The 72,089-nt window shown below is 38.4% G+C and overlaps 5 protein-coding genes and 1 long non-coding RNA gene across 14 annotated transcripts; 3 read left to right on the forward strand and 3 right to left on the reverse strand.

Annotated features, from left to right (window-relative positions):
- Nucleotides 1-928: 928 nt before the first annotated feature.
- LOC103429538 (protein BASIC PENTACYSTEINE4) lies at nt 929-5,715 on the reverse strand. 9 transcript variants are annotated; one of them, XM_070805863.1, is made up of 5 exons: nt 5,528-5,704; nt 3,955-4,088; nt 2,817-2,880; nt 2,034-2,144; nt 929-1,937 (listed from the first exon to the last, which is right to left on the reverse strand). In XM_070805863.1, the coding sequence occupies exons 4-5, from the start codon at nt 2,103-2,105 to the stop codon at nt 1,074-1,076; spliced, it is 936 nt and encodes a 311-aa protein (XP_070661964.1). In that variant the 5' UTR covers nt 2,106-2,144; nt 2,817-2,880; nt 3,955-4,088; nt 5,528-5,704; the 3' UTR covers nt 929-1,073. The 9 variants fall into 9 exon arrangements, with proteins under 9 accessions (XP_070661964.1, XP_070661961.1, XP_008365901.1 ...); XM_070805860.1 differs by lacking the exon at nt 2,817-2,880 and adding an exon at nt 3,331-3,421; XM_008367679.4 differs by lacking the exon at nt 2,817-2,880 and having other exon boundaries at nt 3,955-4,080; nt 5,528-5,715.
- Nucleotides 5,716-24,162: 18,447 nt separating this feature from the next.
- On the forward strand, nt 24,163-33,226 carry LOC103445156 (polyprenal reductase 2). The gene is made up of 7 exons (XM_008384143.4): nt 24,163-24,534; nt 29,003-29,585; nt 30,307-30,656; nt 31,397-31,631; nt 31,957-32,055; nt 32,178-32,249; nt 32,370-33,226. Exons 2-7 carry the CDS (start codon nt 29,430-29,432, stop codon nt 32,472-32,474), a joined length of 1,017 nt encoding a protein of 338 aa, XP_008382365.2. The 5' UTR covers nt 24,163-24,534; nt 29,003-29,429; the 3' UTR covers nt 32,475-33,226.
- Nucleotides 24,897-26,725, forward strand: LOC139188447 (uncharacterized). The gene is made up of 2 exons (XM_070805864.1): nt 24,897-25,467; nt 25,633-26,725. Exons 1-2 carry the CDS (start codon nt 25,221-25,223, stop codon nt 26,625-26,627), a joined length of 1,242 nt encoding a protein of 413 aa, XP_070661965.1. The 5' UTR covers nt 24,897-25,220; the 3' UTR covers nt 26,628-26,725.
- LOC139188448 (glutathione S-transferase T3-like) lies at nt 26,862-28,994 on the reverse strand. The gene is made up of 2 exons (XM_070805865.1): nt 27,994-28,994; nt 26,862-27,725 (listed from the first exon to the last, which is right to left on the reverse strand). Exons 1-2 carry the CDS (start codon nt 28,261-28,263, stop codon nt 26,994-26,996), a joined length of 1,002 nt encoding a protein of 333 aa, XP_070661966.1. The 5' UTR covers nt 28,264-28,994; the 3' UTR covers nt 26,862-26,993.
- S6PDH (NADP-dependent D-sorbitol-6-phosphate dehydrogenase) lies at nt 32,620-36,326 on the reverse strand (the record flags this gene model as incomplete). Its single annotated transcript, NM_001294028.1, is given in 6 exon segments — nt 32,620-33,097; nt 33,219-33,438; nt 33,552-33,684; nt 33,835-33,952; nt 34,218-34,312; nt 36,129-36,326. Coding segments are annotated over 6 exon segments (933 nt in total). The 3' UTR covers nt 32,620-32,866.
- On the forward strand, nt 34,357-36,334 carry LOC139188449 (uncharacterized). Its single transcript, XR_011571871.1, has 2 exons — nt 34,357-34,492; nt 34,576-36,334. It is a non-coding gene; the product is annotated as an uncharacterized lncRNA (long non-coding RNA).
- Nucleotides 36,335-72,089: the final 35,755 nt, after the last annotated feature.

Raw genomic sequence — 72,089 nt, forward strand, 5'->3', positions numbered from 1 at the left:
AACGTTTTCTAGTTTTCGCAGCAAACTTGGAAATCCAAATCATTTCTTTCGAATTCCGTCGTCCAAATGAAGCCTTCGATTTGAAAAAAAAATACTGTTGAAACATGGTGGAGTTTGAGCCGCTTCTTGGCTCAAATGGCTTGCATCAGTATGCAAATGGAGACAGAAGGGAATATGCAGATGTCCAATGCATTACAAATTAGGGGTGGGTTAAAAAAATAAAAAAAACCGGATTAAACACTGAATCGAAACAGAAAAATCGAAAGAAAAAATAAACTGAACTGAAAGAAAAAATCGAACCGAACTAAATCTTATTGGTTCAGTTTCGGTTTTCAAGGTTCAGAAACCGAACCGAATCGAACCGAATCCTTTTACATATGAATGTATGGCCATGATGTTTCTTTTGTGAAACTTTGTGGCCAAGTTTGGAACTAACTTAGGGCTTTTTCAATGAGCATACTTGGTCCAATTAGAGAGGATATTTCATTGATTATAGAGAAAATTTTTGGAAGGCTTTAGAATTTGGAAGAGCTTATTTATTTGTTTGCTTTTTGAATGGGTACGGTGATCATTTTTCTTTGAAATTGAGGTTGTTGATAGAATATGAATGATATATATGATCTTGTATATATATAACTACCTTCCCACTTTCCCCTTTCCCTATTTTCTTATTATTAGTCTATCAAGGCAAGCCTCTTATCTAAATTTCATATTAAAAAAAGATCAAGTTTTATAAGAATAAAAAAAATAAAAAAATAAAAACTAAAACCGTACTGAAACCAAACCAAACAAACGAAATCGAAAAAAAATACGAACCGAATGAAACCGAACCTACCCCTACTACTAATGTCCTTCGTAAGAAGGGGCAATTGAAATTCTGTGACTGAATACAACAGTCTGTTAACCGAAGGAAGATGGAAGTACTCAATTATCGAAAATTTCTCCCATTGATTTCATTGAATACAGCCACATGCCAATGAAGATATCCGTTAAATTCAGAGACACGAGAGGGAGAGTAGGAAGAAAAAGAGAGAGGTACCTAGAAAGGAAACATCCAAATTATTGCTTCTGACCTACTTGATCGTTATGTAGCGATTTGTCCCATGTCTGGCCCAGTATTCTTTCAAATCCAGCGGTATTGACAAATCATGACCATCTGCTGCCAGCCGACTAAGCAATCTAGTAAAAACACTTCCGCTCATCTTCCGCCCACCCATCCGTGCATGGCGCTTATTTGGCATCTGAGGTAGTGGATACATAGACATATGGGTGGTGCAACAAGATGACTGCCACCCGCCATTCCCCCATTTGTAGCACTGCCGCGGAATTCCAGTGCATGAACAAACTGGCACTGGCATTGTAGACTCATCGAACGAGACAAGATTCAAACCCAAATCATGAGTATCCCACTCTGATTTATACTTAATCCCATCCGAGGAAGCCTGCCTATTCAAATCTTCGCCTACCTTTTTCCGTGACTGCTTTGCCCTGGATGCCTTGTTCTCCTTTGCTCGCTTTGTCTGACGTGACTTGACAGCTTCAGGAGATATAACTGAAATAGGGTAGGCCTCAGTTATATGCACATCTTTTGTGCTGTAATGAACATCAGCCAGGGTAACTGAATGGTTTGAGGGGCGCTGCACGCGTTTAGCTCCACGTTGAGCTCCACCACCCAACGGGAAGTTGACAGCATTATCCCGCGAATGAAGGGCTGCATAGGCGTTGTCCCGTTCCATCAGGGCACTATCACGCTGAGTAAGTGCCTCATCTCGCTGTCGGAGTGCCTCATCTCTTGCAGCCAAGGCTTCATTCTTTTCAGCAAGTGCTGCATTTCGTTCTCGAATAGCAGCATCCCTGTCAGCAATAATGGACATGATCTTCTTGTTCATGACTAAGGCATTTGGTTCCTTCGCTTGCTGTTGGGCCATCATATTCCACTGCACATTTCAATTCTACCCCATTCAAATGGATCTATAATTGCATAAGAAAACAAACATATTAACAGCACATAGTAAAACATGCTTTCTTCTTACCGGCGATGCCACCCCCCCTCTGTAATAGTCCATCTTGTGTCTCCCATTTTCATGTTGCCGACCATCATCCATTTTCGAAATATTAGCAGCAAGTGCTGAAAATGTTAACCACTAAACGTTTGTTAACATCTGCAGTCAGTGAGACACAGATCTTCCCTATTAAAATGAGAACTCAAAACTGAACAGAAAAACTCTATTTCACGTTAAAGACTTAAAACAATAACAAAGTAATGGATCGAAGAAAGTCTCTTGAAACAATTATTTATATTTAGAGATGGAAAGAAGTTTGAAGTCTTTTCAGATTTTGTGGATTAAAATGACATCCGAAATTAAATCCAATTCCGCAGAGAAACTACATGCCTTGGTAAAAAGCATCAATCTGACGAAACAATGCCCATAAATCACAGAAACAGCTCAATCCTCTAGCTATCAGAGAAAGGTTTGTTCTGAGTGTGAAATGTGAACGCATCACAAAGTAGCAGAGACTCTAAATAGCAAATACAACCCAAAACACACTAGTTTTTCAAGAAGCACATTTACACCTAATCATCTCGCCAAATCAGTCAAAAGTTACGCTACAAAAAAATAGCCATATTACTGAAATGTTATCATATCCATCAAGTCATGTACTAAGAAATATTTCAAATTCTACTCAAAAAAAGAAAAACAGCTCTAATAGCATGAAAGTTGGGCTAATGATATTGGAAATTCTTCTGTAGCATACTGCATACATCACGAAGAAGACAAGAAAATGAAAAGGGTGCAAGTCCATCATATGCTCACTGTAAATTACAACTGCTAATAGTATCACCAGCTCGGTCCCTGACCACAGAATGATGCTAATAACCTACACAAATCAAATCATGTACTAAAAGGTATTTCAAAAACCATGGAGTGTTGTAATGGTATTGACATTGCTTGTGTAGCTTACTTTACGAAGAAAACAAGAAAGCAAGGGGTGCAACGTCAATCAGATGCATAGAGAAAATTACAACTATTAATAGCATCCCCACCTGAGCCCTGACCATAGAATCATGCTATATCAAATATGAACTACAAATATCTCAAGTAGCATGAACAGTTCTAATGAAATGGACATTGCTTCTGCGGCCTAAAGGCTTTTACATCACACATTGCACACTATAAATGATAAGAATACTTCTTTTTATAACCTTAAGGTTGTTCCTAAAATCTTTCTGAAAAAAATGTATCTTATATCTCATTTCCGCAAATGTTCAACATCATTATTTATTTTCGAACACTTCAAAATGACATGGACATTGCTTCTGCAGCTTACTTCACAATGAAGACAAGATACTGAAGAGGGTACAATGTCCATCAGATGCTTAGGAAGGTTGTCCATCAGATGCTTAGGAAGGTTGTAACTGCTGATATCACCAAGTGATCATGAAGTCAGTACAAACATGAAAATCTGGTCTATATGGAACAGTAGAGAGGGTAAGATATATTTGATAATATCCCACCCCCATGATACATATACTTTTTCTATCATTTTTATCTTCTTTATTATTAGTTGGTACTTTTTACATCCCATCCCAAACCACTTGAGCCAAACCCAAAAGAGCACTGCCATTGTCATAAGAGATTCTTAGATTTTAATCATCAAAATGCAAAGTGTTGAAGTCTGGTACAAAATACATCGTTTAAACAGAAATTGACCCAGGTGGACTGAACGCACTGTTTATAGAAAGTTTGAAACATAAAACACCTTTATTGAATACAAATACAATTAACAAGAATATGGGTTAGTCATAACAAAAAAGTGTGAACTACACATTGAGAATGAGTTCTAATTTGCATTAATACCTTAGGAAGTGTAAAATACAAATTTTAAGCAAACAAAGAAAGAGACTATTTTCCAGGGCACACAATAAGAAAATTAGAATACTTCAAAACTTACCCTTTCCTCCTCTCCTGCTATCTGCTGACCGAATAGCATGAATACATCCCCATGCTTAATAGAGCTAAAGTTACAGGTACACAATAAGTGGGAAATGTGTTGCAGTTAGAACATATTGAATCCTACCTGAAACACTCCAAAGGGAAAAAAATATGTGTTAGTTGCAGGAGGCTTATACATATGCAAGAACACGTGAATATGCAATTATGCATATATAAGTATATATATAATAGTTTGAAAGAATAACATGTGTGCATGCTTAAATTTAAATATCATTACACATAATTACAGTTAGTGATAAAGAAGTGAGATCCAGTCATAACTTCAACGTACAATGTCATTACACATATAAGGGCAACCATCATTAAAATGACCCACACATTGAAGGGGCGGGGGTGTGTGTGGGAGTAACAACAACAAACAAATATCTTTCTGAAACTATAGCATTATGAAATCACTAGGTATAAGCAAGTATCCAAAAAAGTGGAAGCTTTGCACTAAATGCTTATTCTATGGTGATGGAAAACTACGATTCTTCAAAATAAATATATAAAAAAGAATGTCACTATTTCAAACTTTAGAACTGCTTAATATTTGTTTGTTGCAGTTTTAAACTATTCAGTAACTTATGGTCTCAAAAGTGAACAAGTACGTATTCATCAACAGGTTTAATATTCCTAAAAAAAGCAAATCCTTTACACTTTCAAGCACTCTGTTGCGGTCCTCAACTCGTGTAAACAATCATTCACAAGCTCAAAATATCATAGTTTGTGAAGAAATATATGCTGTTACAACCTAACTGTGATTCATCTTTTCCACTGCCAAAACAGTAGCAAGACAATTTTTTTTTTGGTTATTTTTGTTCAAATTGATTAAATCGAAATCCTAAAAGCAAATACTAATCTCTCAGTTACATTAACAAACCAAAAAGCAAGCACTCACTCTCTTTCTCTTGCAAACTAAATCACCGGCTAATATCTAAACAAGTGCGAGCTAAACGTGCCCAACTCCGAAGTGTACACAGCTCAATCTCAGACAAAATATTCAGATTTCGACGAGAAAAAAAGGTTTTGAAACCTCATTCTCATGTTCAATTCACCTGCTTATCTCTCTATCACATTATACCACCGCAAGCCAAATTCAAATGTTGTTCAAATTGATTAAATCAAAATCTTAATTCAACTACTAATCTCTCTATCAAATTAACCTCAATTATTGATCAAGATTAGCCTAACTAATCACACTAACTAAACGTGCAACATATCCAAGTGTTAAAAGGGCAAAGCAGAAAGAAGAAACGGTAATTCAAACAAGCATGAGCTGAACAGAAGCAATTTTACAGAGATTAAACAGCTCAATCTCAGTCAAAACATAGAACTAATCCGCCTTCAGAAGAAAAAGCAAAAAATGTGTATTGAAATACTAATTGAATGATAAAAATTTCGATTTTCCGGCGCTGGAGCTTCACTGAAATTAGGTTTCCGAGCAGGAAATTTCGAATGAGGATCTCCGAGATTGAAGCTCGAAAGCTCGGAAGCTCGAAGCGTAGAGAGTGTGAAGGAGAATAACTCACAGAAATTGAAGAATCCGCATAGACTCCGATCGATTCGCGTACTTTCAAGTTTCAAGTTTGAAGAGTTTCCGTTTTCTGAAAGAACAAACAGCGCAGAGAGAGAGAGAGAGAGAGAGAGAGGAGAGAGAGGAGAGAGAGGCGTGGTGAGTTTGATTTTCTGTCGTGCGTCAATCATTTTCGTGCAATATAGAACGACATCGTTACGGTACCCAAGTTTAAAAAAACGACAACTTCAAACATTCTAGATTTTTTGTGCAATTTTGCTCACTTTGCTAAATTTTTTTGGTGTGGGCCACTCGCCCGCTTAAGAAACAGATTAGGTGCACAAATTGAATCTTTTGAAAAATATATCGCGAGAGAAATTTGAGATTCGACACCATGATAAAATACTACCTGTATGATGAGAGCATGTTCCGAACCATTGTATTTGGGTCCAATTATATTTTTGCTCACCTCTTAAATTAGAGAAATTTTTAGGTGCAGACAGTTTACTTCACTCGTCTATTCAAAATGCACATAAAAGGGAGCCACATACATCATTGCATAATGCTCTGCTAGAATGGGATCGTGCACAATGGTGAAGCCAGAAATTGTCAGGAGGAGAGATGAAAATGGGTACTGTTGACCAACTCATTGGAATGATTTCTCAGTCACACGAAGACCCAACAGATCATAGAACATGCAAGGATTTTTCTCTATGTTCTTTGACATAAGAATCTGGTTTACGTATTTGAAAACAGGTTCGGAGAAATCTTTGTCACCAGAGGGCTCAGTCTTAGGCAGAGAAAATGAGCCTCCACCTGGTGGACTCAAACTATTACATGGAACAATTGACTCCACTTGTCATCATGCTAACTTTAGGAACAATATTACCCTGTTCGAATCGAGTGGAAGGGACAATGATTATCCATAAAGTTAAGATCCGAAGATAGCTAGTTAAATTGGTATTCATTTATGAGATTTGGTATCCATAAAGTTAGGCCGTCAATGCTTAAACCATTCATGTAATCAGGAATTCCATTGAAAGTTGTGTAATTGGTACCAGGTGGAATACACTATAATAAAAACTTAGAAGCAACTATACTGACTAGTCAGATGAACTAGTCAACTGAGTACAGGTTGTTAGATATCCACAAGCATATAAACCAAGTAAATTGATATTGCTAAAGCAAGACAAATGATCTCCTGTTATTGTTTTAGCCTTTGTTCTTGAGTTAAGTTTACTTAGTTAACGAAGTGTCAATACTAGCACACCTTACAAAGTTTATCTCTAACAATGATTATTTGGACATAAAGGTAACTTTGCAAAGTATTGAACATAAGAAAGTTTTTGGCTTGAAAAATCCACCTATGGGTTTAAAAAACCGGGAACTCTCCACTGAGTCCAATCCACTAGTGTAAACAAGGTTCATACAAAGACCACATAAGCTCAATTCCTAGATCTTTATTTATGGAGCAGCTTTACCTTTGTGCAACCTTGCCTTACACGATACGGAATCTGTGGATGCAAATTTCTTCCTCCTTAATCTTAGTCAAAATTGCACCTACAAAACAAATAACACCTTAGGTCAAGGCCAAGAGCCTCACACGCCCACGATGAATGGGGGGGGCTTTGGTCGAAGAACTTCTGATGCAAAGTTAGAATTTTGAGGGAAAATTATTTGGAGAATTTTGAGAATTTAGCAAGAGAATTGAAATTGGGTTTTGGAGAGAATGAGAGGCTTTTATAAAGGTGTGGCTGACCTTCTTGGGTGAGAAAGGATCGGCCACTTGTCTCTCTTTGTGGACTAGGTTCTTGATTTGTGTTTAATTGGGCATAATTGAATAATTAACTAATTAATTAGCCAATTAATGGAACAATTGCCTAATTGATTAGCTAATTAGTATAATAAAAAGGTGTGGCTGACCTTCTTGGGTGAGAAAGGATCGGCCACTTGTCTCTCTTTGTGGACTAGGTTCTTGATTTGTGTTTAATTGGGCATAATTGAATAATTAACTAATTAATTAGCCAATTAATGGAACAATTGCCTAATTGATTAGCTAATTAGTATAATAAAAAGGGAAAGATTTTGGAATTACCTTGTAGAAAGGATTTGATGAGGATGGATGAAATAGGTTTTGAATTGTTACATATTTTGGACATTTTTAACTTGGTTAAGGGATGATTGTTTGCTGCTCGCGTGTAGGAATCTCGATTTGCCTCAAGGGTATTCTTGTCATTTTCATCCAAAGATCTACGTGTCACAATGTGATTATTTTTGGCTCCACAAATGTCCCCACACATGTTGGGATGCTCGCAAAAAAGGGCAATAGGTGTAGAGAGATTTTCTTGCTTTTAGGAAACTTAGGACTGCTTCCTATTTTGATGTAGATTCCTTCTTTAATAAGAAATTAGATCTTTCTAGGAAAGAGAAATAAATTTTTCTCAAAGCCTATTAAAGTCCACCTTAAGTGGATTATTAAATCAACTTTGGAGAGCAATTTATTCTACCCTACAAGAGAGAGAAAGCTTGGAGGATATTTGTTCCACTTTCTCTAGTAATCTTCTACATCTTGCCCATGCAAATGATCGTCTTTTGTTGCTTGCTTCATCTTCACGCCGCTCCAAGGTAAGAAAAAAATAATTTTTCTTGTCTTCTCAATTTTCTTGGGAGCCTCGGGGCTTGAAATTGGTTCGACAGGGGTCGAGGTGACTTGAAAAAATCTTGGTGAAGTCCCGACTCTAGGGCTGCCGTGGGTGGCCTGGTGGTTTGGACTTGGTGTGGGCCAAGTTGGAGTCGAGCCGTGAGGCTTGTGGGCGAGGGAAAACAGGCTAGGCCGTGGGGGCTGGCGAAGATGTTGGTTTCTTATTGTTTGGGCCTTCAACTTCAATTTTTGTTTTTGAAAAGGCTGGGCTTGGGCCCGTGCCTGAAGGAGAAAATAGAGAGAGGCTGAGAGGCATGTTAAGCATTTTTTTTTTGTTTGGGCCGTGTGGCCTGCTTGTGCTAAGCCTTCTCCTCAGTTTTTTAAACATCCGTCTTAATGAATCTTCCTTGCATCTTTGTAGAATTCCTTTGAGTATGTCTTCTTCAAACCACAAGAATGATGATGGTGTATTGTCGTTGTACCGTCAAGGTGGGTCTTTGAGCAAGGTTGGCTACTTCAAGGCTGCTCACTTCAAGATTAGTTCCAATGACTTGTTTAGAGATTTCCTCGAAGCTTATTGGCATGCCATTCCGTCGTGAGTGCGTGTGAAGCAGGTTAATGATGGCAGCAGTCGTGAACCATATGACGGGGCTCGGAGAGCCATCAAGTTCCACCCCTACTACTTTGTGTTAGGGTTTACCTTTCCTATGCCGTGCTTTTTCCAAGTAGTGTTTTGCTCTATGAGATGTGTCATCGCTCAATGTTCTCCAAATGTGGTCCATGTGATGGTGGGATTCCACAATTTAAGTCAATTCTTTGACTTAGATTTGACCTAGGTCACGTTAAGGGAGTTGGGCAGCTGCAATCTCGCCATAGGCTTTTTGATAACTCGAGCAAGGGAGATCATGACTGGGCTAAGAAGACTTTGGAGATAAGTGGAAGATGTGAGTTAGATTCTTCCTCCGAGTTGCGTGTTCCAACGATTTTCATATTCGGTAAGCGAGCTGCTTAATTTTCCGACTGCTTTGTATTTGTGCTAAGTTGCTCTTTAATTTTCTGATTGTCTCCCGTTGCTTTTGTAGATTCGAAGTTTAGTTCAACTCCTAAGACTTATACGGACATGAAGAAAGTGTATGTTGCTCTAGGTATCCCTTCCGAGTATCGTGAATGACGTTGGCTGCTTAGTCCTCTTTGTAGGAAAAAAAAATGTGCTACCCCCAAGAGAAGAGATAAAACGAATCAAGGCTGAGACGTTGGCTCGTTCTATCACTGTGGTAGAGCTTGTTACAAATGAAGGTGAGAAAAAAAGGTATTCCTCTTCTGCTTAAAAAACGCCTGCTGAGAAGAAGCTAAAGATTTCCTCTGCTGCTCGAGAAGGTTCACCAGCTATTTAAGAGACGCTTGCTGAGAAGAAGCCAAAGACTTATTCCACTGCTCGCATGGGTTCACTGGCTGCTCCCAAGTTTATGATTGACTTGACTTCCTCCAAAAGCGAGAAAGATGAGGCTGCTAGATTTGTGCCGGTGGCGCCTGTCATTCTGAAGGCTACTAGTTCGATTATTGATAGGATTGCCCAGTGTAGAAGTTCCTTCGTGCCTTCGGTGTAGAAATGTGTGCCAAAGCGTTCGTCTGGGGCTAAGTCTGGTTCACCTTTGGAGAGGCTTACTGCTATGATGAGTGATAAGGTGCTCCTGTTTGCTAAAGTGTACCAAAACCCGTTCCTTTTGCTGCCGAGACTGACTCATCTGCTGAAAAGAATCAGATTGCTCGTGCAGGCAGTCGTGAGATATTCACCAAGTTTGTTTCTAGGGAAGTTGCTGAGATTTTTGCATTTTTGAAACTAGATCTGCTTGAGGACATAGATTTATGTGCCAAGTTTGTTGATGGCATCAAAGGGGTTGTTGGCCCAAGTTCATTTGCGAAGCATACGACCGGGTGCAGAATGACTGCTTTGCTGACCATGATGCAGAAAACGGCAAGTCTAGCAGTCGAGTCTATGTTTCTTGATCAAGAGGAAACCAAGACTGTTAAGGAGGTGGCAAGAACTGTGGTAGCCGAAGCTTACTTATCGGCTTAAAAAGTCAAGAAATTGGAATATGAGCTTGCTGCTTTGAAATGGTCTAATATCTCTACCCTCACTTCTCTGCAGCTTAAGACCGTTCGCCAAAAGATCGTGGATTTGAAGACTAGGCTTGACGCAATCCAAGTAAAGTATGAAAGTGCAAAGAATGAGATCGAGTGTTACATACCTCAGATTCAAGATCTTGAGCGTGCCATTTTTGTATTCCGCTCCGCTGCTTATGTAAAGGATGAAGAATTGATCACTGTTTACAACCAAGTGATCCACTTCAAGAAGGTTGTTGATAGGCTTGAGCCTCAAGTGTTAGAAATCCAACGTGCCTTAAAGATCAACGACAATCTGAAGAAAGTAGTGGAGGAGCTGCAGCGGGTTCATGCTTATCTGCTCAAGGAGAATAAGCAGTTAAAAGGTGAGAAGGCTGGGTTTGAGGCTTCGCTTACTCAGAATCAAGCCGACTTTTACAAGTTGGGTTATGTAGATCATATTTTTGGGCGGCCGTCCGACTTTAAGTTTTCTAGTAAAGACTTTGAGACATTCTCTATTTCTCCGGAAGACTTGCTCGCATTTACTTTTGAGTCTTCTATTGGTGAAGTAGTCAGAGAGGTTGGTGCCCAAGTTGGGGCAGCTGGGAGCGAAATGCCTGATGGTGCTGTTACTGAAGGCGTCGCGGCTGCTGAAGGTGTGGCGACCGAGTAGTCGTGGGATGTTCAAGCTACTGAAAAGTAGTCTTCTAGGTAGCCTTTAGGATTTTCTTTGTTTTCTTTGTTGCTTTTGCTTGAACTTCTTCGGTCTTTATCAATTTTGTTAGAAAATTTAATAAACTTGCTTAATTCGTTTTTCTCCATCTTCGCTTCTTTTATTCATGCCCTAACTTTTAGACTTTATAGGCCAGTGGCGGGCGTGCTGCTTTTCTATAAGCAGATAGGCTTGAGTAACCATAAGTGTTGATGTAGAACTTTGCAAAGTTGTTAGCCATAGGGTTGGCAGCCAAATGCTTTACTTACAGAAGCAGACAAGTTCGAGTAACCACTAGGTTGTTAACCTTAGCTTTCTCCAATTTTGTAGGTTGCGTAGCAAGTACCAAACACTTTAGGAGTTGGTGTAGGTTGTTCCGCGCTTGGTAGTGGTGAAGCATATCAACTACGTAGCATGTCGGCAGTGGATAAGGCTTCATATATGCACGCTAGCTTGTTTAACATTTCACAAGAATGTGCAGTTGTATAAGTCTAGCGCGACTATACTGCTCGAATGACAAGTGGTAGGTAATCTTCTGAAAATCGTAGGTTAGCTTAGTGCACTCGATATCAGCTTTAGGTTTCCAGGGTAGCCATCCGTAGGGCGTACTGCGTAATGTGCCTCTTTAAAGCTCGGTTCTCCGCCGATTAGGCCAAGAGACCCAAAATCCTTCAGTTAGCTAAGCCTTGAAAATGACCACCGTGGCTACTTCTAGGAATCTTGGCGCAAGCCATTGTGCATTTAGTTATACTAGGGCATCATGGCTCATCCACGTCTGGATATTCAAAGTGTAAAGTTTATCATCCAACTTTAGAGAGCAGACCCATATGGGTGTCGGGGAATTAGTTTACCCTCTCGCATTGGAAAGCATGGTTGGTCCTTTAGGGGGTGCAACCCTACGGTGAATCCATAAGAAGGGTGCGATCTTCTCTTGAAGTGCAGGGGATATAAGTTGTTGTAGACATGAAGTCGAGCCAAGTTGTAAATTACTTTTGAATTCTTTTGAAAAACGAGTGAAATGAACGAATAACTTAGCTATAAAAAACTTTATAACAACTGGATAGTCATTGGCTTGCGAGTTGATGCCCATTGAGCTGTTTGAGTCTTCGGATCTTGATATGGTGGGAGGTCACACATGGTACTTTCTCAAGTTGTAGGCGTTCCATTATTTCTCGATCTCTTTATCGTTCATGGTGGCAAGGGTGTAACTACCTTTACCGCATACTCTACTAATCTTATACAAACCTTCCCATATAGGATCTATCTTCTTGGAGCCTTTTATGCGGGCAGTGATGAAGGCTTTTCTTAGGACAAGATCTCTAGGTTGGAACTGCCAGATCTTGTCCCTTTTATTATAGCTGGAAATGAGTTGTTATTGGTAGGCTGCGATATGAGTGATGGTTTGCTCGTGCTTCTCCTTTGCCAGATCTAAACTTGTAGCCATCTCCTTACTGTTCTACTCAATGATTGGAAGTAGAGTACTGATGTTTGGCACAATGATGTTAGGAGGAATGATCACTTCTGAACCAAATACCAAAGAGAAATGAGTCTCACCAGTTGCTCGTCTTTTGGTGGTGCGATATGCCCATAGACATTCGGGGAGTTCGTTTGGCCATTTTCCTTTTTTGTCGATGAAGGACTTCTTGAGGTAGTCGAGGATCATCTTGTTGGATGTTTTGGCCTGCCCATTGTCTTGAGGATATCTCGGTGTGGACATGTGATGCTTGATGCCATACTTTTGGAAGAACTTTGCCAAATCTTTGCCCACGAATTGCTAGCCATTGTCGGTGACGATGGACTGATGGATGCCAAATCGGTAAATGATGTTCCTCCATATGAAGCATTCTATGTCCGCTTGAGTTGTGGTTGTCATGGGTTCTGCTTCTACCCATTTGGTGAAATTGTCGGTTGCCACGATCATCATGCTTCTACCCTCAATAGCAGGCGGCATAGGCCATACCAGGTCGATTGCCCATTGCATGAACGCCTAAGGACTCATCTGCAGGTGTAGCTCGCTGGCAGGCAGTGTTGGTACCGGCTTATAACATTGGCAGCGATCGCACTTTTGTACTAACTCCTTAGCATCTTGGTGCATGGTAAGCCAGTAGTAACTTGCATTAAGAGCCTTCTGTGCTAAGGATCGGCCTCTGGAATGGTTTCCACAAATGCCTTCGTGGATTGAGTTTAGAACCTTCAAGTCATCGAGAGGCGCTAGGCAGCGGAGTTGTAGTCCGGTGTAGAATCTTTGGATGAGAATGCCATTCCACATGTAGTAGCATGCTGCCTTTATTTGGAGCTTTCTAGACTCCATCATTTTCATGGGGAGTGTGCCGTTAACCAGGTAGTCTGTAATATAACTTTACCAGTTGGGAGTTATACTAACCTGTGACACCTCAGCTGCCGGCTTTGCCTCTATACTTGACTTGTCTAAATACTCCACCAAATACTCCACCAGAATCGAGCGTTTGAGTTGGTGGTCGAGAGTAGAGCCTAAGCCGGTTAGCGCATCTGCATGGGCATTGTCTGTCTACTGAACTTGAGTAAGAGTTTAAGTCGAAAATGCCTCAAGTTGCTCGCGTACCTTCTCTAGTTATTACGTCATCCTTGGATATTTTGCAGTTTATTCCCTAGTAGTCTGGCTACTGATTAGCTGGGAATTGGAATAAATTGCAAGCTTCTTCATCGCCAAGTTTTTTCCCATTTAGAGGCCTACTAGTAGAGCCTCGTACTCTACTTCGTTGTTGGATGCTTTGAAGCCTATAGTGATCACCTGCTCGAGCATTGAACCTTCTGGGGTGATAAGGACTATGCCTGCTCTTGAGCCTTTGTAGTTGGATGTGCCATCGACATGCAAATGCTAGAAGTCTTCGTTGAGGGAAGTAGGCGTGGCTAAGGTGTGCTTGGCTACTTTCGGGGTGTTATTGGGTTGCTCTGTTGCGTCGCCTAGGATAGGCGTGAATTCTGCTATAAAATCCGCCAAGGTTTGAGCTTTTATCGCCGTACGGGGTCGAAAAACTAAACCATATTGGCCAAGTTCCAATGCCCACTTCATCACTCGTTGAGAAGCATCCGGACTATGTAGGATTGATCGTAGAGGATATTGAGTCATGGCGATAACTGTATGAGCTTGTAAGTATGGTCTGAGCTTCCGAGCCGCAACAACTAGCGCCAAAATCAAATTTTCAATCTTCAGGTATCTAGTTTCCGCATCGAGAAGAACTTTAGAAGTGTAGAATACCGATATTTAGGCCCCCAGTTTTTCTCGTATGAGTGTAGAGTTCACTGCTACTTCTGAGACAGCCAAATAGATGTATAAGTCATTCGCTACTTCCGGCTTGGAAAGTAAGGGAGGTGATGTGAGATACTTCTTCAGGTTTTGGAAGGCTTTTTTGTACTCTTCATCCCATTTGTCTCATTGTGCCCTCTTGATGGCCTTAAAAAAGGGCTTGCATCGATCGGTGGACCTTGAGTCAAGGCTAAGAGCCTCACGTGCCCACAATGAATTTTGGGGGGGGGGACTTTGGCCGAAGAACCTCCGATGCCAAAGTTAGAATTTTGAGGGAAAATTGTTTGAAGAATTTGGAGAATTTAGCAAGAGAATTGGAATTGGGTTTTGGAGAGAATGAGAGGGCTTTTATAGAGTGTGGCGGCCTCTTTGGGTGAGAGAGGACCGATCACTGGGCTTTCTTTGTGGACTAGGTTCTTGATTTGTGTTTAATTAGGCATAATTGAATAATTAGCCAATTACTAAAATAATTGCCTAATTGATTAGCTAATTAGTATAATAAAAAGGGAAAGATTTTGGAGTTACCTTGTGGAAATGATTTGATGATGATGGATGAAATAGGTTTTGAATTGTTACCTATTTTGGACACTTTTGACTTGGTTGAGGGATGATTGCCCACTGCTCGCTCGTAGGAATCCCGATGTGCCTCAAGGGTATTCTTGTCCTTTTTATCCAAAGATCCACATGTTACATTGTGATTATTTTTGGCTCCACATACTGCTTCGGTCTTCACGAAGTGACAACTTCTCTTAAGCTCATCACCTTGTGGCATCGAGATCAACACGATCAATGAAATGATATGATGTGCTCATGAAATGAGGATTCAACAACTAGTCAGGTTTTCCAGTCAAACAGTTAAAGAACCTAACATGAATCCAAATGCTTAGTCTAAGAAAGATATGAAACTTTGAAAATTAGACTAAGAACTTAATGCAAAACCATGAATACAATGCAACCTTAATATGCAGTGATTGGGTATTTGTGCATGAGAGGTTTTGTGTCTAGAGTTTTGGTTTGGAAGCTTAAGAGGTAGCTCTAGGCTAAATGCACTATTTTCTTGAAAATGTGAAAATCCTAACCAAGGAACAAATGAAACCTTGAAAACCCTTATAATGGAAGAGATGGATGTTCAAACAAGGGGAACAAGGAGACATGTCATGAGCCAAAAAGGTCTTCCCAGATCAAGGGTGAGAGATTCACACACGAGAAAATGTGTCAGATGGCCCATGTGGGCTGTCTTATTTTGCGTGCCTAGATAACTGGAAAGCAAACAAAAATTCTGATTAGACAACTACATTAGACATAAGGATTCTAGAAAAAATAAGCTTAACATGCATATGCAAATGTATGATTCAAACCTTTTGTAGTGAAGATGGCTGGTGCCTTGATGATTTAATTCTAGCAGAAATCCTAGATCAGCATTGCACCCTAATTCTAAACTATGAGCATGTCTAGTACTAGATACAAGATTTGACAAGGGAAGCCAAACAATAAAACTAGTATTTAACAAATTGGATGATTCATAACAATTCTAAACTTAGAAACTTGAAAACCCCTCTAAAACTTAGAGATTCAACACACAAAGTGATGAAATTTAAAGATTTAATCTCACAGACAAATTCAGAAGAAACCCATAAAAAAATTAAAGCATACTAACAAGAACAGTTCAGAAACAAAATTGAAAACCCTCAAAAACCCATCAGGGAAATTGAAAAACATCAAAAACCTATCAGAGTTTTTGCAGGCTTATTATGAAGCAAAGGGTTTTAAGTGGAAGGCTCTAAGAACAAGCAAATATCGAACCTTCACCGAATAAAAAGACAAAGAACACGGTTTTGGAAATAGGTGGAACACAGTTGTTCTGCTTTGATTGGATTTGGAAATGAGGAACCCACGGGCCTAAACAATGTCGTCCCACTTACGAACTTTTTAATTTTTTTTTATCAGGACCAAGACGACTTCGTTTTGGCCTAAATTTTTCAAAAAAGATTAAACATGCGTGTAGCTCCGCTGTGCAAAACTAGAGCAAACCCAGATTGTAGGTTTCTGATGAGACTAGATGGACGGAACCAGCACTTGATTTCCAACGAGGAGAGTGGCAGACACCCTATTTGCTCCTTTGTAGCTTCGCCACTAATCGTGCAAGATTTGGATGTAGAGTCGTCCTTGTGTGTTTCTTAGACAGACAAATTATTCATATCCAAGATTTTTTTTTCTTAGATAGACATAAAAGGGATGTAAAAAAAAATCAATTTAAGGGGTAAGTTGTGTTAAACTAAAATTCAAGGTTGTTGTAGCCCTTTTTTTTGTTGGAAGGCTTAATTGGGCTTGTTGAGTGTCAGGCCATGGTCAACGGTGAACGAAGTCTGTGTCCCCCATTTTTGAATTAGCGAGATCAAGGCCTTTCAAATGAGAAGCGAATACTAGGGTACTTCTTCTTTGTGTTTTTCTTTGCAGGTACTAAATGCATGGTTTGGTGGTTTGTGGCTTAATGCTGAATAAAGAAGGTAATTCGTAACAGTGGAGTTTGGTGGGAGGCAGGAAGCGTGGGACTTAACGACCCACAAATTTAGCAAATGAGAATGCATGAGTCTTCCTTGACCTTCATTGTGTTTGGGTTTAAGAGAGGATTTCCATGGGTTTGGTGATGGATGAGTTTCTATTATGGTGGTTGAGGTTTCAAATAGTAGAAAGAGGGCAAGCATGAGGCTTGGTTTGTGACTAGTTGAAAAACAAAGAACAAACAAACTATGTAATTAGGGGTTTTATTAACGAAAAAATAGAGAAATAAGAATGTTGGGACAGCTACAAACTGACGGTTACTTTGTGACTAACTTGTTTTCAAGTGAATAACAAGCATCCTATTTGTAATAAACTAAAACCTAATCTCTAAACGAAAACCTAATTCTAACAGGTTGGACCTAAAACTCAAACAATAAAATAACCTTAAATATTAATATTTTCCAACACCCCGTCGTCAAACTCATGTCAGTACATGACATGAATTTGTTAACATGATGAGGATGCAAACTTAGTTAAGCAAATAGGCAGGCAGACAAGTTTATTTCAAATATATGGTAGCGGGATCTGGATTCATATGACATAGATTCAGGAAGGCAGATTTTGTTAGGCGCACATACCTTAATGCAGATTCAAGCAGGCAGATTCATTCGAACAGGCAGATGGTGGGCCTAAGAAACTAAACATGTAAATGGCCTCGGTCACTAACAAACGAGATTTCCAAATCTAAACTGCAGTAGCAAACAAACAGACGATCCAACTTATTACCATGTAAACGACATTTACATGTTTTGACAGTTCATACTTAATTCTCTTATTAGATAGATCTTCACCAAACATTTTCATTTGATTAATCAATCCAAACAGCCTAGTCAAATAATTAGACAATGTTTCACCATTTCTCTTTCTGGCATATTCAAATTCATGGTGAATACCTTGAAGTTTCACAGCCATGACCAATGAGCCACCCTCGTACTCCTGCTTCAAGACATTCCATGCTTCCCTTGTTGTTTCCTGATTTGCAATCCTAAGAAAATTTTAATCGGACACAACACCTTGAATCAACCTCAGTGTTTTTGCATCTTTTGCAATGAGATCTTGAATCACGATATGTTATTCTCAGTGTCTTCATCAGTCTCCTCTGGAGCTTCATTCCTTCCTCTGCAAATTTCCACAGAGTGAGGGATTTGAAAATAGTCTTCATCCTAATGCATCAGAAGTCATAATTGACTCTAGTGAAGATCGGAGCCTTGAAGCTCAACTCCAAATCCTGCCATTTTGTTCTTCGATTTACCTAAGTTCTTTGTTGAAAACCAAAAGAACTCAAATCAAACCAAGCTCTGAGGCCATGTTAGTGTTTGAGAGTATTTGATTGCTACTTTACAGAGTTTCACAAATCAAATCAATGAGAAATTGATTCACAAAGAAGAAGAAAGTTGTTGAGAACAAAGGAGAAGCAAAATGGAGTATGTTGCTCCTTAGATTTCCATCTGTATTTGGTTACATCACACACTCAATGAGAGAGAGGGAATATAGCCGTTGGTGCCTCACACTTGTAGTGTGACTATGATCATGTGCACGACACACACACACTTACTTATATCAAAATGATTTTGACAACTGGGACAATAAACACCCTTCAAATGTTTTAATCTTAGTAAACTATTACGGAAAATTTGGAAAAATAATCAAAATTTGAATCCCATAGACAATTATATTCATCTTTAAAGTTTATAATAAATATAACCAAAAGTAAATTCATCTTTAAAGTTTATAATAAATATAACCAAAAGTAAAATGATTGCAATGTGGAAGAATGATGAGTTTAATATGAATAGATCGATCAAGGATCGTTGAAAGTTGGATGTGTGGATGATAATTGCAAGTGGCGACTTCGTATCAACTTTCGATTTATTCATTTTGAACTGATTATTTATTGATATCCCCGATAAGCTACAAATATGTACATATACATGAGTCAAAATAAACACACAAGAGGGAGCCTTCACAAAGGTTGCTTAGGAGAAGTCTCAGCAGTCGGTAGAGCCCCAGAAAGAGAAGGCACCGGAGGGGGATCATTTGGAGCCTCAGTACTGGACAGAACCCTAGAAGGAGGAGGCATCAGAGGTTGATCATTCGGAGCTTCATTACGCGGTACAGCCCCAGAAGACGAAGGCAATAAATGCCTTTGGAACAAACCCACAAATCTCTGATGATCAAGTAAAACCTGACCATCAGTTTCCTTCATCTGGTCAAGCTTCCTCTTCATGTTTGTAGCATAGTCATGTGCGAGCCGGTGCAACTGTTTATTCTCATGCTTGAGCCCCCTAATCTCCTGTTTGAGACTCATCACTTCAGCCGCCAATGATTCAACTTGGCGGGTTCGAGCAAATAGGCGTTGGGCCATATTAGACACAGAACCTGCACACTGAACACTGAGAGCCAGCGAATCCTTAACAGCTAACTCATCAGACCGTTTGGAAAGTAGTCTGTTATCTTTGGGAGTGAGAAGGTTCCTGGCCACCACCGCAGCGGTCATATCATTCTTCATCACGGAATCCCCAACGGTAAGAGGACCAGTAGGGGAGACGAAGGATGGGCGCCATATGTTGTCTGGAGAAGGCGGGGCTGCCTCTTCAACAAGGTTTAAGTCAAAACGACGGTCGGAGGGGCCAGACATTTTCAAAGGTGTTGAAGAGAGAAGAGGTCGGACAAATCAAGATCTTAGAAGTGCAAGAATGAAGCTTCTACTGGTGGAGATTCAAGTGTGCTTTGGAACTTAATGCCAGCCCCTATAAAAATCTGCACTCGACGGAGCTTCAGAAATCGAAGAGGCGCCTGCTCAGAAATCGAAGAGGCGTTTGCTTTCTCAAAAGCTGGGCTGCTTAGAGATCACGAGGGTTGATTTCAGAAATCGAAGAGGCGTTTGCTTTCTCAAAAGTTGGGCTGCTCAAAGACCACGAAGGCCGATCTCAGAAATCGAAGAGGCGCTCGCTTTCTCAAAAGCTGGGCTCCCCAGAGACCACGAGGGCTGATCTCAGAAATCGAAGAGGCACCTACTTTTCCAGCCTTGTCAGCACCTGTCACACGCACACTCAGCTTTGCGGAAATTATGGGCATTTTGTCGAAGACTTCTGGGGAAGTAGAAAACACATGAATCTTACTGTTCAATCACCCACTTCCCACACGCAACAATAGCTCATGGATACCACAGATAACTTTGCCAAAGTTCTCTGCCAAAGTTGAGCACGTGAAGCTTGCAGCTCCCACTACATCGCTCTGACCAAGAAGGGTAAAAGAATAGCAAAGAAACAGCACTAACAAAGTTTAGACCCATAAATTTTGAAGGTCTAGCTACCATATTATTACCCACAAGGGTAAAGGAACAGTACCACTGCTGGATAATTGGAAAGTCCCTGTGTGTCAACCTCTGTGCTTCGTGGCAAGGTAGACTAGCAAACATGCCCAACCTTTACTCACATTCGAGAAAACACTCCCAATAAGATTGCTTGCTCCAAAATCGAAGAGGCACCGTCCTCCAAATCTCGAGAGCCAGACTCCCAACATGACTACTTTCTTAAAAATCGAAGAGAGGGTAAAGGAACAGTACCATTGCTGGATAATTGGAAAGTCCCTGTGTGTCAACCTCTGTGCTTCGTGGCAAGGTAGACTAGCAAACATGCCCAACCTTTACTCACATTCGAAAAAACACTCCCAACAAGATTGCTTGCTCCAAAATCGAAGAGGCACCGTCCTCCGAATCTCGAGAGCCAGACTCCCAACATGATTACTTTATCAAAAATCGAAGAGACACTGCTCCCCGAATCTTCGAGAGCCAGACCCCCAGCATGATTGCTTTCTCAAAAATCGATGAGGCATCGTTCTCCGAATCAATCGAAGAGGCGCTCGCTTTCTCAAAAGCTGGGCTGCTCAGAGACCACGAGGGCCGATCTCAGAAATCGAAGAGGCACCTACTTTTCTAGCCTTGTCAGCACCCGTCACACGCAACAATAGCTCATGGGTACCACAGATAATTTTGCCAAAGTTCTCTGCCAAAGTTGAGCACGTGAAGCTTGCAGCTCCCACTACATCGCTCTGACCAAGAAAGGTAAAAGAATAGCAAAGAAACAGCACTAACAAAGTTTAGACACATAAATTTTGAAGGTCTAGCTACCATATTATTACCCATAAGGGTAAAGGAACAGTACCACTGCTGGATAATTGGAAAGTCCCTGTGTGTCAACCTCTGTGCTTCGTGGCAAGGTAGACTAGCAAACATGCCCAACCTTTACTCACATTCGAGAAAACACTCCCAACAAGATTGCTTGCTCCAAAATCGAAGAGGCACCGTCCTCCGAATCTCGAGAGCCAGACTCCCAACATGACTACTTTCTCAAAAGCGAAGAGAGGGTAAAGGAACAGTACCATTGCTGGATAATTGGAAAGTCCCTGTGTGTCAACCTTTGTGCTTCGTGGCAAGGTAGACTAGCAAACATGCCCAACTTGTACTCACATTTGAGACAACACTCCCAACAGGATTGCTTGCTCCAAAATCGAAGAGGCACCGCCCTCCGAATCTCAAGAGCCAGACTCCCAACATGATTACTTCCTCAAAAATCGAAGAGACACTGCTCTCCGAATCTCGAGAGCCAGACCCCCAGCATGATTGCTTTCTCAAAAATCGAAGAGGCATCGTTTTCCGAATCTCGAGAGCCAGATACCACAGACCACTTTTTCAAAGTGCTCTGACAGAGTTAAAACATGTGAAACTGGCAGCTCCCACTACCGTGCTATGACCAAGCAGGGTAAAGGAATAGCATTACTACTTGTTGTTAGGGAGACTCCTATATATGTCGACCTCCATCCCCAACGGACAGGCAGACCTGCAAAAATGCTCAACCCTTCATCATATCTGAGAGGGCACTCCCAACGAAGCCTTTCGAAATATTCAGCTTTCTTTCCCCCCGATAATACCTCTGCAAACAAGCTATACTAGAGCAAGAATATCTCATATCATCAGGGTTAAAAGCAAGAGTATCCCATATCATGCTTTTTCCCTGTCTTTCCCTTTGGCCTTGTTTTTACCTGCAAGACAAGGAGAAAGAGCAATCAGTCAGCACTTGGAATCAGGCTTCCAGCCAGGAACTGACTGCCTGGAACCCCTTACCTGATTACTTACCTGGCATTGCTCTCGAGTACTCATCTTCAACATGTTATGTTTCCAGGGAAGATTCCGCATCTGCTTGAGGAACAGATAGGGCAAGTGCGAAGGATACAAGGAAGCATGTGGAGACAAGCGTAACAGCACACGTGCCGATACATCCATTACTCTGTCAAAAGCAAAAGTATCCCATATCAGCAGGGTGGAACGTACTCTAGATTTGATGGACTTGTTTTGACCCTCAAATTCTTCAGTCGGCCTTATACTCTGGAGGAAACCAGAAAACCCTCCAGCTCAGTTCAAGAATAAGCCTGTGGAAAGTTACTTCTTCAAAAGCAAAAGTATCTCATATCATCTCTTCTCATTTTTCTTCTCTTTATCCTTCATGCTGCTGCAAGATGGGGAGAAGGTGAACAATCAGTCGGAGCTCTGATTGCTTACCTTGTCTGTCACCTCTTTCAGCAGACCCCCTAGCTCGGCGACTTGGGGGACTCCTCCTACATGGTTTGTATCGCGCCTGACCAAGCCTGAAACTACAAGTAAGCTTCAAGTGAAATTGATACATTACCTTGTGCATCTCCACCAGTTAAAGATACCACCCCTGGATGGAGGAAGAGTACTTCCAGAGAAGATGCCACATCTACCTATGAGACAGATAAGGCAAGTCAAGACGACACCACACTCCGATACTTAGAAGTTTCGTGATTACGAGATCATTCTCCCACAATATTTCCTAATGTCATTTGTACTAAATCATTCACTTGTACTCACTAAAGGAGAGCTTGAACCTATGTACTTGTGTAAACCCTTCACCATTAATGAGAATTCTTCTATTCCGTGGACGTAGCCAATCTGAGTGAACCACGTACATCTTGTGTTTGCTTTCCTATCTCTATCCATTTATATACTTATCCACACTAATGACCGGAGCAATCTAGCGAAGATCACAAAAAGCAACCGTTTTCGCTACCTAGGATCTATCTTGCAAGAGAACGGAGAATTAGATGGAGATCTCAACCATAGAATACGAGCTGGATGGATGAAGTGTAAGAGTGCATCCGGCGTGTTGTGTGACCGTCGTAGGCCACTGAAGCTCAAGAGAAAATTTTATAGGACGGCAATAAGGCCAGCGATGTTGTATGGCACAGAATGTTGGGCGGTGAAGCATCAACACGTACACAAAATGGGTGTAGCGGAGATGAGGATGCTTCGTGGGATGTGTGGGCACACGAGAAAGGATAAGATTGGGAATGAGGATATCCGAGGTAAAGTAGGAGTAGCCGAAATTGTAGGAAAGATGAGAGAAAATCGGCTCTGGTGATTTGGACATGTGCAAAGAAGGTCGACTGACGCTCCGGTTCGAAGATGTGACTACGGGACAGTGGTTCAGGGCCGAAGGGGTAGAGGAAGACCTAGGAAAACTTTGGAAGAGACTCTAAGAAAAGACTTAGAGTACTTGGATCTAACGGAGGACATGACACAAAACCGAGCGCAATGGCGTTCTAGGATTCATATAGCCGACCCCACTTAGTGGGAAAAGGCTTTGTTGTTGTTGTTGTTGTTGTAGTACTTTTATATTAACTTTTCGTTATAATTATTATAAACTTAAAAAGATGGCTACAATTCTATATGAGTCCAAATTTTGGTTATTTTTATGAATTTCCCGACTATTGCATAAGCCTATTCTACTTGAATTTCAAAACCAGAACAACAAGAACTCCATTGCTGCAGTGATGGAATCTGCAACAATGCTCATGCTTCAATAATTTACATATATATATATATGTGTGTGTGTGTATATACAGGTCCTTAAAAGGATCTCCATTTTAAAAAAAAAATGGGAATTCCTTCTGACCATTAAATTTGGCTTTAATGAAATTCTGTGGTTGAGATTAAATCACAGACCACATAATCTCAACTACAGAATTCCATTAAAGCTAAATCTAACGGTTTATATATATAACATCAATGTGAAATTGGAACCTACAAGGAGGATGAACACCGTCAAGGACAAGAAGCTATAACAACTTATCTTTCTCACCAGTCTTGCTAAAGCTAAGATTACTAAAAAGCAAAGCAGAAAGCCAAAAGTCCATTAATAAGAATCAATCAAAAACGTCACTTAAAACTGAAACATCCAACTAGCAATTTCTGAACAGGGAATTTTGGAATTTGGTATATTTCTTAAGTGTTAAGTTTAAAAGCGTCATTATGCTATATGAATCTGCCGGAGAATAAAGGTGATGATCATTGATCAGGCAATGCACCGAGACTTCACTTGCCAAATTGTTAACGTTTACATGCGTACGAAAACGGAATAAGATTCTCTCATCTTTTCTTCTCTCTTATTTGAACGGTTACGATTAAGTTACATCAACCTCTTGTTTTGAATTTTTTGTATAGAGAAGACAACAAATAAGGAAGTGTAGGAGGAAGGGAGGTATGTAGATGCTAATATGTGGGGAGACAATCCTAACCCTACCAAAATTACCCCAATTAACGACGCTACGATACATACATACATACATACACACATACATACATACATGAATCAATGATCGGCACAGCAGCCAGCGGGAATCGGTTGAAGGCAATTAAGAGCAATTCCACCCCTGTGGACTTTGCGCCAGCACCCAGCGCATTTATCCACTCAAATGAACAGTAATAGACTGGAGTGAACAGTAATAGGCCAAGGCATCTCCACCCCTAAAAAAATGCGCTGGCACCCAGCGCATTTATTTGGTGTGTTTTTTTTTTAAGTTTATTTCGGATAAGATTTTTAACCCATTTAAAATAAAGAATAAAAAAATAAAATAGTTTTAATTTCGGATAGGATTTTTAACCAATCTCGTCACGCCACGTGTCATTATCTGAACGTACTATTTTGTGAATAGATTTCCGATATTATTTTCAACCAATCCCAACACGCCACGTGTCACTTCCATGGTACAATAATTTAGCCAAGATTTCGATAAGATTTTCAACCAATCACGTCATGCCACGTGTCATTATCCGAACGTACTATTTTGTGGATAGATTTTCGATAATATTCTCGACCAATCCTGACACGCCACGTGTCACTTCCGGTTTACAATAATTTAGCCAAGATTTCGATAAGATTTTCAACCAATCACGTAGTGCCAAGTGGCATTGTCCAGAACCTCATCCTTTCTTTTTTTGTCCATATAAACCCTACATCCCTACATCCATCCTCACACCAAGCTCAATCCTTCTTTTTAGCTCAGAATCCTTGTTCATCATTTTCAAATCTTGAGTTCTTATTACAATGTCTTCTTCAAGAAGGGTGTATAAGCAGTTGCAAGAGCAACAACAAAGGTTGTTGGCACAACAGGCAGAATTGGCCAATCTCGAGGAAGGTGGAGGTGGAGATGAGGCTTTCTTCATGGAGGAGGATGAGGATGATCACCATAGAAGGCAGAAGGCCTCACATTCCCGCCGTGTCATGGAAGCCGTGGGTCAGATAGCCAAACCAAGACGTGTTGCAAACCTCGATAGAAAAAGGGAAAAACGAGGTAAAAATCTATTGGAAGATTATTTTATTCCCAATAGCATATTCCCTGATCATGTTTTTAGACGGCGTTTTAGAATGCAACGACATTTGTTCAACAAAATCATGAGTGATATTTGCAACCATGATTCATACTTTGTGCAAAAAGAGGATGCTTTTCATGTTCTAGGTCTTATTCCCGAGCAAAAAATTACGGCATCCTTGCGAATGCTTGCATATGGAGCATCTGCAGATCAAGTGGATGAGATCGCGAGGATGGGAAAAACAACTGTTCTGGAGTCCCTGATGCGGTTTTGCTCTGCAATTGAAGCCCTCTACACCAAAGAGTACCTCCGGACACCCACGTCAAGGGACATGCGAAGGCTTCTGAGGAAGGGTGAGATGCGAGGCTTCCCTGGCATGATTGGAAGCATCGACTGCATGCACTGGACTTGGAAAAACTGTCCAAGTGCGTGGCAAGGAGCATATGGCGACAGAAAAGGAGCCAAAAGCATCATTTTGGAAGCGGTGGCTTCATTTGATACATGGATTTGGCATGCTTTTTTTGGTGTTCCAGGAGCTCAAAATGACCTAAATGTCCTTGCCCAATCCCCAGTGTTCGACGAACTGCTGCAAGGAAACTCGCCGAGATGCACATATTGGGTTAATGGTACCCAATACGAGGGATCATACTACCTTGCAGATGGCATTTACCCAAGGTGGTCAACATTTGTCAAAACAGTGCCACATCCACAGACTGAAAAGGAAAAACACTTTGCAAAATGTCAAGAAGGGTGTAGGAAGGATGTCGAGCGTTGTTTTGGTATCCTGCAAGCTCGTTGGGCGATTGTCAGGGCTGCAGCTAGAATGTTTGATGTCGAGGCTCTTCGATCCATCATGATGACGTGTATTATTCTCCATAACATGATTGTTGAAGATGAGTATGATTATGATGCCGTCGATGAATATGAGCCAGATCCGATGAACAACTCAAGAACACGTATTTATTGTGCTCATGATGGGACCGAAGATCCAGTGCAACACGAGCCGTTGGAACGTGATGGACGTTACAATGAATTGATCGTTCAGCGGTACACTAATGTGCAAGAGCCATACTGGCACGTAACCCGCCAGAATGACTTGATTGAGCACCAGTGGGGATTGCATGGAGGCGAAGATAATTAGAATGAGGCTTGTGGTTGAAGAATAAATTGTATTTTTTTTAAGTTTAAGTAATTCTATGTAGTGTGTTTTGTTTTTAAGTTTATTTGGTGAGTTTAAGTAATTCTATGTAGTGTGTTTTGTTTTTAAGTTTATTCGGTGAGTTTATGTAATTCTATATAATGTGTTTTGTTTTTAAATTTATTTGGTGAGTTTATGTAATCTTATTTCATGTGTTTAAATAAAGTACAAAAGAAATTAAATAAATAATTACATTAAAATTGCATAAGAAATTAAATAAAGTTCAAACCTAAAAAAAGAAAAAACATAAGAAATTAAATAAAGTTCTACTAGAAAAAAGAAAGAAAATACATAAAAATACATAAGAAATTAAATAAAGTCTCTCGAGTTAGGATATGTGGTGCTAGGATCTTGGTTGCCATGATTTGTGTAGCTAGAACCCCCTTGACTTGTTTCCGCATCTCTTGCACGCCTCCTACGCATGGCATCTCTTTTTTCCGATGTCCAAAAATATTTAGAATTCGGAGACAGTCCTACTAGAGACTTGCTCATAGTGTCACGATCTGCTTGAGCCATCCTTTCTTCTCGAAGCAATTCATTTTCTCGATGAAGTGCTTCTCTAACCAGCTCGTTCTCTCGATTAACTACTTCTCTTTGTCTTTCAGCCGCCGCATCACGGGCCTCAGTAGCTGCTAATATTGCTGCCATAGCAGCAACTTTTTCCTCATCTCTAGCCTTTTCTCGTGCCAAGTTTAGTTCACCTTGGCGAGCAAGTTCCTCCATATATTTAGTGTAGTCATTTTTGGAAGAACTACCTTTTTTCTTTGACGCCTTTTTACCTAGAGGCCTTAGGGACTGACGAGTCGGTTGGGTCTCGGGCACTTGTTCAGCCGTCCCTTCCGTGTCATGAAATGTGTCGGCTTCTTGTTCGGCCATGTCTGGTTCTGGAGAACTATGTAGACCCATACCGTGCATGACAACTTCTGGACCAGTTGCCACAATTTTGTATTTAGGGCAATCTTTGACAATTTGCCAACATTCCAATCTATTGAATGATTTGTTCCCGTTCTTTGAATTGTAGAATGCTTGAGCTTGTAGTGTCTATAAAAAAGTGGGATAACAGAGTGTTAAAAAATGCGGGTGTAACACAAATAAATAAATTCAAAATATTAATACGGGTGGAATGCATATAAATTACATAAAAATGACATAAGAAATTAAATAAAAATGACATAAGAAATTAAATAAAAATTACATAGAAATTAAATAAAAATTACATAAGAAATAAGATAAAAATTACATACGAAATTAAATAAATCAAAATATTAATGTGAGTGGAATGCATATAAATAAATAAAAATATTGTCACCTGATCCGCTAAACTTGTCCCACTACGGAGGTTACCGGAAGCATGAGAGATGGCGTTTTTCCAACAAGTAAATGATGCGTTGAGTTTTTTCCAACGACCTTGAAGACCTTGACTAGTTCTGGCGTTTTCTCCATGTACATCACAAAACGCTTTCGTAATTTTACTCCACATCTCTCGCTTATCCATCTCATTACCCGTAATCGGATCATGAGTAGTGTGAACCCAACATTCACACAACGTAACATCTTCAATGAGCTTCCACGAAGACATTTTTTTCTCTTAAAGTGTAGAAAATATTGAAATGTAGATAGTATAGAAAGTGTAGAAAATATTGGAATGTGGTGTAAAGGTAGAAGATGAGGGTTAGGTATTTATAGGAAAAAAAATTAACATTTTTCAAAATTTTCTGTAATTTTTTTAAAATTTTCTGTATTTTTTAATAATTTTTCTGTATTTTTTAATAATTTTTAATGAATTTTAATATAGTTAATTAATCTGGACCGTTGGATTTGAAAAATATTCAAATCCAAGAGCTAGGGAGTTGCCACGTGGCCAACGGTCATATTTCTGACCGTTGGGCCCTTTTTTTTTTTTTTTAATTTACTTTTTGTGAAAAAAACGTGGACCGTTGATCTTTGATCCGACGGTCTAGTTTAAAAGTAAAATTTAAAATTTTTTTACCGTTGGAAATCCAACGGTCTAGAAAACTAGCCGTTGGAAATCCAACGGCAGAGAGGTAGCCACGTCGCAACTCGGGGGGGGGGACTGACAGCGCCTGCACGCGGGCCCCGGCGTCTGAAAGCTTGTCGGGCACTCGCCAAACGGCTGCGTGAAGTGCACGCGCCAGCTTTTTCCCCGGTTTCTGTCTCAGTCTCTTTTGGGCTGGGCTCTTGCCCAGCTCGGGCTGGGTACCAGTCAGTTTGTTGGGGTGGACTTGATTGACAGAGGCCTGGCTTGGTTTTTGGACTGGAGGCTGGGACATTTGGTCCCCGGTGGAATTGCTCTAAAGCAAGCAGCGGAGGTGTAAATGGGGCTCAAAATGAGCTCAAAAGGGGGGCATAATAGTCTGTCTACTCGTCTAAGACATGCCGACAGGTTATAGGTTTGATTTGAATCCTAACCGTTGAATGTCATCCCACGGCTGCAGCAGTCCCCGTGTGCCTCCGGCATTCCCCTGTTGTTGTTGTATGCCAAAACCTCACGGCACGCCTGGTATCCCATAAGTATCTGCTCTGCCCACTCCCCCGTCATTGCATTCATTTCTACAATAAATTGTCTCCAGTTTTCCTGTGTCTTCTTGTTTCTCCTTTTGCATTTGCATGCGCCTTTTATCTGCAAAAATGGCGCAGAGACCCAACTGAGGAAGTGCTTAAATTTCACAGTTTCTAGCCTTTCCCAATTCGTTAAGCTCTTTTCTGATCTGGGTATTCGCTCAAATGGAGGTTGGTGTTGTTGGGTTGCTTAGAACAGCATGGATTGCTGCGACTCTGCCTATACTCATAGCCGCTCTGCCTTTTTCTTGGCTGAGCTCGTTTCGTGGGGCTGTACTGGGGTTTGCCAAGAGAGGGAAGACCATGCAGTCGTCCTCCCAGGTAACGGATTTGAGTTTTTGGCGCGAATTTGATGGGTCTATTTTGGTTTATGGTCTGTTTGGTTGGTGAGAAAGTTGAAGAAAATGGGAAACAAGGGTTTATCTGTTCAATTGTCACGGGTTTTTGAGAATGCAAATTTTTTAGTTTATTTCGTATTTTTTGTGGACCTCGTGCAAGAGTTAATGCTCTTCACCAACCAAGCTACAAGTCGTTATGAATTCCTCTATATAGTTCTGTTTGTTGAGAGTTGTCCTACGACAATGTTTGTTACGAGCCTATATGGTCTTAAGTTACTTTCTATATAATCAATTGATTTTACAGTAGAATTCCAATTTCATCATATTATCAGAGCGGGTTGTCATCGTGTGAAGCCAAACGGCCATATGCACTCCACGTCACTCAGTTGTTGTCCATGTGTAGGCTTGAAAATTCGCCATACGTGTGGGGCGTGTTGAGAGTTGTTCCACATTGGTGAGGGACAAAGTTTTCTATGTGCTTATATAGTCTTAGACTATACCCCATATAGCCAATTGGGACAAGGTTTTCTATATGCTTATATGGTCTTGGCTACTCTCCATATAACCAATTGGTTTCTCCATATAGCCAATTGGTTTTATGGTGGATCCCAATTTCATCACTTGTTCACCACATGATCAGTTTTTTATTTTTTATTTTTCCATTTCAGTAAATCTGAAATTTGTTTTCTTTTCTCAAATTGTAGAAGTTCACAGTTCCTCAAAAGTTCTTCTGCCATTTCTATTTGGTAGCCGTAGCGTGGACAACCGTATTGCTCGTTGCAACTTTGATGTATGCGTATAAAGCGGTGCCATTGGTTTCAGATTCGTTGCTTCATCCTTCACTCCCCAACCCCTACACTGGAGGTTCACATATCTTTTCATGGCACAAGTCTCATTTGATTCCTATCAGTTATAAATACAGCGTTTGGCATTCGGTCCTTCTGCTTGTATTGATGGAGGTTCAAGTCTTGAGACGCCTCTTTGAGACAATATATGTGTTCAACTATAGCTCCTCCGCTCGGATGCACATTTTCGGATATCTGACTGGCCTCTTGTAAGTTATTTCAGAATGCATATATATACATTTATATGGAGCATGCATCTTATTACTGCTTTTAACCGCGGGATCATATCCAAGATGGTTAACTGTTTGATTCTAGATTTATTAATTTTGAATCTTGATTGATTTGAGAATGTATAGGGAAATTAAGTTTTCAGTAATATGAAATTCGGTTTAAGTTTTTAACGGAGATGGCACATGCAGTGTTTGATGAATAGCCAATGAGAGACGCAGTACGCTAACCATATATGAGACCGGTTTCTAGTTATGATTCAAAAAGCTAAGGGCTCTATTCGTAACTTGAGGTTGTTTAGCTTTCATTTTTAATAATAATTCTGTTTTCCATTTTGGCTTTCGATATGAACAGGGGATTTAAACTGCTAAACAAATTATAATGGTGTAGCGTAAGAAAGCTGGTTGCAATTCATAGTCTTCTGTAACTGCAAATACAGTTTCCAATAGGTTAAGCCTAGTTAAAACGTCTAAGACTTTGTTCTTTCTTCCAAGATATGCGCTCTTCTAAATAATACATATTGCTTCAGTAATGCAAAGCTTACTACCTAGACCCATATATTTAGTGGAAGTCATAACCGACTAACCTTCTGTGCTATGGAATGAGAAATGTTAACCGTGACTATTATATGTAACTGTCAGTTTCCCCATGTATTTTGACGTTTTCTTCATCAAACGTAATAGAAGCTGTTTTACTGATTACGGTTCTTTTTTTACATTAGCTTCTACACAGCAGCACCGCTGTCACTTTGCTGCAATAATATTGCGGACATTTATAAATTTTCGATAAATGGAGTGGCTGAGTTCATTGTCAAAGGCAAGAGTAGCATGCGAGAAGTGGAATTTGATTGGTTGCAACTCGTGAATTCTCTTTTGAAGCTTGGTTGGCTCCAGTGGATTGGTGCAGCTATATTTTTTTGGGGTTGGATCCATCAGCGCCAATGTCATGCAATTCTTGTATGTCTCAGTGTCACACACACACACACACACACATCTCCTTCCTCCCCCCCCTCCCCTCCCTAACAAAAGAAACCTCTGCTTGATCCTGAATCTTTTGATCGTCACAAAAAAAAAAGAAAAAGCATGCATTTTACCTGGTTTAAAGCAATATATAAAACAAAATGGAATGGTGATATCGGTGAGATGCCGCCAAGAAATTCATCGATAGTTACTGTTTCATTTCATACCGCTGAATTAAGGGAATGTTAATATTGTGTTTCTTATCTTGATCTTCCTTGATTTTACTTTTATACTGATCCTGACATGTGAAATCTTATAACAGGGCTCGTTGCGAGAAAACAGTGAACAAAATGATGAATATGTGATTCCTCACGGTGACTGGTTTGAAATTGTTTCATCTCCACACTATCTGGCTGAGATAGTAAGTCTCACGATTCCCTTGACTGCCTGCTTAAAGAGAATTCTATTGTGACACGAATAAACTCCATACTCTTTCCAAGTCTTTGATTTATATGTTAAATTGCTATTTTTATGACGATGAAGGTTATATATGCTGGCCTTGTGGTCGCTAGTGGAGGAACAGATCTCACAATCTGGTTACTTTTTGGATTTGTGGTATGATTTCTGATGTGCTGAAAATATACGTACACATAAAGAGTGCACATAGACTGATGTCTTGGAAAGTAAACTTATTTCTCGTCCGTGTGCTTTACTCTCTTATTTGGTGTCTTTCAGGTGACAAACTTGGTATTGGCAGCAGCAGAAACACATAGGTGGTACCTCCGGAAATTTGAAAGTTATCCCAAGATACGACGCGCCATTATTCCATTTGTATACTGAGCACAAACTACAAAAGCTACTCGACTGGCAAAGGTAATTGAGTGTAAAGCTATTCGACTCCGCAGGATTCAATTCAAATGAACAAGTAAGCAACATATAATTTGTGCAAATATGTAATTTGTTACATTAAACTATACATGATTTTCTTTAATAACTCATTTATTAAGTACCAAAAAAAATACAAGGGCCGTTTATTATATTTTCCTTTGCAAGGCCTAATGCAAAGGGCGAATAATGAAGTTTTCAAACTAGCAGATAGATGAGCTTCTGGAAAATTATATGAAGCTCAGTTTATTGTAAGTAAGATTCACGATAGTTTCCATTTCGCTTCCGTTGAACAGCCTTGGAAGAAGTTGCGGAGGCAGCAATTCGAAGGTTTTTGAATGGCACGCTTATGCATACACGTCTAAGCCCCAAGTCTTGGAAGGTAGACTGGTACGATACTTCCTGTCGATACTGTAGATGAGCTGCATGTCTTCATCGCTCAGCTGGAATTCAAGAACCTCCAAATTCTCTTTCAATCGCTGAATTTTCGATGATTTTGGAATCACTGCTGTTTTCCTCTGAATTCCCCACCTCAGACAGATTTGTGCCACGCTCTTTCCGTATTTCTTAGCCACATCCTGTAAATGAAACGCTTGAGTGAGCATACGTTTGTGAATCATTAGTATGGTTGTATTTTTACTAGCGCTACGATCCAGTTGTATTCCATATGGTGTGTGTGCTAAAAGAGAGAAGACTTACATTGAGAACTGGATCATCCAAAGGTGAAACAGAACCAAACATATCCTTGTTGGCAGCAGCACCTCCGAGAGGGGTGTGAGCTGTGGGAAGAACGCCGTGTTTCATACAGAATTTGACGAGAGAGTCGCGCTGGAAATAGGGGTGGGTTTCAAATTGGCTCACAGCAGGCTTTATTTTGGAGTAAGCCAAGCAATCTCTAGTTAGAAAGAGCTCATAGTTGCTGCAAAACGGAAGCCGATGATCATTTGGTTTAGTGACATTCACTGGTCAATTCTAGATAATCGAGTTTGGATACATAGATGAAAGTCTAGCATAAATGCTTATGGGATGTACCTGAGACCAATGCTGCGAACTAAGCCCAAAGAGACGGTCTTTTCCATGCCCTCCCAGGTTTGTTGAAGGGAAATTGTTACATCGATGTCCAACACCTTATCCTCGCCCAAAAGACTGGCAGTTTTACCAATTGCTGTGACCATACAGCAAAGCAAAATAAATACCAATTCATTGTAAATTAACTATTTATAATTATGTAACGTTACAGCGTTGAGTGACACAATAATCTAACCACAGAGAGAGAGAGAGAGAGAGAGAGAGAGAGAGAGAGAGAGAGAGGTACCATTGTGCTTTGTGGGCATTGGGTAGTGAACCAGGTAGAGATCCAGATAATCTATCTGAAGCTTCTCGAGGCTGTTCTTACAGGCCTCCACCACATGCCCATGGTCTGAATTCCAAATCTGCAATATAAGAACAACAAAATTATATTTTAGTCTCTTTGGAAAATGTGAGATAAACTCTAATACTTCGTTGTTTGCGTTGCAATCTTGATATATTTTTGTTCATTCATGAGTAAGAGTATTAGATTTGACTCTTATAAATGACGACTTAATACTTGGTCATCACCGGTCCGTTTTGTGGCGTAGCCTAAATTTGTCACACCAATTTTATTTTATAAAAGTAGCAAAATAAAAAAATAAAAAAGGGTAAATAAATTAAACCGACCTTGGTGGTAATGAAAAGTTCTTCCCTCTTAACAAGTCCAGTCTTAAATGCTTCTGCAAGTGCTTCTCCAACGTCTGCTTCACTTTTGTAATGAGCTGCGATATCAAAATAATTTACCATTATTAAGCATACAACAATAACTAATCTGAAATTAAATTTACAACATGAAGACCAAAATGTCTGGTTTTTATTCTAAAAATCAACTTTGCAAGTAGTTAATTGTTCCTGATAATTAAGACACTCTTCTTCTGACCACTCTCTCGCGTTTATTATTAGTATTATTATTATTTTATTTCCCAAGGTGAGAAGCAAATTAAGCAACCATGGGGTGGGAACTTGGATTATTCCTCATCCCAAGGTAAGAAGCAAACAAGGGACTGGATTATGGTTATTCCTTTTCCCAAGGTGAGACGCAAACTTGGGATTGGTCCAAAAACATAGGGAACCAAGGTATGCCACTCATTTGTCTTGTCCACCAGAACACAACAGTACCTTAGCCTAGTTCGTCATGTTGTGCTCTCGGATGTATAAATTTTCAGAGTTTCGAGAACACAGTCGAATACAATAAGTGAAATAATTTAAGAAAATTATTATTAGCACTTTAATAATTTTTTTTGGTACTTTAAATTTTTTATAATTAGAAAAAAATACATATATGATGAGTGTAGAATGAAATTTTTTTAGTGATAATAACAATTTCCTAATTTAATTGGTAGCAATTTTTTTCTAAATTTTTAACTAATTGTATTATTACAGATAGCGTACTAATTGTGTTCTCGACACACTAAAAATTTTCTTTAGTGAAGGTGCACTTAATCGCGTCCTAAAAGACAAACTGCCATTTTTGGAAAAAACCATAATACCCTTTTCGGCCTAAACTAAAAAAAGTAAAAGATTAAACACTTATTTATACAACTCATAGTAACCAAACCTGTGTTTTTGTTTGATTGTTTTGTTTATAAAAATTCATATGTTTGCATAAGTCAAGTTCATTTCTAACATGGTCAATATAAATAATTTTCTTTTTAACTAAGCTAAATGAAAACAATTTTTCCTCCTCAATTAAAGAATACCACTTAAAAACTTTCTCTTCATCGACCTCGTTTAAAAGCACAAGATGTTTATTGATATAAGGTATTGAAAATATTTTATGACCTCAAACGAATTATCATAATTTTTCAACCAAATAATATTGAGAAAAAGAAAATCAAAATCTCAAATGCATGGATGCAGTAACATAAGCATACAGTGGCTAGCGACATATAGTAATATTTTTCTCAGAATATATAAATACACATATATTAATTAATTTTACTAAACTATAAAAGTAACAAACGGGGTTCCCATGGTTTTGACTCCTTTACAAACTACATCCATTTTTTTATTTGATAGTTACATGTGACCAAAAATAGTTACGTTAACATTGCAGCACCGCTGCTTTATGGCGTGTACACTCTTTTCTTGTTTCTGAAAAATCTTCTGTGCATGATGCATGTGATTTCCTTTACCAAATTGCTAATGGAAAAAAACCAGTTAAACCCTTTAGTACTTCAGCTAGGTAAAGTGAAATCCCTTGAAAGGTTGGGTCGTTTTTTCTGATAATGACCTCAATCCGTAGCCGTGTACGTAGACATAAAACGATGGTTCTATAATATGACAGCTATGAGTAAGAATATTGATTAATACTAGCAAGGGAGCATTATTGTTCAATAGTCAAAGTCTAATATTTGATTATCCCTTCTTTAATATCGATTGTGTTAAAAAAAGATAAATACGGAATGAAGTAAGTGAAAAATAAAACAAGGATTAACAAACACATCCCCTTTCTTTGCGGTTGAATATAAAGCAGAATAATATGTAGACATGCATGAATAATGTAAAAAACGAGGAGGTGAGGGATGGAGGGTATACCAGCACAGTCAAAATGGCGATAGCCAATCTTAATAGCATTTAAGATGACCTCTTTAAGCTCGTCCTTCTCCAGACGCCAAAGGCCGAGACCGATGACCGGCATCTCGTAGCCACTGCTCAGGGTGACGGTGGACATGTTTTCTCACTCTCCAAACTCTCTCAGCGACTGCTGCAGCCTGTTTCTGTTTTTCTCTCGTCTGGCTTTGTGTATGAGTTTGAAGTATGCTACTAGGTTGGTGCCGCTCATGCCTTTATATAGCTGCATGGGCGTGAGATAAGGAATATATTTGGAACGAAAAAGAAAAGTAAAAAGCTTTATGGCTCTTGGAGGCTCCACATAATAATGGAATGAACGTGATGTGCCATATAATTTTGTCCGGTGACGTTGCAGTATCTGATAGGGTCTGTCTGATAACAAAATTTATTTAATTAGAATTTTGAGAAATTTTAATAATATCGCTTGTAATAAGAAGATATTTAATTAGAATAACCTAAAATAGTAATATTACTTCTAATAATAGAAAAACTATTGAATTAGGTTTTTATTTATTTTTATTTATACAAATCTAGTGATATCCAAGTAGAATTCAAGAGAACATTTCATAAAAATCTGAATATATTCAATTAGAATTTTAAACAAAATTTTAAAAATCCACGTGCATGATCGATTAGGATTTGTTTTAAGGGATTTTAAAAAGAGAGCTTATTAAAAGTCTATAGATTTCTTGGTACATTTAATTAGGATTTTAAAAACTAAGTTTGTAAAAGCGCACAAAAATATGAATGCATTCAATTAGTATTTTTAAAGATTCTAATTACAACTTCAAAGGATTCTGAGTTAGGATTTCAACAGAGTATATAAAACTCTTACAAAATTGGAGTGTATTCAATTAAGGAGTTTTTAAAGGTTCAGCCGCATTCAAAAGGATTTGATTTCAAAGAATTTTAAAAGGGATGTGTTATCCGCACACCTTCTTAATTTGCAGCCGTCGGATTGAATGAATTAAAATAAAAAATCAAATGACAGAAATTAACAAGGTGTGGTGTGAAAAGTAAAAAGAGGATGTATGGATAGCACACCCCTTTTAAAAAGTGAGGGTTTAAGTGGATTTGGAGGTATTTGATATAATATTTTTAAGTATTCCACAAATCGAGCCCTCCCTCTAAGATTTCGAGGGAATTCACTCCAAATTCATGCTCATTTGGGAAGTGCTTTTAATTGACTGAAAGCGCTTTGAAAAAAATGTTTTTGAAATCAATCTTAGTAAAAATGCAAGTTAATCCGAAAAAGGCACTTAAAGGCTTCATGCAAGAAGTACATATATAATTGATGCTTCTTGCAAGGACTTCAAGTGCTTTTGGAACCCAAACCATTTTCTCTAAAAGTGGTTTCGATTATACAAAAGCATTTCCCAAACGAGCCTTAAAACTCTAAGCTCGTTCTCTTGATCACTTGATGAACAATGATTCATGATCATTCACAATTGAATTTGATATCTGAGTTGAGAATAAAATTAAAAGTATGTGTACAAAACTCCACCCTTCATGACCAAGAAAACATTTATGTTAAAGCTCCATCAAACTTTATAGGTTGTAATCCTTCAAAATCTCTACTGAATACACCCATTCGTTTTTGTTTGTTTAATTAAAATCAATAAAAAGGATACAAAAAGAGAATGCGAAATAACAATTTGATAGTTAATCCTATTTCGAAATTGCTTTTAAATTTTTGTTTAGGTTATTCTTTTTTTTTTTGTTGCCAGTCATTTTTAGGTACCCGTCATTCCACACATTAATTATTTCGTTTGGCCCGAACCCATCACTCTCATTACCTCCCTTTCTTTCCCCATTGTTTTTTTCTCGGTACATTAATATTTTCTCTCTCTATCTTTTCCTTCATTTGTCTAAAGGCGTTCATCTTTTACCTCAGCAGAAAATAAGATGGTTAAGGCAAAAAGATAGATAAGGTAAGTGAGCAATGCTAATCTCAATTTGTAAGAAGACTGACTCTTTAGGTAAAGTTCTTTTATGAAGCAACTCTTTAAATCTTATTAGTCTTGTATTTATCTCTCATCATATATGAGTTGTATGATTAGAGACATAACACATAGTCGTATATAACCGGCTACAAAAAATTAAAATTCAGCCTCAGTATATATGAATATCATAATTATGTATATACTCTTTATACTGTGACAGATATATATAATGCATTGAAAGACATAACACATAGTTGCAATCATGCGCACAAACGATTTTATGCTGTGTAGAGTCATGTAAGTTGTACGTATTTAACTGACTCAAACGAGTATAACTGACTGTAGGAAAAGAAACACCTCAATGCCGCCCCTCCATATCAACACCACACCCATCGATGCTGATTCATACAGTGCCACACAGAGACATGAGACAAGACAAAGGGTTTCAACCTATGGTTCTTTCTGACCACACAAATACTAATCCCTAAACCATAAAAGTCAAGTACACTTGAGCCACCCCTTCAAAAATTGTCCATACCTCTCTCCCGCTAGCTAGCAGGATTGCAGACGTGAGGGGATTGGGGTATACAGGTGTCAGGTGAAAATCCAGCTGATCATGATCATCCTCTTGTTGCTTGTTTGGCCTTCGTCCTAGTTGCATGCACCACTAGTCACAATATATATATAGTAATTAGTCTGAAAAAACACTCCAAAAATGCTGGCTAAGAAGCCCAACTTTTGACAACCTTCTATCGTTTATCCTTTCCTCTCTGATTTATTTTGATTAGCACCTTGTCCTCTTTCAACTAACCATTAGGCCATTTTTACGTGGCGTGCTCTTACTGGTCTAGGATTTGACCTAGTAGGGCCATCGTTATACCATCAACCAATCAGCTGGCATGGGGGGTCTTTGTTTTTCCGATGGGCAGGGCATGTGCACTGGGCAGTGGTCAATTGATAGAAGAGGCTGTACGTAACAACGAAACTAGTTACGTGCATGAATGATGGAAAGGCAAGAAAATCTAAACGTAAGAAGAAAAAAGCTGTACTGTTTCATTGGTCTGAAAGCCTCGACTATTAAGAAGCGACAATATCTACCGGTGATATTTTATCAACATCTTTTGAGGTTTATATTTATTCAGCTGGAAGCCACAAGTTTTCAAGAATATACTAAACATTATTCTCATTCGTATTAGGATGGTCAGTGGAAACTTTTAACACGACTCGAGGTCGACAGGAAGCTAGCTAGCCGATGGATTAGGGTTAATTGATAGTTATTTACCATGAACACGAACACGATATGAACCGCCAAAATGAATACGGACATACGTAGTGAACCGCTAACACGAATGATATTCAAGCGAGATTAGCGTCAAACACAAGTAACATAATTTTGACAAATCCACTATCTAGTCTTATTTGGAGAAAATTATTATTTCCATTTCTTAATATATTGTATGAGCAAATCATTGAATAATTATAGATCTACTTTTTATATTTGTGACTCTAACACGAACGTGAACAAGTTGTGTTGGTTCGGAAAATCTTACACGTAACAAGGCGGGTGAGTGTTTTTGTATGAATATATCCTACCACATATTGATGGACTAACAGTTCGTACCACATGAGATGACATCATACTTTTGACTGATAAGTCAAATCATATGCCAAATCAGAATTGGTGACTCCAAAAGATAAATTTTTGAAAGTTCGAGCTCGAATCGGGAGTTCTGAAACTTCACTTGCTTTCCACTACAAAACCTCTTGTAATTAGTTGGGTGAGTGCATTTAAAAGTGGAGCATGCTAACAATGGATTGCTAAGCATGGTGACTGAGAGAAATGCTCGCAATTGTGGCTGTCATGTAGGATATCCAGGTGCTTGTGTCTTTCTAATATTTCATTTTCCCCATTTTCTCTATACATATACAATATGTAGTTGAATATCAGAGTGCACAACGAACAAGACTAACAAATAATAAGAATATTATTAAAAGAACGAGAATGCCGAAACGGCTACAAAACCCTAAGAAACTACATTGTGGCTAACTTGATTCTCAAACTAAATTACAAGCTCTATTTATAGAGCAATAAACCTAAGAAACCCTAATGCGTAAATGCCAAAATACCCTACTACAAAATCAAATCAAATATCTAATTAATTTCCTAAATAAACCTAATAAATTCCAACAACCCCCGTCAAACTCATGGCGGTACACGACATGGGTTTGCCAAAGTGATGTGGATGCAAGCTCCGTTATACTATCTTTCGATGCCAATTTCAATACGAAATTCCATCGGTGCAAGTGCAAGATCCCAAATTCCAGTGCCAGTGCCAATGCCAATGTAAGATTTCAATGCCAGTGCCAGTGCAAGATTCCATGCAAGTGCCAGTGCAAGATTCCATGCCAGTGTCAGTGCAAAATTTCCATGCCAGTGCAAAATTTCCATGCTAGTGCAAATTCCAACTTCCGAACAAACAAACAAAAAATCCAATTTACTTTGTCCACAACATCACTCAAGTGATCACCAGTCCAAGCACTCGAGTGATGATTGATCCAACAGAACTCTTGTGTACGCAACAAATGACCCAACAAAACAATCCTCATCCCAAGTCAACGAATTTACTTTTCCTCTTTTTTTTTTTTTTTTTTTTTTTTACTTTTTTTTGCCTTTGCTTTTCTTTTCTTTTCTTTTTACCTGGGGTCTTCTCCTGATCACGTAAAACAATGCAGCAATCAATTCCATTGCACATTGCAGAACGAGTTGGTGCGGATACGATTGCGGACGGGTGTAGAAAACGGATAGGGTGCTGATGAGACAGTGCGGTGTTGATGAAGGTGGTGACTAAGAATTTGCAGAACAGGAAAATACCAACTAACAATCTAAAACGAACGATGAGCAAGACAAACAAATTGATATGAATCAAGGGCAAATTAAATCCCGAAGGATCAAACCTGCTATGATACCAAGTTGAATATCAGAGTGCGCAACGAACAAGACTAACAAATAATAAGAATATTATTAAAAGAACGAGAATGCCGAAATGGCTACAAAACCCTAAGAGACTACATTATGGCTAACTTGATTCTCAAACTAAGAAACCCTAATGCATAAATGCCAAAAAATACCCTACTACAAAATCAAATCAAATCTCTAATTAATTTCCTAAATAAACCTAATAAATTCCAATAGTTTGAAGGATGTTTTAAAGAGGGCGTGTCACGAGTTATCCTGGAGAGAGGATACAGCAGGTCCGGGGCCAAGCTATTAAACTTGAGATAACTTTCAAAAATATTTGCAACAGACCGCAAGGTTACGAGCTTGTATCTATGTACCTGAGATTCCGTATTGAATCTTTTGAAAAATGGAGGTTTTGGATTTGAATTGCCCCATGACATTGTTGCAGTAAAAAAGAAAAAATGGGCACCCAATTCTTGTTGATTCTCTATGAAATTATAGAAACAACAGAACATGAAAAAACAATTCTGAGCCATTTATAAACTATCGCCAATCATCCACACATAACCCATATTTACATAAAGCTGCACCAAACATACTTGTGACGAAAGCAAACAAATAAAAATAAAATACCCAATATATTAAAGATCCTAGAACCCGATGGTGTGATGTCATGCTTTTAAGTTTAATTTTGTGGGTTTCATATTGTTGTTAGTAAGGATGATGGTTGTTTAAGTTGTGCGATTTTGTTTTTTTTTAAGAAAATTCGACAGTGAAGTCAAAAAATAAATTACACTTAGTCTGAATGGACTTAAATTTTATCCCTCATATAACAACAAAAAGACAAGAAAATATACATAAAAAGAGATGGAAATAAATCTTACCCTTCTAAATAAAAAATACACAATAAAACGAGCGGAACGTAAACATGACCCCTCTAATGCCAAACCTAAAAGGTCTAAACCTATAAAACAAGTTGAAAAACACCAAAGGGTTAGGAATAAAACAAGAAAGTGAAACAAACCTGTATGCTGAGATGCACATTTATTTGAGAAGCGGAAGCCAGACAAGTCTACATAGGCCTCATTTAATATTTTTTTCCAACAAAAATTGCTTTTTTTAGTTAAGCGGTTAAAAAATTGATAAAAATAAATATCCTGCTCATTTTAAAAGCAATTGCCTCTAGACAACAACTTTTAAAAGTAGATTATATGTTGCTTTTAAAAGTTGCTTTAATAAAAAGCGAAGTTGATCTTTAGCGTATGTTTCCAATTCCTGTAATTCTCTCATTAGTTTTTAAAAATGACATATTTATCCTTCGACACACATCTTATCTCTTGGAGAATAAAGTTACCGTCACCACCTATCACTAGAAACACTAACCTTACACCACCGTCGTAGTTACCCACCACTATTGTTGCCAGCAAGAATATAATAAAGAATAAATAAGAAACATAATTGTAAAAGATAAATGATGAAATCCTTATCTATAGAGGTATGTGCATGTCGCCCTAGGACGCTTATAGTTTATGGGATTTTCTGCAGCAGCATCATCATCGGACAGGTTCCTACCATTGTATGAGCTTCGTGATCCTTCAACCAATCATAAAGCAATGGTGGTTATTGCCCTAGCTTTTGTTGTTGCTCACGGTAGACATCATTGGTTGGTGAAATATGATTCTTCACTTAATGAAAGCATCAACTATTTGAACCAAATTCGCGTACATCAATGGATGGAGACAATAGTTGAACGGAATCACCCATGAACTCCGGTGAGGGGTGAATGGGGTTGATTGGGGGCGCGGGGGGGGGGGGGGGGTGGGTGGGAGTTTGATAGAAAATATGTATGTAGTGGGGATCATAATAGAGATGATTAGAGAGAGATCCCTTAGGTAAATACCCAAGTTAGGGTATTTATAGTGTCATGCCTCGATCTCGACATACGTTTAGGATCGACGATTGACATCAACAAATACCTGTACTTCTATCATACCATACGGTACACACTTTCACGATCCAATTGCGTAGTAATTTTTTGTATACATTATGGCTGCATCTAACCTCCTTGTTAGACTGCCTACATACCCTAAACAGGGATCAAGCTATTTGTAGTTTTTCATTCACTACATTCGAACATTCATCACATAAACCACTATGTCTCTACCACGATTCAGGCATGCAACATCTCAAGGTACATTCGATAAAGCACAATAATATTATCTAGTCATCTTGTCATTCACACACACATATGCTTTCCAACACCATTCAATAATCACAGCAACCAATAAAACATACAATACATCGAAATGCAGGGCTAGAGCGACACGGTTTGGCCGAAGCCTACATCTCTGAAGCTATCTCAAATGAAATCCAAGGAACCAACGAGTCAAGTGATGCGATTTCGGACCACTCAACAAAATGCATCAACATCGGATTCCGGACCACTCAACACAACCAAAATACCAAACGGGATTCCAGACCACTTAACAGAATCCAAACTAGGATACAATTTCGGACCACTCAACGAAATCGCAGAGTAGAAGGGATTCCAGACCTCTAAACGGAATCCGAGTGGATACAATTCCGGACCACTCAATGAAATCGTGAAGTACAATAGATATCGGACCACTCAACGGAGTACGAGGGATTCCAGACCACTCAATGGAATCCAGACGGAGCAGGGAATCAGACCACTCAACGGAACCCCAGTGGAACCCAGTTCCAGATCACTCAACGGAACCGAGCGGAAGTCCAAGAAATATAACAACGCTCGAAGAAACAATACATGAACCAAATACTTAATTTAGAAGGGCTAAACGAAACAAGAAGTGAAATAAGGAAACAAGATGTGAAACAAGTGTCAAAGCAACAAACCCCATGACAATGGTTAACGGTCCACTACTAGTCGTCACATTTCATCACATCATGCCAATCATACAACACAAACCACAGTTCAAACATGCACGTCAAATCACATTTCATAAATGTTCCAATCCACAGTTAAATCACAATTAAGAAACATAGAACAATGGCTAAGTATAAAAATAACAATTCAATAAAAATCACATATATTATAGTCACTAGTACATAAATAGAGACACACGTCAACATGATGAGCCCACTAAGCTCCATGAGTTCTCAACAACACTCTAAGATAAACGACATGCTAGAATAACTCGGACTAGTTGACTAAAAAGTCAATTGTCGATCAAGATCGAGGGTAGGATCCACAACCCTAGTAATCTAATCCGGAAGATCCGCAATTAGATTTTTGATCCATAACTTCCCAAGAGTCTTAATAATCTACTAGAACAATATCCTAAAGTTTTCGAACAATCCAACGGTCGGATCTCCGCCAATCGCTAAAATTAAGTGCAGTAGACGTTAAGTTTTACAAATTTAGAAATTCAATTCAGGAAGATTTGTACGTTGGATTCCCAATCTATTAGTTCCTAATGTCTTCAAATATTACGTACTATTACGTATTAAATTTTCATGTCGATCCAACGGTCAAATCGTCAATCCATATAATGACCAAGTGGCAGTCTTTAACAAAACTATGTTCAAATGATGATATTTCATCAATCATACATCACATATAGAATCAGGGTATCCAAATTAGCCTAGGAAGGGCAAGTGGGGTCTCGGCCCACGCGCTGCCACACTCGGCGGCCAGTCGCCCCAACTCGCCGGAAAATTTCACCTAACTCTAAAAATTACCAAATTTCACCAAAATGAAGATCTTGATGAGTGGAGCAAGTTTCATACATGTGACTAGGGCCAATTTGGCTAGGAAAAGCTCCAATTTCCCTCAAACCCGCCAGAAACCCTAAAAATGGTGTGCTTCAATTAGGTCTAGCAAACGGGTCATGTCTGTCATGTTTGTGTAGCACCTGTTATCTTAATGGGTTGTGTCGTGTCACACCCATTATCTTAACGAGTACTTAATAGGTCAGGTCACTTTACCCAACGGGTAAATTGACCCGACCCGTTAAGAAAAGAATATTTTTTTTCTTAAATTTGCACATACCACACATTGCCACATAAATATTACTTCAAAACATTAAAACACATTTTTCGTTTAAGTACTACATCTACAGTCGAAAATAAGAGCCTAATAAACAAATATATATACACTACTAGTCTATTACAAAATATTAAATGTGCAAGAATATGCAAAATGAAAGAGTTTTTGTGTTTCAAGGTTGTGATTCCTTTCTCAAAAGTTTAAACCTTGCCAATGGAACTCAAAGCTTGCATGTTATTCCTTTTACAAAATCCTCAATTTTCATCGATCATCATGACATAAGATTGTGTGGTATCCACTAGTGTAAATATTTTAAATTGAAGATTGAATTCATTCATTCTATTCATATAGGGTCAAGGAGTGTAGCTGTAAAAAATCATCAAAATCGGAGTTAAAATAACTGTTAAATCGTGATTTTTCGTTGATAACCGTCGAAAAGTTTTGTCCCGTTACTTGATCTCTGAATGTTTGTTTTTGGCGATTTTTGGTGTATGCGATCTTGAAGCATATACAAATAAGTTTGACGGTTGGATCGTTGAAATTAGTTTCGTAGAATGCGTATCACATCAAAACGATAGATTCACTAACACTTAGAGTTTATTTATACTTTCATTAAGTATAACATAAGATTTTGTGGTATCCAGTAGTGTAAATATTTTAAATTGAAGATTAAATTCATTCATTGTATTCATATAGGGTCAAGGAGTGTATCTGTAAAAAATATCAAAATCGAAGTTAAAATAACCGTTAAATCGTGATTTTTCTTTGATAACCGTCAAAAAGTTTTGTCCCATTACTTGATCTTTGAATGTTTGTTTTTTGCAATTTTTGGCGTATGCGATCTCGAAGTATATACAAACATCTTTGATGGTTGGATTGTTGAAACTAGTTTCGTAGAATGCGTATCCTATCAAAATAATAGATTCACTAACACTTAAGAGTTTATTCATACTTTCATTAAGTATAACATAAGATTTTGTGGTATCCACTAGTGTAAATATTTTAAATTGCAGATCGAGTTCATTCATTGTATTCATATAGGGTCAAGGAGTGTAGCTGTAAAAAATCAGCAAAATTGGAGTAAAATAACCATTAAATCATGATTTTTCGTTGATAACCGTTGAAAAGTTTTGTCCCATTACTTGATCTTTGAATGTTTGTTTTTTGCAATTTTTGGCATATGCGATCTCGAAGTATATACAAACATGTTTGACGGTTGGATCGTTGAAACTAGTTTCGTAGAATGCGTGTCCCATCAAAATAATAGATTCGCTAACACTTAAGAGTTTATTCATACTTTCATTAAGTATAACATAAGATTTTGTGGTATCCACTAGTGTAAATATTTTAAATTGCAGATCGAGTTCATGCATTGTATTCATATAGGGTCAAAGAGTGTAGCTGTAAAAAATCAGCAAAATCAGAGTTAAAATAACCGTTAAATCGTGATTTTTCATTGATAACCGTCGAAAAGTTTTTCCCGTTACTTGATCTCTGAATGTTTTTTTTGCGATATTTTGCTAATGCGATCTCGAAGCATATACAAACAAGTATGATGGTTGGATCATTAAAATTAGTTTCGTAGAATTCGTATCTCATCAAGTTCAATGGTGTGTATATATATATTTATTTATTAAGTAGATTTAAATTTATTTATTTTGTACATATAACAGTTAAGAAATTGAATGGTATGTATATTTAAGACGATCCAATGGTCACCAATTTTTGAATATTTAATTTAATATATATATATAATTATTATAGTTTTTAGGGGTATAAAATTGTTAAATTAATATATATTAGTATTTTTTAGGTTTATAAAATTATAAAATTAATATTTTGCTTATCGTGTATCGTGTTACCCATGTATATACTCGACCTAACCCATCTTAACAGGTGCTTATCGGGTTACCCGATAACGACCCGATTTGTTGTCATGTCGACCCGAACACCTGTTAATTTCGTGTCGTGTCGTGTCGGGTTATCGGGTCGTGTCAGGAATTGCCAGGCTTAACTTCGATTTGTAACCTTTGGTGCTCCACTGCCCCCAAACTTGTTTGGGCTTTGTTCTTAGCCTCTAGAGGAATGTTTTGGTGGTGGTAATTGAAAGAGTTTGGTTCAGGATTTGAGGAATCGTCGCACGAACCCGTCGTACCCATCGACGGTTCTTCACCAATTTACAACCAAATTTATTCTAATTTTGGGTGGAAATGGAAGAGAGAGTGGCTAGATGATGATTGGGCGTGGTAGATCGGTCCAATTCGTTGGACATCCAATGGAAAACCATTGAAAAATATGGAGGAAACAGGTCAGGTCACGATGCACGGGTCAGGAGGAAGAGGTCCGGGTCCTGTGTTCCTTCCCTTCTCTCCTTTCCCACCCTACTCTTATTTCTGATTTGGTAGCTTCTTCCTCTCCCCTTTCCTAATTAGCCGACATCCCCCTCCCCTCTTCTTCTTTTCTCTCCTCTCATTTTCATCACAGCCACACACGTGGCATCAGATCTTTGCTCTAGAAAATGTGAAGCCTTCCAGATAATGGTCAAATGACCATTTCACCCTTTTCTTTCCTCGTTTATAACTTCTTTGTTATAACTCCAAATTGCGTTCTGTTTGGGCTCACGTGCTCGTATCGACAAGTACCATCCAAATATGTAAAAAAAAGTAGGAAAATATATGCAACTCAAATACATCCTCGAAAACTCCGTTTAGTCCATTAAGGGCATTTTCGTCCTTTTACTCATAAAAAAAAACTAAACACCGTAAATACAAAAGCGTCAAAAATACGAATACGGATACGAAACTATCCGGGGACGGGATTTCACATATAGAGATCTTGAAAGAGTAATCCTCATTAAATTAGAAGATTATAATCCTCATTAAATCAAAAAACTATCTAGGAGGGAATCTAAGATAAGATATCCAATCCTCTTAGGATTACAATTATGTTTCCTAATCCCCAGAATATCCTAACTTGACATGAATTAGGATTTTCTTAGTTAGGAGAAAAGTAATACAGGTATCGCACTTAAGCCTAACTTGTCAGACTAAGGCTATTGGACAACATATCCTAACAAGTCAACCAATTGCTTACTTCAATTATGACTAAGAAGCTTGACTAGTTTGATAGTTCGAGAGTCATGGGCTATAAGGATTCCAATCTTTCTTACTACACGAGGTGCCATGCGGCAGGACCTCATAATTCATGGTCCCGCAGCTAGGTTTTAATTGAAAAATAAACAACAATATTTTTTTTTTGTTAAATGGTGAAATGGTTGACCCATTAACAGAACGTATCATTTTGAATTTAATCATTTACACTCGCAAGCTTAACGGATTGAGTTTGGATGACTCGTTCAGAAATAGTTTTATGGTTAACTTGACCCAAACTCGCTAAACTCAACTCATTGCCAACTGTACTTCCAGAGGTCATATCCGAAAACGTGATGCCATGGTCAGAGAAAGGTCGGATAGTGGTGGCTATTTACATTTTGGTTTTCAGTTTTTTAATTAATTTTATGTTGAATATTAATGGAGTTGTTAAAAGAAACTATATTTTATTAGGGAATTGTTATTAGCACTCAAAAAATCTCATTCTACACTCCAAAAATCTCATTCTACAATCATCGTAATCAATGCGGCACATTACTAATATGCTTACAAGCACAACATCATCATCCCTGCTCGACAACATTACTAATCTTTGTACAAGCGGAGTGTAACTTCCAATAATAATTCAATTATACGAACACATCCATTTCACAATCATCTATATCCATGATTTAAATGAAAAGCATTCTAACTACTATTTGAAGTAATAATGACACATGTGAATTTCATACCACATTTTCTGAGATCAAATAAAAATTAACTGAACCACTTAATCAACGCACTATCAACACTCATCTCTCCACAAAAGCTGCAGAAACAACTGATTTCATCAACCAAGTTAACGCTCACTTTTGAATGCTAAAAAATGAACCAAAGGGTACAAAATTAAGAGAGTTTGAAGCTCATTTTGCGTACTTTAAATCCATTGAAGATGTGTAGGAAACAGAGAACTTATACCAGATATAAAATGGGGACCCAAAACTGGAAATGCAGAACTTGCTGCTATCTGGCAACTCTGAGACTCAACTTTGGACATGATTTTTATCAACCAAAACTCAACGGAATTTAATGAAATCAGATGGGTTTAATCATGAACATGCCTAGTTTCCAAATACATAATATTGGACCAAAAAGAAAGCACAAGGATCGGGAAATCAAGAGCTATAGTAAGCCACTTGTAATAGTTTTTCTGCAGTAAAATAAGTTTTCTGAAAATTTTGACCCCATACTCATTTTATTCAAATTACAACTTCAGAACACTTCCATACAATCCAGAAATCATGGTTCAAACCTCTATCTACATTATACTCAACTATTAGCAAGAATTGACCTTTGAACCCAAACCCCAGGACATGATATTTGATCAATACACCAAAAATAAAATTGAAGTAACGAGAATTTCAATTACTACCTTAGCCTTGTGATGTTCAAAACCTTGTACATATACACATAACTGAAATCCAGGAAATAGCCAAAGTCTTACATATAATTTTCATCCAAGTAAATAGTACAAATTAAAGCATATGAATACATATATATGCACACATGCCAATTCGTCAAAGGCATATATGAATATTTATCCTTTCCAATATATATGAGAAGTTATAATATCAAATGGGTTTCAAACAACAATAGCAGTCAAGTATATCATTACAAGAAAGAATATTAATTGGCTAGCCACACATCATATTATAATTCCACGAAGACTGATTTATTTATAATGAAAACTAAATATTTGGCAACAGAAGAAGATTGAAAGCTCACCCATGAAGATTGACATGAGTGGACACTAATCTAGAAAATTTCACAAGACTGAGTGTTTATATGAATCGATAATCGGGAGATCAATAGGACTAGTGATTCGAACATAATTTAGGCGTAATCCCTATAGAGAGCCAATGAGCTAAACAGACGTGGATATATATATATATATATATATATATATATATATATATATATATATATATATATATATACAGAGAGCTTAAGGGGAGGGATTCCCATTTTTTGAAAAAAAAGGGGATTAGGTGTGGGGCCCACTTCACATCAAATTTCAACGATCCGAATCGTCTATTTTGTTAGTCTCGATTCATAGATCATCCTTGCAAAAATTCAATTCAATCCGAAACCATTTGCATATTTAATTATCAATATCAAATTTCATGTTTTCTTATATAACAAAGTATTCGTTCATTTCCTTGAACCCAATTAGATGTCTTAAACATTTCCAATTTAGCTAATATTTTGCAAGGATGATCTATGAATCGAGACTAACAAAATAGACGGTTCGGATCGTTGAAATTAGATGTGAAGTGGGCCCCACACCTAATCCCCATTTTTTTCAAAAAATGGAGATCCCTCCCCTTAAGCTCTCTGTATATATATATAGACTAGCAGTTGGAATATTCTATGCTAGAGAACAAAAGTGATCAATCATCACCCATCATGCATCATACATAATAACCATACATTATCAATACTTTCGTCTCCATCAAATACCATGTATAAATCCTAATCTCAATAAAGCATTTGAATTGGCCTACAATCTATGTAGGGTAGTTACTAGACCACTCACCAACACATAAACTAATTCAGACAAGAAACAATTAAATTGGATATGCTAGATCAAAATGAATAACAATTTCAATAACAGATAATTCAACAAAATAATGGGTTCAATTAACAACCCCAACCAACGGATCATATATATGCTCTTATTTATGGCTTCTTATACATTATGATAAATATTTTGCCTAGTTACTCGAAACACTTTGTTTGATACTACTTCAAACATGCATGTATAGGTTCATTAGCAATTGTTATAATAACTAAGCATTCATACATCATGGAATTTCTCCTAATCATATTCCTTGGCCTGAGTTATTAACCTAAGCTCTGATACCACAAAAGTTGTCACGCCCCGATCTCAACATACATCCATCGCTATATGACGAAGCACAATATTCTTCTCAAGCCACATTGATCAACTAAAATAATCATAATAATAACATCCATATCCAAAGTCATTCCGCAACCCCGTCAATTAATCAATTCATGAATCAAAATGCATGATTTTAGCATTTAGTTACGTTAATCAATCAATGTGATAACTTTACATTTCACGAGTTTAACTAAGGAACTCTATATAATTCCCCACTTGGATTATGAGTAATAAACATGGTAATCTAATTTACTTTCACAATATCTATTAGGGGTAATTCCCATTCACTCGAACCTAGGGTTCTAGAGTAACCTTATGGAAATAAGCAAGATGAAGGATTCCGCACCATTCAACGGAAACCAACAATCTCGGGTTCTGGACCACTTAACGGAACTAAAATACCAAGCTGCTTCTAGTAATCTACCCAGACTTGTTATATGTACAATCATGCCTACATCAAGGAGATGACACACTGGGCAAATCAGACACTCCGATAAGCTGGGAAGCTTGGGTGAGTGACAATAATACAAGTATGTGATATTCAATCAAAACAGACCATCGATCACAATTTGTAAGCATCAAATATAGAATCATGCTTTATGGAATAATAATCAAGTCGCTGAAAACTCCGTAGGAGTCACCCATACATCCAATGGTTTTTCTAATTCAAACCACAAGATTCTTAAAAACCATTGTTCATATGTACATTAAAAATTAGGGCTAAAGGGACACAGTTCGCCCTCGCATTTCTCAACATTTCAAATGTATATTTATAACACAATTCATAAACATTTCAATATGCACTTCAAATCACCTTTTCACAAATACTACCAATCCATTAATCAATTCACATTTAATAAAAATAGATCGATGGCCAATTATAAAATAATCACATTTTAACAGAAAACACATTTATTAAACCAAGTCATTTCCACAAAGGATATTAATATAAAGAATCGGGTAATCACCATATCACATATATTAAGGGTGCGTTTGGTACGCAGACGGGACGGAACGGGACGGGACGGGACGGGACGGGACGGAACGGGACGGAACGAAGGTGTAATTTTTGAAAAAGACATGGGGTATATTTGTCTTAAAATGGTAAAACATTGTGTTCCACAGACGTGGAACAAACCCGTTCCAGGGGGTGGAGGTGGGACGCAAGAACACCCAAAATCTGTCCCGTGGAACAACCCGTTCCACCCATTTTTGGCGCACCAAACGCGGGACGGAACGCCTCGTCCCGTTCTGTCCCGTCCCGTCCCACGTACCAAACGCACCCTAAAGTTACTCACCTAGATAGGTCTGCAAAGCCTCACTAAGCCTCTAATAATACTAATTTTAGTTTTATAAACGATTCGAGACATGTTGACCAAAAGTCAACTCTCGATCAACAGTGGAGTCCACACCCTAGCAAACTAATATGGAAGATCCGCACATCAGATTTTAGATCTGTAACCTCCTGAGGTCCACATTATGCTTCTAAAACAACATGCTAAAATTTCATCACGATTCAATTGTCAGATCTCCGCCAATTACTAGGATTAGGTGGCGGTCAACAACTTATTTTACAAACTTAGAAATCCAATTCGGGAAGATCCGTACGTTGGATTCCCGATCCGTCAGTGCCTAATATCCTCAAATATTACGTTCTATTTTGTATGAAAGTTTGGAGATGATCCAATGGTCAGATTATCGATTCATATTTGATCAAGTAATGTATCATAGTGAAATTAGGTTCAAATGATCAAACCACATCATACGAATATCGAATACAAATTTAGGACATTTAATTGAACTTAGAAAGGCATCGTCGGCCCACTGGCCAAAGAGTCGCCGCACGCGACTCGCCGAAAAATTACCAAATTTTACAGACAAGTAGATCTCAGTGAGGGGAGCAATTTTCATACTTGTGGCCAAGTCCAATTCGGCTGGGAAGTGTCCCAATTTCATCCAAACCCGCTGGAAACCCTAGAAATGGGTGTTCCTCGATTCATCGCCAAAACGAACTCCGACGCCTCATCCAATGCTTGGGCCTTGCTCCAGGGGTTGAAGGGAGTCTATTGGTGGTGGTGATCGACAATAATCATTGTCGGAATCACCGTAAGATGAGAAAACTCGTTGGAAAACCCTCGGCACTTTGTGGCTTTGACCTAGAAAAATGAAAATATAATACTATGTAGATGTAGGACTCATCAAGAGCTTTCCATGGACACCAAGATCACCCAAAACGGAAGTTGGATGAAGGAGATATGGCCGAGTCAAGAATGGTGGTTCATGGGTCAAAAATGACCCATTTCGATCTCTCCATTCCCCTCCTTTCTCCCTCTTCCTATTGGTCACTCCTCCCCTCCTTTTCTCTCCCTCAACCTAATCTTCTTCTCTCTCCTGTTGCCACCTAGCAGCATCCAGTCCCTCCTTTATTTATTTATTTATTTTTGTTTAAATACCAAGACGTCTCTAATTTCTTTGTTATAGCTCTGTTTCACGAACGGTTTGCGCCTACTCATTCGTGAGATCGAGCTCTATCCAAAGATATAAATTGTGACCTCAAAATGCCTATGAGTTTTAAATAAATAATTTCCAAACTTCACTTTTCGTAACTAGTTTAATAAAAAATCTAAATTCAAACAAATTAAAATAAATTCTAGAAAAATAATATAAAATCTCAATAATACGAATATGTAGATTATAACAGTGAAATCCAGGAATGAGATTTCACAATTTTCGTTTTTGAATCACCCAATTTCGTTGAGTATGGAAGAAGTTATAACCATTTGAATTTTCCCTAGTTTTCGGCGACCTCTGCACCTTTGCAAGCATTTTATGGCCATCTCGGACCACTTTCTGATTCCAGAGAGGTATAATCTTGTTCTACTCTACTCTGGCTTTGTTTTGATATATTATGGGTTGATTTTGGTTAAGAAATGAGAGAATTATAGCCATTTGAAAATTCTCCAGAAAATCATGCCAATAAGCCCAGTTTCAATGGGTTTCCAGTGAAAAAAAAAAGTCAGATTCCGACGATGTTCACGACAGCCGACGGTGTCTCCAACGACCGGAGTAGTGAGGAAGAAGAGGGAATATTCCTAGAATATTCTTGGAATATTCCCTATGTTGACTTTGTGTTGATTTTTTTAGGGTTTTCTTCGGGACCTCTCCTAGGCTAATTTTGATGTCCCGGGTCCGTTTTTGACATCTATTTAGTGAAATTCCAAAGTTTTAACGTAAATGACTGTCTTGGCGGCCCAATTGATTTTTTAGGGTTGACCATTAACTTTTTACGAAAATTACCTAGGACCCTTCTTAGCATATTTCGACACCCTGATTCCAAATCCACACTCCGTTTTCCCAAATTTAATTTTTTTAGTTGAGTTTTATTGACGGGACCTAATATTATGCTTAGGTGTGATTACTATTGGAGACTCCGGCTTTCCTAGTTCGAACGACTACGACTTCGCAAGTATTCGTGAGCGGGTCTTTTCTTTTATATAGTATATATATTTGTTTAGTTTTCACATATATATTTAATAATGAATTTTCTACGTGATTGCCATAATTAAATTAATGGTTATAAGGAAATGTCGTATTGTTAGGAAATTATGAATAATCCTATAGGATGCACAGGTAAGCGTATTGTGGGGGATGCCTTAATTATATTTATGGCTAGGAATAGTATTATATTGACTAGAATTGTTGAATTATTGTGGTATGGTCATATTTACATTATCTCCTCATCGTGTGCTACATTGGTGTTAGTACTCACTCGGGCCAGGGCCAGTCTTCACGTGTATATTCACATCGCACCGTACGCTCACTTTGGATCCATTGTAGGTGCCAGTCATGTCCTAGATTACTATAGGCAATTAGAACTTGTATGTGACGCGCATATCACCAGTCTTCACGTGATTGTAGTACTAAAGCGTAAATCATTATTACACCCAATCTTGTTCATGTCAGAATACCTCTGCATGAACTCGTGTGTCAAGATATGTCGATGAGCACCCGTCTTGATATTCGTTTATGTGAGTTATTGTGGTTGTCGTTCGCTATGGTTTATTTATGAAATATTGTGAAGTTTTGCACTTTCGAGATGTTACTGTTTACGATAAGTATTATCATTCTATACGTAGTATGCTATGTTTTGTAAACTATACTTGTGTTACGGTGATGGGTTATTACGTTTTAAAAAAGGTTTTACAAAGATTTATTTTTAGGCCAACTCACCCTTGTTTTTCGCCCTTCCAGGTTTTAGTGGCAGAGCTTCTATGTCGACAAGGATTCTTGGCAAAAGTTGGTATAGGAGAGTGCCTGTGATGGTATAATTCTCATTCTACTTTACTGTACTTTACTTATACTTTGACATCACATGTGAAATGTGTTCATTCCCGCTCACAAGCGCACTCTTACATTTAGGCACTTTATGGCTTCATCATCCTTATAGTGTCGGCTAGCACAACTCGATACAGAGTCCAGATGGACATTCCAGGTTAGGGTGTGTCAGTGGATGTCATAGTTATTTTTTTTTTATATAAATTCTTTGCATTTACAACTTTACCCCTCTATGTTTGGAGATGGATTTCTATCTCCTTATTTATCTTCAATATTCTCTCATTTTCTCTCTTCTCATTCCTCTTCCTACCTCTCTCCTACTTCTCCATAATTCACTCTCACCTAACTTCTTATTTCGTATTGTTCCCTAGATTTATGAGTTTATTTTATTTTATTTTATTTTATTTTTTATGAGAACCATTAAGATTTTTTATTTTTGGTTTTTTATTATAGTTTTATTTATTTATTTAAGTTTTGATGATTTGGATGCAAGAATTTTGAAACTTATCTTACAGAAATGCTAGAGTTTTGCAACTGATCTTGCAGAAGTGCATGAGTTTTGGAAACGATCTTGCAAAAATGCTTGAATTTTGAAACTTATATTGCATAAGTGTAGGAATTTTGAAACCGATCTTGCAGAAGTGTAGGAATTTAGAAACTGATCTTGTAGAATTACATAAAACTGTGAAACTAATCTTGCAGAAGTGCATGGATTGTAAAAAAGATTTTGCATAAATTAGTTTGAAGTTTTTAGGGTAATTACACAAAATCACCTCAACTATGGGTTGCACCACAATCTCATACCTCATGTTTTAAACATTGCAATCTCATACATCTTACAAATTCGTTGCAATGACAGGCCTTTATTAAATTTTATGTTAATTTAACTGTTAAATGATGACATGGCAGGTGTGAGACTGACACACCCCGACCCGGGATGTTCACTAGGACTCCGAATCAAGCTGTGCTGGCTGACACCTGGAAGGTGACAAAGCCATAAAGTACGATGATGTGAAAAAATGTGAATAAATTTAAACCTAAAAGTGCCTAAATACAAGAGTGCGCCGTGAGCGGAAATGAATCCATTTCACACGTGACGTCATAGCATAAGTAAAGTACAGTAGAGTGGATTGAAAATCATACCATCAAAGTTAATCTCTAATACCAAGACTTGCCATGAATACTCGTCGATACGAAAGCTCTGCTACAAGACCTGAAGGGATAAAAACAAGAGTGAATGGCCAGAAAATAAAGCTTTAATAAAGACTTTCTAAACGATATAGTCCATCACCGTAACACCTGTTTAGCTTCCAGAAAATCATACTACGGATAAACATGAAATCAAAAGTATACTAACATTAAATCCAGAAGTATACCACATCACAGCATCTTATTAGCAATATAAATAATCAAGTGCTTAATAACCCATACTATAACGCCAATCGGAGTCACCTATGGTGACCTTTACGACTACAACCATATCTCATCAATCAATGCTAGCTCATAAGTTGGAGTCACCTATAGTGACCTGTATGACTTATCCATATTTCATCACATATGCTAGCTGATAAGTCGGAGTCACCTATAGTGACATGTACGACTTATCCATATCTCATCACATATGCTAGCTCATAAGTCGGAGTCACCTATAGTGACCTGTACGACTTATCCATATCTCAATAAGTATACCTGCACACGAGTCGGAACCACCTAAAGTGGTATGTATGACAGGATTGGGTGTGAATAAATACACTCAAGTGCTACGATCACGTGAAGACTGTGTGAATAATCGTAGATCACCTACGAGTCGGAACCACCTAAAGTGGTGTGTACGACAGGACTATGCACCTACCTTGGATCCAAGGTGAGCGTAAGGTGCGGAAGGTGAACATCACGTGAATGACTGTGCCCTGGCCACGGGCGGGAGCACTAACACCGGGGTGCAGGTTTATAAGCTCTCAATGCATTTCAATATAACATGTATGACTCATGGGCAACCCGTATGACAATGTCGAAATTGCTTAAAACATAATATAGTTATGCCATCACTCGTTCGTTCCAAATAAAATGTAATCATCATTATGCATCCCACATTCACCTTCGTACTTTAAAGCATTCATAATAATTATGAGCAATAATATACTTATGGACATGCCTTGATGCAATTCAAAACTTAACCATATCGTAGTGTTTCCAAATATATATATATATATATATATATATATATATATATATATATATCAATAATGTGGCATAAAATGCACAATCTAATATGCCCTACTCCCGAACTATTCATTTTCGGGAATAATTATCGGTGACAAGCTCAACTAAACACTAGCTTAACTAACTATCAATACTTACAATTCTTTACTTTGAATTCTCGATCCTTCACACAATGATTTATAACCAACATCCAATCACTAAATCATAAGGTTAAATCTCACATTTCTACCAATGTCCCTCACCTTGCACAATTTCCCAAATAAGGCTATTGCCTCAATTATTTAATCTCATTTATGTTATGGTTGCATCTAACGTCTCGTTAGACTGCCTACGTACCCTAAACAAGGATCAAGCCATTCGTAGTTTGCATTAGTACTTCACGACATTCACAATAATTATATGCAATAATCAGTTTATAACCGTTTGTGGAATAATCAATCATATATATATATATATACAATAGACCCACTTACCTGAGGTCCGCGCTACGACTTCCTAGCACACATATCTAGACAACATGAACCATCGTCGCCTATGACCAATTATCAAATCACATCTCAGAGTTCATACCGATAAAACACACAATTTACATAAAACACATCCCTACGTAATTCAATTCAGAAGATTTGCATCACGGATTTCCGATCCGTAGCTTCCAAAGATCCACATTATACTTCTAGAACAACATCCTAAAGTCCCATTACGGTCCAACAGTTAGATCTCCGCCAATTATCAAAACCAAGTCAACATTTTATTTTATGAACTTACAAATCCAATTCAGGAGGATCTGTACATTGGATTCCAATCCATAAGTTCCTATGGTCTTCAAATATTACGTACTATAACATATTAAAGTTTGGTGACGATCCAATGGTCGGATCGTCAATTCATATAATGACCTATTAACATAACATAGAGGATTTAGGTTCCGACAATCAACCTACATCATACAATTACCAAAATTGAGCTCAAGGCATCTAATTTAGCCTAAAAATGACATCGATGGTCCCTTGGCCACGGGCCGCCGCGGGTGGCAGTCGGGCACTTGTCGAAAAATCAACTATTTCCAAAAATCACCAAAATTTACAAGAATGAAGATCTCAATGAGTAGAGTAACTTTCATACCTATGACCAATGCCAAATAGACCGGGAAGAGCTTCAATTTCATTAAAACCCATCGGAAACCCTATACTTAGGTGTGCTCGATTCGACCTCCAACTTGCTCCGACGCCTCCACCACTGCCTGAGCTTTCTTCCTGGGTTCTAGAGGAGTTTTCTAGTGGTGGTAATTGAAGGAAAACATTTCGGAATTGGTGGATCTCGGGCAAATCTTCAGCGGCACCTACGGGGTGTTCTTCGTGAAATCTCCACCAATTCATGTCAATTTTGACTAGAATTGGATGTTGGGACATCGTGATGAAGTTTGGTGATGATGAACAGATGAAAATCACCGGAATTACACTGGGTCGAATAGGTTGGGTGTACGAGTCATCAAGAATCGGGTAAGGCATCCTTGATCTCGTGTCTCTCATTTCTCTCCCTTCCCCTCCATTCTCTCCTCTCCCATTGGTCATCTCCTTACCCATAGCTTTGATTGGTCATTCTTTTCTCCCTCTGATTTGGTAGCAGCTCTCGCTGCTTTCCCTCATCCTTTCTCCGTTCATTCCCCTCACATTTTTCTCTTCATTTTTCTAACCACCTCAAATAATAAAAATAACCATAACTATAAGACATGAATAGAATAATAAATAACAACCCTTACCAATCTACTTTCAAATTTATAGTTCCGTAAAACCTCTGTCGTAGTTCTGAATTCAATTTTTTGTATGCGTTTACGCATTCGCACTACCAAGTACTTTTGAAATATGGTAAGGTGATAGTTCATACACGTCATGAATTAGCGATCAACGAAAATCAATACCCTCTCCTCTAGGGTATTCTTGTGAATTCACATTTTAAGATTTATAAAATCATAAAATTTGGGACAGGTTGTCACAGAGACCCACTCTTCAGATTAAAAAAATAATTAAATATTAAAAAATTAATAATCATTTATATTATTTAAACCCATGTAACCTCTTTTTACACCCAACTTAAATTTTAAATGTTAATTGTCTATTTTACCCTATTCCATAATTACTATTAAGTACAAAATGAAATTAATAATAAAACTCAAATTTATCAATAAACCTAAACACTATAATTAAACCCTATGACCACTCTGTTTATCCTACGTTCATTCCGGCTAAAACCCTAATAGCTCTCATAGAGTAAAACAAGTTTTTTTATTGATGGATGGTGATTTTGAAGTTTTGAATCCTTTAACCAAGGTATGACTCAATTTATGAATTTTTTGTTCGTTTGATTTCAAATTTTTAGAGTTTAGAAGATGAGTATTTTGGATGGCGTAAGGTACGAAGAGATTTACTATATCAACTACGTCAAATGCCTTCTCTTTTTCATGAGTGTTTTGTAGGAAATGACATGTATGCTGATATTGAGCAAGCACTTGATTATTTTGAAGTTGGTTTTGCACCAGAGTATAGTTGGTTGACCATGCCAGATATGGGGCATATTATTGCTACATGTTATAACGTGGTTTTGATACACTTGAGTATGACACAATGCATTACGTTTCTTCCATACTCTCTAGAGTCATCATCTCAATCAAGTGATACTAACCTATGTGAGGTTGCCATTGGTTATCAAACTGAAGATCATCATTTTATCCACGTATAAGATATGTTTTTTCTTTTTACATAGATATATATATATATATATATATATTATCTTATTTGATAACTCTAAATTGATTGATGACTTTGTGTATTGTAGGTACATTTGTGTGGAGGTCACCCTATGCCACCAGTTTCTACCATGTGGCACAAAAAGAGTCAAACGAGCAGTGATATTAGAGTGAAAAACTTGTAAATACCATGGGCGTATGGATCAACTTAAGCAACTTCGAGGGCTAGAGAATGTAGTCACTAAGATATTGTGGATCTTGAAGATGATTAAAACATTGAAGCATTTCTTGACACCCATGGACCTCAATTTGTGTATCAATGCATGAAACTTACCGCTCAAGACCCCTTGAGAATGATTCTCGAGTGGAAGACAAAAATAAGCATCAAGTCTTTAATATGTACATTCTTAAAATTTCATGTACTAAACTAGTACTGACAAGGAGATTTTATTGAACATTTATCTACAATCTCTCTTCTCTCCTAGAAGAGATCAAGTATCCTTTCACTTGTAATCTAGTAAATTGATATTTTACTGCCGGCTTATAAGATTCGTAGCCGAACAATTATAATATGTATTACGGATTCAAACAAGCAATATATACTGCAAAATTTCGTTCACGAATATCTCATTGCTTACAATGTCATATGTTGTAGATCAAGTGACAAACGTATAATACAATACATCCACTTATTAGCATATATAAGGAATTACAATCAATTTTGATACACATCAAGTTTGTTTTAATAACAAAATATATGTATTTAGGTGTTTTAATTTAGAATGAACATATTACATACGAATGAGTCAACAACTTGTTCCACATATACTTTCAGTCAGAAGCGGTGTCATTGTGAGCTCAAAATACCAATGCACCAATATTAGTTCCAGCGTTACTAGCTAAATAACAACCAATGGCATTGAACGATCGAAGCTCCCACGAAGAGCTCTAACTCGACTCGATTTCTTCTTCTTCATTCCTCATTTGATGACCTCCTCCTCTAGTCCTATAGATTTTTTCCCATATGAAACTGAGGCTGGGTCAAGATATGTGCCATATTACTATTGTCTTTTGTTACACCTCTCTGAATAAGTATCCTAGTAATTCCAACATAGTGCAAAGACTCAGGAATCTGCTATGCAGAAACACCTTTGTTAGTTCGAGCTTTCGCATCAGCTTCTTTCTTTACCAACATCTCAATCACATCTGCATGTCCCGACTCTGCTGCACAGTGTAACGCGGTGTATCCATCCTCATCTTTAGCATCCATATCCACACCCTTTTCAAGCAGCGTTCAAATGACTTTTATCTTCCCTTTAAAACAAGCTCTATGGAGAGTAGTCCACCCATGTAAGTCTCTTCCATTGATTTTCGCACCTGTCTCAAGCAGCCTTACAAATGTTCTTACCTCTCTCTTCCTCGCCGCAATACACAAGCTATCACCAAACAGTAATGTTTTCGAACAAACCCAATTTAATTACTAGTGCTCCATGCACTCCATGAAGCCTATAGAAAGATTCCTATGAAAAGGTATGGTAGCAGGCACATATGCTCATGAAACAGAGATCGCATAGAGAGAGATAATGATACATGGTTTTTGTCAACATCAATCTTGTTGTCAACCATGGCTGAATTCACACCCTAATTCTTAGTGTCCATTTACAGACGTCACAAAGATAGAGTTAAAAATAAATCCACATATTGAATTGGGTTTATGGGGGTATATTAGGTAGTAAATTAGGGTTTAAAGAGATATTAATAGTTTAGCTAAAAATCAAATGGGTGCAAAGAATAAGCTGGATGTAAAAATAGGTTACATGGGTTTAAATAAAATTTCACATAATAATTTTTTTGTCTAACCAAAATCAAAATTCATTAAACAAAAAAACTCTCTCCCTCTTCTCTTCTCCCCAAAGTAAAGAGTGGCGGCCAGCAACAACATCAACGGTCTCTAGTGCATAATCCCACGGTGGTTGCCAAGATCATCACCGCAACTTCCTTACCCTTCTTCCTCTGAAGGCCTAATTTACGCAAATCCTAGTTGATCAAAGTCCGTTCTTCCATTTCAGAAATTCTAAACCGTGAACCCCATCATCCCTAAATCTAAACTCTGCATCAAATCAATGGCCCTCACCATACCCACCTTCCTTACCCACCTCAAAACCCTAAAAACCTCCAGTCCGTTTAACGCCATCATCATTCATCTCCCTTCGCTTCTTCTCCTTCGCCACCCTTGAAAAAGTTGTCACCGAACAACGTCAGCACAAGCGCCGGCTGCACCTCGAACCCTCTTTCTCCTCCCTTCATCGCAACCAGCAATAGTAACAACAATAGCCTCCAAAACCCTAAGTAAACCCTAACGCCCCAAAGCTTCATGAACCTGTTTGGCTCTCTTTGGCAACCGCCTCAACCTCCACAACCCATTCTCACCCTCGTCCGCCAAAATGATGTTGAGGAGGCAACACTCCAACCTCCTTACCCTGCACCATTACATCATTAGGCCAGCGTTGCCCTAATATCCTCACTCAATATCTCATCTTCTAGAGTTATTGGGATTGCCAAAAGTCCGATACCCTTTTCAAACCTTCCCCAACTACTTATAGATTTTGATTAAAAGGTTGCTGGATAACAACAAATTGGACAGGGCTATGGAGCTCCAAGAGGAAATTGATGTGAAGGGTTTTGTGCCAGATTCGATCCTTTACCATTATTTAATACATAGTTGTGTAAAGAATTCATATTCAAATGGGGTTTTCAAGCTTTTCGAGGAGTTGAAGGAGACGTTGGGAGGGGCTATGGAAGATGGGGTTGTGTATGGGAACTTGATAAAGGGGTATTTCATGAGGGGGATTGAGAAGGATGCCATGTAGTGTTATGAGGAGGATGTGGGGGAGAGTTTTAAGGTGAAGATAAGCAAGGGTTGCAGAGAACGAGGAATAAAAAGGAAGAAGAAGAATAATTAAATTTTTAATATTTTAATTTCTTGTCCACGAGGCACAAAAATGTGAGTCTCACATTTGGCACGTCATCACTTAACTGTCAATTGTCAGAAAATTCAACGAAAGTATGACATTGCAATGAATTCATAAGACAAGATATGACATTGTAATTTTTATAACATGAGGCGTGAAATTGTGGTGCAACCCAGAGTTGAGGTGGTTTTATGTAATGTATCCAAGTTTTTATAGATGGTGTAGTTTTGGACAAATCCATTGGGGACATGGCTGAAATTTTAAAATTTTGGTTTGCTTGTTTCTAGGAAAGGTTTTTTAGGTTTGAGGTTTTTTCTCCTTGAAATGATTCGAAACTAATGAAGTTCTACGAAATATATTTTGTGTTTTTATCACTATAGTTAAAGCTCCCTTATTATAACAATAATATATCTCTAAATTTATCTTATAACTTCAATTTCATTAATAACATAGGATTGACATAAGTAAAATAATAGTAGCAACAGAGGATGAGCTCAAAATAAGCATAAGTTACAACTAATATTGCCATGAAGCATTCGACAAAAATTTAAAATGTCTTGAAGCATTTAGAAACTGAAGAAATAGATTAAGAAGGCATACAGATACTCTCGAAAAATTATTGTTGATCATTAAGTGGTTGAGGGGCCTTATGGTCGATTTCATCACGACACCGTAAAGCTTTCTTGCAACCTCTATTGTAAGTGTTAGAAGGCGGAGGCAAGCAATTACAGTGCTTGCAACCACGATCTCTTCCGATAACACCATAATTGAGGGGTGGACTGTGTGATTCGTCTTCCGCATTAACTCTAGGAAAGACAACAGTCATGCAGAGTAGTTGTTTGGGTTAATATTTAAACTTTGGACCTAAAAGAAAGAAAGCCCAGAAGAACTAAAGGAAGGAGACTTACCTAAGACCCAACATCAGGCCCATCCATCCATCTCAGGACAATATGTCGGCTCCTCATTAATGCAAAGGCTAAGCGCTTACAAGGGAAGTGACAACCGATGGAAATCAACGTACTCTCAGCCCAAAAACACTTTATGAATTGCAGAACGTGTAAAAAAGATAATGACCCACTCAAGTGCTTTCAGGCAAAGCTTGCAATAGCCAAGATAAAACTCCTATAAAAAGGAAGACAGGGCCCAGAGACAAGGACACTCAACCAATCAAACAAACAAGCATACAAACTCTGCTCTCAAGCCAGTTCGTACCTTCCAAACCCTTTTTAGCAATAGTTTCCTTAGAAAGTCATCTTTTGTCTGGTGTAAAAGCTCTGCTACTTTCTCCAGATGTTGTAGTATTAATTCCTTCATGTAAACTTATTTACCACTTATCCCTTTTAACATACAAATCTCTGTAATCACAAAGAGAAGAAACTGCAAGATGTTCACCCTTGCCCGACTCTCTTTGTTTTATCTTTCAATTAGTAGATCTGGTATTATGATGTACTCTCCATTATATATTCAAGTCATTTCCAATCATTTGATGATCAAAGTTTCCATTGGTACTCAGATCTTGTTCATTTAGTAGTTTTACTGCTATAAAAGATTGAACGGGAATTAGACTGATGGCTTAGTCAAATCTGGACTTCTAACCTTTAAAGCATACAAGATAATAAAAGTCCTTGATCTCAAGGCACAGAAAAGAACTTACTATAGACTTAACCCATCTACGACAATCCTTTGATAACAAGAAGTCAGAATAACTTGGGGCGCAAGTAATCGACTTAAACACACTTGTTCTACATCTGCCATATAAAGATGGTAGTGGCACGCCTAAGCACTTAGTTAGTTTTGATTGCGAGCCTCAAGGCCTACACCTAAGGCCCTACAAAGGCACCTTTCAGAACTAACTCTGTCCTCCTCTTCCAGCCTCTCAACAAGCAGGAGTCCAACAGCCAAGGGCCTTCTCCAAGGAAATTCCTGCCCGAACAGTAGTAGTACATGAAGGCAGAAGAGAATCATTTTCTTGGTCGTAGTCATTAGAGGTGGGCACGGGCTGGGCCGGGCCCATTTTTGAAGGGATCGGACCGGACCCAGAATAAAGGGAGATGGGTCGGGCCGGGCATTACAAATCTTAAAATAGGAACCGGACCTTACCCAGCTTGGTTGAAACGGGCCGGTTCGATCTGGGTCCACGAGTCCTCTTTTTTTTTTTTTTTTTTTTTTTTGCTGTTTAAAAAAAATTGCACATAATATTGCAGTTTGCAAAAATTGCACAGAATAGACTGCAGTTTGCAATTTGCATATGTTGCAGTTTGCAGCTTGCAAATTGCACAGGTCGCAGTTTGCACAGAACACAGATTGCAGTTTCCAGTTTGCACATATTGCAATTTCTAGTTTGCACAGATTGCAGCTTGCAGTTTGCAGTTTGCAGTTTGCATAGATTGCAGTTTGGCATTTTGCAGTGCACAAATTGCCACAGATTGAAATTAAAAAAAAAACACAGATTGCAGTACTGCACAGATTGCAATTGCACAAATTTGCAATCTATGCAAATTTACAATTGCACATATTTAGGGGTGGGTTCGGTTTAAATCGGTTCGGTTTTTTGCCAAAACCGAAACCAAACTGAAATTTCGGTTCGGTTCGGTTCGGTTCATTTTTTTTTTGGTTTTTTTCGGTTTGGTTTTTTTTCGGTTCAGTTTTTTCCGGTTCGGTTTCTATTCGGTTTCGGTTTTTTGTTTTTATTTTTTTTTAAAAAATGAAAAACATTGAAATTTTAAATTTTAACTTATCCAACACAATCATAACATAAACATTCTAACTAGAATCAAAGACAATGAAAATAAACATTTAAAGTTGAACTAAAATCATCAATCAAGTCTTCCAAAGTCCAAACTAACAACCTCACAACACAAAAATCACACAAAAATCGTACAAATGACTTAGAAAAGTTAAATTGTATGATGTTGTTCAAAGATCAGTGTTGTTTGCTTGTAACTGCATGTTGACAACTTGATTAGTAAAGGTAATGCGTGGGTGGATTTATTTAGTGTGTGTTGGATTCTTTTCCATCACAAATTACCCAAGTAATCTACCCGAAATAAATGTTTATGGATTATGTTACATGTTATATGAGAGTAGATTTGGAAAAGAAAGCTGGCGCAGAAATAGACAGTGCTATGGAGATGGATGTAGGTACTTCGGGAAGAGGTTTGGCTCTGGAACCTTATATGGGGGAGAAATAATAGGTTAGGGTTTAGAGTTTTTATAGGCCTTTTTTTAATATTTTGAGCTTAAAGTTTGGCAACACATTGGGTTTAGCACATTTTAACTTACAAATTGGGTTTAGAAAATAATATCCAAAACAAATAATTAAATAAAAAAATTAATTTAATTAATTCGGTTCAATTCGGTTTGGTTCGGTTTCTAGATCACTAAAACCGAACCGAACCAAAAGAATTCGGTTCGGTTCGGTTTTTTCGTTCGGTTCGGTTTTTTTGGTTTCGGTTCGGTTTGGTTTTCGGTTTTTTTCGGTTTTCGGTTTTTTGAACCCACCCCTACACATAGTCAATACATCCAAAATAACATTACATAGTCCAACATCTAAAGATCAAATCAACATACAAAATATTTGAAACCAAGAGTCCAAGACATCCAAATTTCAAAGTCCAAAAATCAAATAATTCAAAACAACATAAACATGACATTTTCAATAAATTCCAAATGAACATAGGAAACCACATCCAATTCCAACATCCAAGTTTCAACATCATTCCTCATTGAATGTGTAAGGAAAAATAGAATATAAACTTGATATTATTAACGTTGTTTATACCATATTTACGGCCTCGTATTTAGATCTCGTACAAATACTCGGGGGACTTAAATGTAATTATGTGATGAAGGAATGGGCAAATATGTAATAAGTGAGGAGTCCTTATTCTATAAAAGGACCCATCACCCTCATAATTAGGGGAGGCCAATTCTGGAGCCTTCTCACCCCTCTCACATCTCCTCTCACATTACAGAGGTTTTTCTCCTTCACAATCCTCTCATAAATACATAATCAGTATGGACGTAGCCCAAACCTTGGGGTGAACCACGATACATCTTATGTTATTTACATTACTTGCAGATTCACGATCGGATTTACGTTGTTCTAAGACTTCCGATTTTGTGCATCAACATTTGGCGCCGTCTATGGGAAGAGACACGAAAAGCTATGTCTGTTCTCTTTCAATTTTTCATCTCAACATCGTGAAACCTCACCACAACCTCCACCGTGAATCGACTTCAAAAACTTTGATCACTATCCCAGTTTCAAAGTTAGTTAAGAGAGAAATGAGAAGGGAGTGAGAAGGAAAGACTTTATGAGGGAGGACCCATCAATCCTTTAATCCTCCTCATCCCAAATGTCCGAGGATGACGATCAATTTCCCCCATTGGATCTTATCGACAGTCTAATCCTCTCCAGCAAGTCCCGCAACTACTCCGTGGTATGTCTTTTGCTTCCTTACCTCTCACCCCGACCGCAATAGAGCCTTATTTCTCAGTTTTCTTCTTCCTTAAATCTGCAAGAGAAAAAGTCCAGTGAGATAAATGGACTACGACTACAGATCTCGGTCCGGTCAAATCCCGAACTACCTTCCCGCCACGTCGTCAGCACCGTCTAGCCATCCGATGTACAGACCCTCGTCGTCGTCGTTCATGAACCCGCAGGTGGGTCAACAGAGCCACGTGGTAGTTCTGCCTCCGTACGAAGATAGTGCAGGTCGTCCTCTCCCCCGCCACATTTCTACCGCTCACCCTCCTTTTACTTATCACACCCACGCTTTCCTCCACTGGACCTACGACCTCGCTAACCTCACTCTGTCCATCGCCTTCATCTCGCCACATTATCAGGATTGTTGATTCGGACGATCTTGTCGAGGTCATTGCGGACGGTGAAGTCGCGGAGGGAAAATGATGCAGTTTACTTGCTGCTGCTGTAGTAGGGAACGGTACGAAAAGCAAAGATGCTTCGTGTTCATCTTAAGCATCTCAGTCCCTTGAACTCAGTTGTTGCAGTAGCAGCAAAAACCATTAATCTAGATCGTGCCACGGCTATCAATGGCAGACCTGGGTTGCTTCAAACGACTGCTCTAATGAAACTACTCCCTGCTGGTTTCTTGTGCATGATTGATGTGGCATAATCTCAGCCTTCAACTATGGTTTCATCAACTGCCAAGCCATCTCAGAACATCACCGTTGATCATTACCCAAAAGATGACGACAAAAAGATCAGAGGGACGTTGATGTTGATAAAGAAGAATTTTTTGGAGCTCAATGACCTCAAAGTTTCACTGCAGCTCATTAGCTCTGTTAATTGCAACCCTATGCTAGTGGTGGTACAGCAGAGGCTCGTCATGTTGTTTGGTACGGAAGAACATGACCAGTCAACTCAGTTTCAGCTTGAAAACCAGCAGAAAACGCAGCAGATGCCGCTGGTGATTGTGAAGATCCTCAGAAAGAAGCAAAATAATAGAAGCGGCAAAGGCGTTCATGAGGGAGGCTGATATTGGTATGCTCACATTCATGCCGAGATGGCGACGAAGGCCCGGGCAGGTGGGAACCATTTTCGGGTTTGGAGCAGGATGTCGGATCCATTGACGGGTTGAAGAGAGAGGGCTAAGCAGAACATGGTGGGATCGAATCAAAAGATATTATAGAGAAAGATACTCAATGTACGCAAAGAGAGAAAGAAATAAAGGTAGTTAATGCTTTCTGAGATAATGAAACATAAAGATGGAAAAAAGAACGACAAAAGCAAAAGATAGAGGTACAAGCTGTTACCAATTATTCATATTCGTCGTTTCAAGCAAGGCAAAAGCAACATGGGTAGACAGAGAATGAGCGGGGAGAAAAAGAAAAAAAAACAAAAGCAGAAAGCAAAAGAGAAAGCAAAAGCAAAGAATGATGTGATTTGCTTTTATTGATTTTGTATGATGTAAAGTCTTATTTTTCGGAGACATCTGTATAAACCCCATCAAAGGGTAATAATACCAAAAAAAAAAGCCCAAAATAAATGGGCTGGCATGTTGTGGAGGGCGAAGGCCTATAAGCCCAAAATAGCACCAACCAAGTCATCAAAAGTACGCCCAGTACTCCACAATTATTCGACAACCTACCACTATTACCACCAACCAGGTGATCAAAAGTACGCCCAGAACTCCAAAATTATTCTGCAACCTGCCGCTATTACCACCAACCAGGTGATCAAAAGTACGCCCAGTACTCCACAATTATTCGGCAACCTATCGCTATTACCACCAACCAGGTGATGAAATGTACAACCCGTACTCTAATATCATTTGGCAACTAGCCATTCATGCCACCAACCAGGTGATGAAATGTACAACCCGTACTCTCTTTTATGCCACCAACCAGGTGATCAAAAGTACGGCCAGTACTCCAAATTATACATGAGCATCACTCATGTCATTCATACATAAACATTCATGAGCATCACTCATGACAAGCATACATAAACATTCATGACCATCATTCATGTCAACATTCATGAGCATCACTCATGTTAACATTCATGAGCATCACTCATGACAACACCCATGAGCATCACTCATGTCAATCAACATAAACATTCATGAGCATCACTCATGTCAATCTAGCTTCAAAAGCTTCATTTACAAAAGCTCTAGCTTCAAAAGCTTCATTTTCAGAGCTCCAGCTTCAAAAGCTTCATTTACAAAACTCTAGCTTCAAAAGCTTCATTTACAGAGCTCCAGCTTCAAAGCTTCACTTGCAAAGCTTTACCTACAAAGCTTTAGTGCAGGGTATGCAAATACCACATCCGAACAATCGCCACTTCGGCCTATACATGGATTCAATTTGAAGTCTCCAGCCAACAGACTCTATTGACCGAAGACTTGGGGGACTACATTATATACCATATATTGGGCCTCAACTGGGCCTCATGAAAAATACTTGGGGGACTTAGCCCATTATTTATGCATTGAGGAGCGAGCCCTTATTCTATAAAAGGGACTCCCTCACTATCATTAGAGAGCATCAACTCTAGCCCATTATTCATGTATTGAGAAGCGAGCCCTTATTCTATAAAAGGGACTCCCTCACTATCATTAGAGAGCATCGCCGCCTACTAAGCAACCGCTTCGCCACGAGCATCAACTCTAGCCCATCATTTATGTATTGAGGAGCGAGCCCTTATTCTATAAAAGGGACTCCCTCACCTTCAATGCCACAAGCCGAGCCAACAAAGGCAACATAAGCCACGAGTCGAGCAGCCTCGCAGCATGTGCTACTCCTAGTTGAGTATCATTTCAAGATTGAGCACTGCTTCACATCGAGCATCAGTTCAAGACAACATCTAGTTACTTCGGCCCACACATGGACTAAATTTCAAGTCTCCAGCCAAAAGACCCTCTTGACTGAAGACTTGGGGGACTACTGTTTATACCATATTTAGGGCCTCGTATTTAGATCTTGTACAAATACTCGAGGGACTTAAATGTAATTATGTGATGAAGGAAGGGGTAAATATGTAATAAGTGAGGAGTCCTTATTCTATAAAAGGACCCATCACCCTCACAATTAGGGGAGGGTAATTCTGGAGCCTTCTCACCCCTCTTACATCTCCTCTCACATTACAAAGGTTTCTCTCCCTTACAATCCTCTCATAAATACATAATCAGTGTGGACGTAGCCCAAACCTTGGGGTGAACCACGATACATCTTATGTTATTTACATTACTTCCAGATTCACAGTCGGATTTAAGTTGTTCCAAGACTTCCGGTTTTGTGCATCAACAAACGTTATTAACGTCCATCATCATATTATCCTCATTGAATCATTGAAAAGTAAAGCTTATTCATTTAAGTTTAAAATATTACCGCAATTCCTTTTCCTTTATTCATTTGAGTTGTTTGAGGAGCTTCAATTTCAGAATCACTTGATGAGATGGTTGAGCTTGTAGATATAACATTAACATTTGCTTTTCTTCTTTTATATTCTACAACAAAGAACAAAAGGACGTTAATTGTAAACAAATTAATATAAAGTTATAGACCAAACTATACAAAACAAAAGAATTACCTTCTTCACACTCTTGATAAAATTCAAGCTCCGCCGGACTTGCTTCATACTCAATGTTGCTAATTGGTTCAATTCTTAACCAATTTTGGAGGCACATCAATGACTCCACTGTTTGAGGAAGGAGAGATGATCTAAAGGGGTCAATTACTCTCTTTCCTCCACTAAATGCACTCTCACTGGCAACTGTTAACACTTGAATTGGCAACACATCTTTCGCTATCAAAACAAGTGTGGGATATGTGCTCCTCCCTTTCAACTTCCACCATTTCAAAACGTCAAATAATGAACCATGTTGTACTTTCTCTACAATGTCGAGGAGATACCTATCCACCTCATGTGCAAGTGCAATATCCTCGGTGTCTTCTAGTTCTTTCTCCCAATCATCCATCATTTGACTAAATATCATTGGATTTTCTGTTAGCACACTAGATGATGGTTTTACCCTTGAACAAGTAGTATTATCAACAACTAAATCTCCTCTACCCTTTTGTTGTGTTTGTGAACCAAAAGCTTGGTAAGCATATTCATCACACATCGCCTTCAACAATGTCTTCACTTCATTACTTTTCTTTTAAATCTCTTATTCAGGAATGTGTAATTGCTTTCTACA

The sequence above is a fragment of the Malus domestica genome, chromosome 10 (assembly GCF_042453785.1).
Source record: "Malus domestica chromosome 10, GDT2T_hap1".
Classification (NCBI taxonomy): domain Eukaryota; kingdom Viridiplantae; phylum Streptophyta; class Magnoliopsida; order Rosales; family Rosaceae; genus Malus; species Malus domestica.

Coding starts and splice junctions, on each gene's coding strand:
- LOC139188448 (XM_070805865.1), bottom strand. CDS start 28,263: ATGTCTTCGTGGAAGCTCATTGAAGATGTTACGTTGTGTGAATGTTGG. Junction 27,726..27,993: donor GGACAAGTTTAGCGGATCAG/GTGACAATATTT, acceptor ACTTTTTTATAG/ACACTACAAGCTCAAGCATT.
- LOC103445156 (XM_008384143.4), top strand. CDS start 29,430: ATGGAGGTTGGTGTTGTTGGGTTGCTTAGAACAGCATGGATTGCTGCG. Junction 31,632..31,956: donor GCCAATGTCATGCAATTCTT/GTATGTCTCAGT, acceptor ATCTTATAACAG/GGCTCGTTGCGAGAAAACAG. Junction 32,250..32,369: donor GGTTACTTTTTGGATTTGTG/GTATGATTTCTG, acceptor GGTGTCTTTCAG/GTGACAAACTTGGTATTGGC.
- LOC103429538 (XM_070805860.1), bottom strand. CDS start 3,396: ATGGACAACCTTCCTAAGCATCTGATGGACATTGTACCCTCTTCAGTA. Junction 2,145..3,330: donor TATCTTGTCTTCATTGTGAA/GTAAGCTGCAGA, acceptor ACAAACGTTTAG/TGGTTAACATTTTCAGCACT. Junction 1,938..2,033: donor GAGGGGGGGTGGCATCGCCG/GTAAGAAGAAAG, acceptor TGAAATGTGCAG/TGGAATATGATGGCCCAACA.
- LOC139188447 (XM_070805864.1), top strand. CDS start 25,221: ATGTCTTCTTCAAGAAGGGTGTATAAGCAGTTGCAAGAGCAACAACAA. Junction 25,468..25,632: donor TAGAAAAAGGGAAAAACGAG/GTAAAAATCTAT, acceptor TTCATGTTCTAG/GTCTTATTCCCGAGCAAAAA.